At 39.9% G+C, this 72,089-nt stretch overlaps 2 protein-coding genes across 2 annotated transcripts; both read left to right on the top strand.

Annotated features, from left to right (window-relative positions):
* Positions 1-15,816: 15,816 nt before the first annotated feature.
* On the top strand, positions 15,817-28,759 carry Serpinb2 (serpin family B member 2). The gene is made up of 8 exons (XM_076837183.2): positions 15,817-15,834; positions 19,791-19,967; positions 22,998-23,117; positions 24,673-24,801; positions 25,311-25,428; positions 26,868-27,010; positions 27,870-28,034; positions 28,349-28,759. The coding sequence occupies exons 2-8, from the start codon at positions 19,800-19,802 to the stop codon at positions 28,757-28,759; spliced, it is 1,254 nt and encodes a 417-aa protein (XP_076693298.2). The 5' UTR covers positions 15,817-15,834; positions 19,791-19,799.
* A 6,066-nt stretch (positions 28,760-34,825) lies between these two features.
* Positions 34,826-58,129, top strand: Serpinb10 (serpin family B member 10). The gene is made up of 8 exons (XM_076837102.2): positions 34,826-34,852; positions 37,015-37,191; positions 46,797-46,862; positions 47,304-47,441; positions 49,053-49,170; positions 52,762-52,904; positions 56,061-56,216; positions 57,725-58,129. The coding sequence occupies exons 2-8, from the start codon at positions 37,024-37,026 to the stop codon at positions 58,127-58,129; spliced, it is 1,194 nt and encodes a 397-aa protein (XP_076693217.1). The 5' UTR covers positions 34,826-34,852; positions 37,015-37,023.
* Positions 58,130-72,089: the final 13,960 nt, after the last annotated feature.

The following is a 72,089-nucleotide window of genomic DNA, read 5'->3' as shown; positions in this document are numbered from 1 at the left end:
GCTTATGTGTCTGATTTTTTACCTAAACACTGTTTTGGAATGGCAGCAAACAGTCTAAATGTTCCACTACAGTGAGTATATGGAACAGCTATGGCATTAAATGTCATCACAACAGACATAAATACCTGGATTCTGGCACATTCTTTTGGAGCTGTGGCTGAGATGACTTGAAATGTAGGAAGGAAAATGCTTTCTTCCTAAAGCACACTCCCAATAGGATTTGTAATTCCATCAATTATTAAGTGAGGATTTTGCTAGTTCTGACTAAATTACAATAGTCATTTAATCAAGAATCATCTTTTTTATTGTTCACCACACTATATGTTGCAGGTACACTAAAAATGCAAAAATGAATATAGTCATCGAACTTCTAAGGAGATTAAAATGAACAAGGAGATGGTCACCTACATTAATGAATGTAGCAAGTTATGGTGATGATGAAGAATCTCAAGATTATGACTGCATTTATATAGCTACTTCTTGTGCCAGACACTGAATAGACACTCTATGTATTATGCCAATTAATTTCCATATGCAAAAGCTATATGATGGTTCATATTAAAGACCATTGTGCAAAGATAACTGGTTAAGTAACTAATAGGTTACTCAGGTATGTCAAAGGGGGTATTTAAACCTGGTTGGGGTCATAAGATGCAGTAGTTAGAATTGGGCTTTCAAGCCAGGTATATGTTACATGCCTGCAAGCTTGTGATCCCAGCAACTCAGGAGGCTGAGGCAGGAGGATCACAAGTTCGATGCCAGCCTTGGCAATTTAGCATGACCTTGTCTTAAAATGAAAGACAAGAACTGCCAATGCTTAAGGATTAACTAAAAGTAATTCTTAAACCTGGGATGTGAAACCAGAAACTGGGAGTGAGGAATAAAAACATGTTGAAACAACTCGACAGTAACTAGGTGGGGTAGTAATAGTGAGAGCAAATATTTTGCAGAACAGTGTGTGCTCATGGATGGATTTATGACAGTTACATAACACTTTTTAATTTAGACAATGTCAATCTTCACTTTAAATCAAATTAAAATTTATTAGTTATTTTATGACATTGAATGAATAAACTAAATTAATAAATGATTGATAAATGAATGAATGTTCATGATGTCCACCAAACTTTTGTCTCTCTGTTCTCTTTGCTCCTGTCCTGTGGGAGGACAGAAGCTGTGAAATGCACATGACAAAGAGGACATAACAACAAACCAGAAGGAAAATCAACTGACAATGAAGAGCTGATAAGGAGGAGGGAGAAGGCAGGCAGGAGGCATTGGTGTAGGGTGAGGCACTCCCTCGTCAGAGAGTGGGAAAGCAGAGGTCAAAGAGTGAGAGTCCGAGATGGGTGGGTGGAATGGCGGTGAGAGAGTTAGACTTGCAATGGGATGTAGAGGTAGCATATTGTGGATTCCCAACTGGACACCCTTCAGTTTTCTTACAAGAGATGGAACTCAAGATGAGAATTGCTTTCTGATTATTTCTGATTTGTTGGACTGTCCCAACAAAGTGCAGTATAGGCTGTATATTTCTGTCGGTGTTAAGAGTAGAACTCAGCTGGGCTCTGTATGGTAGTATCAGGGGAAATAGGTGTCAAAGAAAGACCCAGAGATAAAAACTTTTGGAAAAGGTCATAAAACGTTAATTTCAGACTTCAGAAGGAAAAAAAAAAAACATGTACAAAATTACCAAGGTTTCTAAATTTACATTCATCCTTTCATGGTGGAAAAATAACTTCCATGGACCATTGTCAAGTTCACAGAGCATTACATAGCTTCAGCTGTCAATAAAGCAAAAGTCAAAAATAAAATTGTTTCTATTGGGAAATCCAGGTTTATTCAAAGTTTTATTATTTGAAGGACCATAACTAGATCTGATGACCATGTTATTAATTATATCAGCATGCAAAATTTCCCGCTGTGTGTAAAATGCTTAACCATATGAGAAGCAAAGATAAGTGTCAGCTTTCATTTCTACACATAGGAAGTTTCATAATCCGTGATAAAAGCATGAAGTAATAAACAGAAATGTGCTGGAGTGGGCCAATGCTATGGCAAGCTAGGAAACAAGAGAAAACTGTGTGAAGAATCACCAGAGGCAAACAGCAACACAAAACATCAAAGAGACCCCCTTGCCACTCAAGTACATAGGAAAGAGTTTCAGGAAAATGTCCTTTGTCATCAATTTCACTCTTCGAAAGACAAAAGAAGATGCATCAAGGCTTCCTCAGATAGAAATTGTTGCTTGAGCAAAACTTTTGTTTCACTTTTATATCTTATATTTGTGTATTTTTGATATCAATTGCATCTATAATTCTATCATTTTGCACTGTGTCCATAGGGACCATAATGCATATCTGTTTTCTCTTTCATTTCTTGATATGGAATAATTTGAAGGAAACAAAACCACAAAAATATGATGCTGTGAATGTTTTCTTCATAATGCTCCATATGAACTTATTGCCCTTCCAATGATGAAACTTCATACCACATTCATTTGTGCTGGGTCTGCAATTCCAAAAAATGGTGCAAGAATATGTGCTGGATTGGGTTGCCACATGACATGGCAGGAGCGTGATATGCTGCCATGACAAATAGGCAGGAAATGGAGTATGCGTGTGGAGTGGTCTTCCTGTCTTTCCTCATAATTGGGAAAATATAATGTTAGGGAGGAGTGTTGGGTCAGCAGTTCTGTACTGATGTGGCAATAACTAGATGTCCTGCTGTTCCTTCCTGGAAGCAGGAGTGGAAGGCAGGTCACAGGGAAGGTGCTGGGTGCCTACAGCTTATGTCTGGAGCACAGATCTTATGGGTAAAGAAGTGGGACCCAGGAACATTAAGCCTGAACCTTCTGGACCACCTGGCAATCCCAAAATAATATTGGGGTGATTGAGTGGTGAAAGAGCAAATGGGTCAGCTCTGCTTAGGCTGGTGTTTGATGAGGACCCAGGTCGTGCCATAGAAATCAGATCAGGGTTTAAGTCAATTCTATCAAGAAATTGGACTCCACTACCCAACCCATCATTATGCTAAAATTGATGAATCCCTTCCTCTGTGTTAGGCACTAGACTGGGGGCTGGGAAGAAGCAGTAAACAGCTTCTGAATGTGGCATTTTTCTGCTATACTCCCTCTCTTCCTACATTCCTCTGAACTCAAGAATCACTTTGGCCACATGCTTTAGGTTCAGTTCTCTCAAAAGCAGACCCTATGCCAAGGATTCATGTGACTCATTAAAAAGTGCCCCCAGGAGAAACCAGAAAGGGCATAAGGAGAATAGAAGACTGCACAGGAGGCAGAATGTGATGGAGAAGAAGCCAAAGAAGGGTGTAATTTCAGCTGAAGTTCAGACATTGATCCTCCAGCTCTGAAGGGTAATATACTTCTGAGTTGGCACCAAACCAGAACAAAGGTAATGGGCTTTTGTACCTTCACACCATCAACCATTGTCTATGAGCTCACAGTGGCAGATGGACTATTCACAGGCACCTCTAGCTTCTGTTACTGGAGGCTTTACTCAAGTACCAGTGAGTGCTATGGATTCAAGCCATCAGCTGCAAAGCAGACAGAAGTTGGGGGATGAGCATTTGGCAAGGCACCAAGAGAGTCCACTACCAGCTTCCAATGTGGGAGGTTGTGGCAGGATAAAAAGAAGAGTGGCATATCCAGAACCAACTACTCAACATGTGCTCCACAGACTGGCAGCAGCTGGTTGATGGTGACCCATCGTGTAGGAGTTTGCTAGAAACACACAATCTCAGACCTCACCAAAGACCTTGTTTTTCAGAATCTGCCTATTATGATTTCCTGGAGGTTTGCATGCACATTAATTTTTAAGAAGTTAGCCCATGAGATGTTTGATAGGAAAAAAAAAAAAAAAAGATTTGTTGGCTTGCTGCACTGGCAGGAAGAATGAACATGAAAACAAGAGCTACAGTGGGATGGACTTGGAAGGTGTCAGTACAGACCCTTTGGCCCAGCGGGTGGAACTAAAGAAAGAACACATTACCTCCTGAAAGCAGGGTGGGGCCACTTTCCTTCACAGTGCTATCAGCCTGGGTTTACAGATCTCATATTCCCAGATTCTGAAGTGTCTATTAGTTCACTGGGCACTGAAGTCTTTTGGAGTAGTGAGTGGTGGGTGAGGGGTCTGGAGAGAGAGAGCGACTGTGGGGGCAGGCACCAGGCATAGGCATAGAAGAGGAAAATATCATTAAGGCAAGATTCAGAGTTGACCCTACAATTTGAGCTTGAGAAACATTATGAAAAGTCACAGGTAAATCATTTGATTCAGATATGCATCATAAGAAGTCACGACACAACTCATATATGAACGGAAACCTCTGGGGTAAGATACTTTGGTTACCAAAAGGTCCCCAACTGTACAAAAATGTCTTCTACAATGTTGAAAATTCCAGACATTAGTCATGACATGGCCAGTCAGTGAGCAGGAATATCATTGTCTTGTGAGGACTGCTGTGAAGAATTTTTATAACCATCTGATTAAAGATGACAGATTGAACACACTCATCAAACTCTGGGCTCCTCCTAAAGTTACACAAGAGCATAATGAAATTTTCTTATTCTTATCACTCTTATTTTATAACATTATCTCAGGAAGAGAAAGGGAACTGAAGAGAGTATAACACTTCACTTTCCGGATGCTGAAAAGTAGATCCATTATGATGAGTGGTGATTGATTTATCAGAACTAAGAAGGTTGAAGTTTAGAAAGTGAGCTATGGCAAAGACGAGATTCAACCTAATTTCCTTATAGAACATCTCTAAAGTTGAAGAATCTGGACTTGGTAGTTTAGGAATGGAGGATGGAGAACAAGTAGAAATTAGAAAGGTTGGTGGTCTGTTGGGGAAGCAGCTGGACTCTCAGGTTCCCTCCAACGCCACACACACAGTCAGCATCCTGCCCCCACCCCAAAAAGAAGGCAGGTGACTAAAGGTTGATTCCTTGGAAAGAGTAAGACAGCGTAAACCTTGGGATGACAGTCTACCAGACATAGATAAGATCAGATATGCCACAATGAAAAAGGATGGGGACATAGATGTTTAAGTTCTGATTTTATAAACCCTGTAGGGCCCTAGAAATTTAACAGCTGTTATCATTCGGGGAAAAGATCATAAGCTTCTTTGCAGGTGTTTCAGAGGTTGGAGCCACAGGTTAGATTACAGTCACCCGCAAGAAACAGCCGAACTAGGTCATTCTTCATTCAACCCTTGTCAACCCTCCTCCTAGGCTCTCTACCAAGAAGAACTTGCAAATGGCTTTCTGGTGCTCTGTTCTAAAATGTGGGTCCACTGACAAGTGTCCACAGACACTGACAGCACACATCTAAGATGCAAGAAGGACATGGAAATGATTTTCCAGTGAGAGAGGCTCCTACCAGCAGCTACACAAAGGGGCTGGGAAATGAAAGGCAGAAGCAAGCGTGGAAAGATTAGTTACTGTGGAATAAACCTGGACACATGAGACATAGGAGATTAGAATAAACCTGTAGGCAGATTCCTTTTTGTTTCTGAAGAACTGTTTCAGGGTCTCTATTTCTCTACAGCTTCTCAGAAATAAACTGTGTGAATGAGTATTCACATATCCAAATAAACATTTCACGGAAAAGGAAATCCATAGCACTATTCAGTGTGGAAGGATGTTAGATCTTCTCGGTAGTCAGGGAAAAGCAGATTATGAGAAATCATTTTATATGTACTAGATTCTTAAAAACTAAGAAATTTGACAGTATCAAGTGCTGGCAAGGTATATATTAGGGATGTCTTTCTATATTGTTGGTGGGAATATATATTTGAAAAACCACATCTGAAAATGAAAGTTAGAAACAACCTAAGTATACATAGACAGGATCATGGTCAAATGCATTGTGATACTTCAGTTCATCCAATAGAATATCAGTGAAGATATGAACTATGGGCTGGGGTAGTGGCTCAGAGGTAGAGCACATGCATAGCACATGGGAGGCACTGGGTTGGATCCTCAGTACCACATAAAATAAATAAATAAAATAAAGGTATTGTGTCCAATTAAAACTAAAAAAAAGGATATGAACTATACCTATAAGAAATAACTCAGCTGAATCTTAGTAGAAACATTAGAAAATGCAATGATCAAGATCCAGAACACTACATAACTGTAATACACAGTTTACCCAGGATTGGGATGTAGTTCAGTGGTAGAGTGCTTGCCTGGCATGCCTGGGTCCTGGGTTCAATCAAAATAATGAACAAACAAAAATTGGTTGTTTTGTGTATAGTCTGGAGAAAATTCTGCATTTTTGTGCATATGTTAATTTTCCCTGAAGGAGGAGCCAAAAACTACAGCATGTAGTCCATCTCCTGTTTTTTGTAAAATTGTATTGGACTTAGCCCCACTGACTTTTTGATATCTGCCTGCCAACAGGGCAAAGTAGAGGAAGGGTGACAGAGACCTTATGGCTGCAAAGACTAAGTATATTTCATAATCTTGTGCAAGCACAGATAAAAGCAAGTTCACTGGCCTTCCCATGTAATACCAAACACCTATTCTGTCTCTCAGAAATGATTGACTGCTACGTCTTTTCCACTTACAACTCTGTCTTAATTGTAGTCTTTTCTCTTTGTAGATGAGGTATTTTGAGAAACCAGTTAAAGAGTTACCCCTCCTTTCTGGCAGTTCCCTCATCTAGAGTAAGCTCTTCCATAGTGGTGATGGGATGTTGAATAATGATTTGGCTGAGGCAGCAAATTCAGGGGAAGATTCAGCTTAGCACATGTTTTGAGGCCTGCCACTTGTTAATTCCATTGCTAGGGGCTGGGAAAATCAGGAGTATGGTTCTCTCTGTTCTTGAGGTTCTAACCATTCCTTGAGCAACGACAGAAACAGAAGCATCCCTTTCTAAACTGGTAAGAGCATCAGAGGTATTGTCAGTGAAAACAGTGTTGGCCTCAAGCAGGTGGATTTAATTTGATCCTTCACCATTCATTACTAATGAGCCAAATCCTTTGACTATCTGTTTTCTCAGTTGTAAAACATTCATTTATCTTACTCAAATAATTGTTGGGAAGATTAAAGAAGATAATGCACATTGGAGTCTTTAATAAATTATAGGGGTCCATTACAATGGAAAGAATGGAAATTCAAAGAACTGAAGTGACCTCCCTGAGACTGCATGTGGTTATTACCAGATGTCAGTGTAACACTCTAGTGGAAGTAACTACCAGAAATATGTTTATAATGTTAACAAGTAATAATATCATGTACTTATTATGATTAAATATTCTAATTAACACTGCACCTACATTGTTTAATTTATAACAATAATGCTTCAGTTTTACATATGTAGGGTAAGACTCTTTTCAAATCTGTCCTACTCTATTATTTTATCCAGAGCTGCTGGAACTCATGATCATTGTTATATTTTAAAAATCTAGATCAAAATTTTGGAAATCCAGTATGCATGCTTATCTTTCTGTTATCAATATGATAAGAAGAAAGAGGATCTTACTTCAGTATTATGATGCCATCTTAGAAATTGGGCAATGCTATTTCAATTTAAGTTGAAGGACATGACATTTCATTACAAAAAATGTGATGACCAGAGGTTCTTCATTGATGCTGAAGTCCTCTGGAAAAAAATATTTAAGTGGGTTTTATTGCACTCACATCAAGGACAGTAGGAATTCACTGTGGGGTTAGTGTGGTAAGGCATCCATGACTCAAAGAGATGGTCACAAAGAAATGTACAGACTTGAGCACTGGGGAAATCTACATCCCATCTGAAGTTAATTTTTGATTATTCTCCATTTCCCCCCTCATTTGGGGTTCTTAACACTGCTTGAAGATAGGTGAGACTAATACAATGTGTAGTAATTTCTGATGAGTCAAAGAGACATTGGACACAAAATCACTGCTGCAAAAAATGTTGAACTATCATATCAGTCAAGTGCCTTGCCTGTTTGTGAAAAGAGGGAGCAGCACTTTCACAAGGCAATAGGCATATGGGTGTGGATACTGAAATCACCCAGAAATAGGGTTAAAACAGGGTTCCAAGATGCTGAGAGCAAATATCCCCGAGAAATAATTCACATTGAGGATATTCATTCCTTTGATTAAGACTTCAAGTAAACAAGAGCTTTGAAGGGAGAGATTAAGAATCCAGAACCAGCTAAAAAGAAAAAGTTGTCACAAGTCCTGACCTGATTGGAATCTGAGATGTTCTGATCTTTGCACGATCGGAATCTGAGATGTTCTGATCTTTGCACGATCTCATTAGCTAGTCACTTCAACGCCAAGCCAATAAATCATCTGCACTATTTCTTTCTTTGAGGCTAATGATCTTACAAATCCTATGTAATCTATTACCTGGAACCTGATGTTTAGCAGCATTTTAAACTTTCTTTTCCCATAAAATACTTATTTACTTCCGTTTGTAGCCACATGTTCAGTACAGAACTTAGAAAATTAAGGCACATGGAAAAGCCTTCCTCCCTGTGACAGCTCTTCAGGAGCCTTTGACCCTTGCTATCAACATCTCTGCCTCCTTCCTCAGGACTTGCTCTCTGCTTCTTCTGCTTGGAGTCCCCAGCTGCTGCCTGAGGCCCTCATGCCGATTGCACCAAGCCAAAGTTAAGAATTTTGTTCCTTTGAGGAGGAAGTCCTACCCCAGAATCTGCCCCTGATGCTCCCCGAGCCTTCCAGGACTCAAGATCTCAACATTCCTCTCACAGCTAGTTTACAGGACCCATCCTTAATCGTTTCATGTCCTAAGAAGAGGTTCCTGTATCCTCATAGCAAAGGGGTTGAGCAGGAAGGCCATGCTGTGAGACTCTCTCAGCAGCACAAGAGAGTATCAAAACTGGGATACAAATATTTGTTTTCAGTTTAGTTCAAAATAAATTAAGCAGGCGTGCCCTGTGAGCATGTGGTGTGTTAAAGTCTTTGGGCGTTAAACATGAAATATGGGGACTGGGATTGTAGCTCAGGGGCAGAGTGCTTGCCTCGCATGTATGAGACACTGGGTTCCATCCTCAGCATCACATAAAAATAAATAAAATAAAGATTAAAAAAAATGTGAAATGTACAGCTCCTTACAGAAGGAACGAAGAAAAACAGGTAAAAGTAAAACTTGAGGGCTGGGGCTGTAGCTCAATGGAAGAGCACTTACCTAGTATGTGTGAGGTACTGGTTTGATCCTCAGCACCACATAAAAAAATAAATTAATAAATAAAGATATTTTAAAAACTTGGATACATTTTTCTAAGTATATTAAATAGGTAAAAGTAATAGTGATCATTAAGGCTAACAATTTTTGAGTGTCTCCTATGTACCAGATACTTTGATATAAACTTTAGATTATCTGGAATATTTAATGAAATTGGAGAAAGGCCAGCTCACAGATTGCATTGGACTCAAATGAACCCAATTTGGCCTTCATCTTGTATTTAATGATGACATATTAAAGGATACTAATAAGTCAGAGCTGTGTTAGATTTGCACTGTGATTAAATCAAATTTATGCACTAAGGGCCAACATTCTAGAGACCTGTAGACTATGCCAAAGATGATGAAGACTAGGGCCAGGGAAATAATGTTAGACACAAAATAGGAGTACACTGACTCAAAATATATTTGAAATAAAATGCAGTGGGACTTGATAAATAAAGAGTAGATATAAAAATAGATTAAAAATTGTGAAGATTGTTGCTTCAATTTTAGTACATCATTTCATTTCGTTTTTCAGTTCTGGGGATTGAACCCAGGAAATGTTTTACACTAAACTATAGCCTCAGCCCCGACCTTTTTAATTTTGATCTTGAGGCCCAGGCTGTCTTTGAACTTGTGTTTCTCCTGTCTCCACCTATCAAGTAAGTCACTTTGATTTTAGCCTAGGTGACTCATTGATGGATGGGAAGCACATAAGGAGAAATAGGCCTGGGAAAAGGCTGGGGACATAATGTATCCAGCTTGGGACAGTGGGAACTGGAGCAGCCTGGGACAGTAAGTGGAGACTCCTGGAGGAGTTTCAAGATGGTGGGCGAGGTCGAGATTGGGGATAGAGCAGCAGAGTGTTTGCAGAGCCTTTCCTTTCTTCCTCCACCACACTCATCTTCCTGCCTGTGTACTTAGTGCACAGTGACTAATCAATAGGGGAAGAGCTGAGTAATCATTTATTCTCCCTCCTCGTTTTTACTCAAGACTAAATAAGGCTGTAGTGAATGCAAGGAGATGCAAATTCTTTGGTCCAACCCTAAGATAAAATGCATGACTGCCTCACAATTCATTAAAATTTCTCTTTGACATTTCCTTCCTAGAAATCGAGGGATTCCCCCAGTGAGTCTATAGAGGACCAAATCCAAAATCTGTGTGTGTGTCATGTTTGTATTTCAGAAGCAAATATTGAATAGTCAGGTCTTTTATCTACCCTTAATAAAAAGAGAGGCAGAAAGCCACAAAGGGTCAAACAAAAAATAATTGACATCTGTATTTGGACTGTGTCCTGGCCTTATTTGATTATGTATTTATCTTCTGAGTATGTTTTATGAAAGTTAACATCAAAAGTGCTGCTTTTAACATGAAATGTGCTACTTTTTCTAAGCATGATGGGAGGAACTAGAAACATGCTAGATGGAACAGAGATTAAATTAGGATTTATTAATTAACTGATATAAATAATTCACTTATCCATAAACAATCCACAAAGACAATGGAGTGAGGCATGCAGTTAGGACTATCTGAGTCTCACACCATATCGTCAGACCCTTAAGGAAACACGTGGTGGTAAGCACCCAGTTCCACATGGTGTAGTGAATGAGTGATCCACACGTTGTGCTAAGGCTGCTCTGGAAATGGCAATATCTCTTGGCATGTTTTGGGTCTGACAAGTCAGGAACTTTATTGGCTTTCTTCAAATAGCTGAGTCATATGAATACTGGATCTTTGTTCCCACAGCTTACCACAGCTTCTGTGTTGGAGTTATCACTTGGTAACAGGATAAATAACTCGGTCAGAGGTGTTACACTCCCTAATGAAGCTTGTTTGCCACACATACTTTCTCACACTCATGGGTGACCTAGGGCTATGTCTATCTTAAAACCGATGAGACGTGCTTTCTGATTTGGGGATGTTCCCTCTCTGTGGCCTGGGCTCACCGGCATTCAAAGCCTTCTCATTCTTTTTCTTATTCTCTTCACACGCCCCGAAACTCCTTGCCTGACCATTTCTCCCCCACCCAAGCCCTTACTGTAGGAATTTAGATTCACGAAACATTTCTCCCAGAGCCATGAACATGCTGAGTTTCACTGGTAATGTAAAAGTAGATGTTTCTGCTCTGATCAAGATATTTTAAGTAGAGGATGTTTTAGCCAAGACACCCCCAAATTCACAGCAAAGATGCAACTGCTTAGCCTACTCCATCTTCCAGCAAGAGCTTCTTAAATTTCCAGAACAAATCATGCCAAATAAATACTAAAGCTAATTAGTATTGATGATCTTTGTTCTAAATTAACAGCATTTCAATATATTTAACTGAAAGTCATCAATAAAATAAGATTATTGTATGGAATTTATATACTTCTTTTTTTTTTTTTTTTTTTTTTGTGGTACTGGGGATTGAACTCAGCGGTGCTTTACCACCGAGATACATCCCCAACCTTTTTTATTTTTTTATTTTGAGAAAGGGTCTTGCTAAATTGCCCAAGCTGGCCTTGAACTTGGGATCCTCCTTCTTCAAGTGTCCTGAGTCACTGGGATCACAGGCATGTGCTACCACATCTGGTTTATGCACTTCCTTTTTGACTGATAAATGTATCCTATTTGGATTTCAAAACATGACACTTGGATAATATATTTTCAAAATAGACTTTGATAATGCATTTCTGATTTTAAAAGTAAATGCATATTAGGGAATGTGTGGGAACACTATTTTCCCCCCTTAGTACGAGGGATTGAATCAAGGGGCACTCTACCTCTGAGCTATGTCCTCAGTTCTTTTCATTTATTTTTAAAATTTTAACACAGGATCTCAGTAATTTGTCCAGCCTGCCCTCAAACTTGCATCCTCCTGCCTCAGCTTCCCAGGCTGTAGGATTCAGGTGTACGCCTCTGTGGCCAGCGCAATGTCTGTAAAATCACCACCCAGAGATAAACGCTTTTTACGTTTTGATGTATTTCTCTCACGTCATAGTTATGCTTCTGTTTTATTTACATAGCTGAGGTCATACTGCAAATATAATTTTATACCCTTTCTCCTCTTAACATTATCTCATTCACTTTTTCCTAGGAAACTGGGAAATAAAGACGAGAGATTGTGTCACTGAGGTCATGCTGCAAAAGTAATTTTATACCCTTTCTTCTCTTATCATTATCTCAGCAGTTTTTTTCCTAGGCAATTAATTGGAAAGTAAAGACGAGAGACTTCCTGTGTCACTCGTCTCAGTTTCCCTAAAAGTGATCTGACCTACAATGTGGCAGATAGTCCACATTACTTGGGGAAACTTAATCTTATTTATTTATAATGGTACTAAAATTTCATGCAATAGCCCTTTTGGCTGACTCTGCTCTTTCTCCTAGTGACCTACTAGCTAGCTGGGTCGCTCCTCTGATCTCCGAGTAAGTCTCCCACCCTTGGAATTCTTCCTCTTCCGGATAGTTTTGAAAATGCCACTTTGCACAAGGCACTTCCCTTCTCCATCACGTCCAGTGGTCTGTCTTTAGATCAGATCTCAACACAGCTGGAATCAGAGGCTCCTCTGTAAGATCTGACTCTTTTTCTCTCTTTCCCTCCCCTAAATCACACTTAGCTCCAGATAGACCTCAAGAAGGTAGTCAGTCATTTATGCTTCCCATTTGAGTCATTTCTGTGCCTTTTCCTTCCTTTTTTTCTTCATATATCTCATCCTTTCCTGAAGTCCCTAAAAACATTTTCAATCCTTCCCTCCCTCTCTCCTAAGGTAACAGTCAATTTGGCTGTTAATTCTATATTGTCTTTTACAACTTCCTCTAGTTGTTTAATGTGTGAAATTCTTGCCTGCTTATTCTCAGCTTGTGAAATCGCTCTAATTTAGGCAGGAAGACAACTCTCAAACATGATCACCAAGAGTCACTCGGTTATCTGGATAACAAATGGTGCACTTACCATAGAAAGGACAGTATACCGAGTGCTGAAGGACACCTTACGGGGGTTCCTTACAAAACCCTGTGTCATTGAGGAATGACCTGGCTGCAAATGACAGAGGACCCAGAGTGCCTGACAATGCTTAACCAATAGAGACTTATTATTTGTTATCTCACATAACAGGAAGAACAGAAACTGGTGGGTAATTTCCGGCATTGGCTTAGGAACTCTCTGATGGCAGGGCTCTGGTTGCACATCTCTGAAAATTTCTTGGCCTTCCTCCATGATTGTAACATGGCTGTAGTATCTTCTGGGGTCACATTTTCCCGCAACCATGCTCGAAATCACGTACGAGGGGATGGTGTAGGATGTGGAAGTTCTTGCATGCTCCCTTCTTATCAGGAGGAAGAACTTCCCCTGATTTCCCCAGCAAAAGTCTCCCATAACTCATTGCCCAGAACTGGGCTTATCAGTCTGTCCTGTAGGATCAATTCTTCTCTGAATAATGCCAGAACAGAACCAGATAGATGGATTGAGAATGAGATTGCTTTTGTGTAGACCATCAACCGTACCTTCTCTGTAGAAGGGATTAGGAAATTAAAGTTTAGAGAGGCTGATAAATACGTGCGAAATTATCTGACTAGTAAGTGGCAAAACAGGATTTAAACCAGACATTTTGAGCCTTTCAGAATCCCAGTCCTTACTCACCACACGGAACAGCCTCTCCAGAGGGTCTTAGCATCTTACTCAATTCACTAAAACACATTTAGCAAGAACCCAGTCGATGCTTACTTCACATTGTTCTTGCTACTGAAGGGGAGCCAAGGGTATTACCTAGTTAGGGATAGAAGCCTAATGCAGATGAAGCAGCTGGGGTACATCGGATTATTACATTGAAACGTAATGACTGGCGCTGCACCTCCACGTGGAACGAGCTCACTGAGGGCTGTGAGAGTCAGCGGAGACTTCCCGGGAGCCCTGGGGTCCAGAGAACCGCACAGATTGGGATGATTGGGGAGAAGGATGGCACTTCCTTTGAGAATAGCTTGAGGGAGAGGAAAAAGTGGGGAAGCGGCACCACTGAAGAGTGACTGGAGCAAAGGGTTGCTAAGTTCTGGCTACGTCTGAGTAAACCGCGCAGCTCCCAGCACCTGGTTAAACACCTTGTCACACAGACATGAGGACAGGTTGAAAAGGGAAGCAGACCACCAAGCAGTAGCATCTGCCCAGCTCTCTGCAGGAGAGAACTGAGTACGGAGGGATGATAAATCTTGCAAAAGGGTCAGTAGCTTCCTAAAAGTTTCCTTTGGCCTAATGGAGCAATGTAAGAACTGGAAAGATCTTCCAGAAATTACAAAAACAAATGAGATACATGGGCTGTCACACACATGGATCCTGGCTACTCCGGCACTGAGGTGAGAGGATTGTGAGTTCAAGGCCAGCCCTGAATACCTAGGTGTCTCAAAATGAAAAAGTAGCTGGGAATACAGTTCAGTGATAGAGAGCCCCTGGGTTTCATCCCTAGAACTGAAAGCAAAAAACAAAACACCCACAAATAATTTGGTTCTTGGCTGCCAGGGAGATTTTGAAGAACATGCCTATCCTATCCTGCTGTTCTTCCAATAATAGAAAGCGTTTGAATTAAGTCATCCCACTCCTGTGTGATCAGAGACTTACTTAAGTGTAATATCCGGTGCTGTGGACCAAAGCCAAGCTGAGATGCTCACGCAGGTCTCAAACCCAGTCTTGGCCTCAGGGACACCCCAGTGTCATAAGGCTCTCCAGCACAGGCAGGAGCTTGCCATGCCAGCTGAGGAGCTCAGTGATAATACTGCCCTTCTACCCTGTCCACCAAAGTAAAGCCCAGGGAAGAGAGGCTTTCTTACGAGGGGTTGCTGACTCTAGCAAGATGAACATTTTCAGATTCACAATTATATTTACTTATATGTCGTTTTCTAAATCTATTTTTATTCCAAAATTCCTTTTGTTGGATCTAAATATCTGGTGGTTTTCTTAATCAAGTTGTTAAGATCATAATTTCCAACGAGCATGTCTGATTTATCCAGAATTATAAATCAACATGAATGGTGAATTGTCACTGTTCACAACAGGATAAGACCTATGATCTAATTAAGGGAAAGTTCTTTGGGTGTGGCTTGTGACAGGAGATTAGGATAAAACCCAGAAATATTTAGAATAGTATAGCTTGAGAAATGTAAGAGTAACATTTCTAAGAAGAAAAAATTGTGGCTTTCTCTTCTTTTTCTTATCCAAAGTGTCATTTGGTTCTGCCTAGACTCAAAAGAAAAAATTGTGTTGTGTCTATTTCAAAGAGCTAATGGATCACAGTTTTCCAAAGGTGGAAGGAGAACTGTGGGATTTGATACTCAAGGAAAAAGTAGAGAACAGAAAGACTTGAAGCTGGAGGTTGGGGGTTTAAGCCAATTTTGACAGGTTTCTGTAGATATTGCTAAATTCTGACATTTCTGAATGATGTCATACCCCCAGATAGTTTCTTCAACTATCTTTTATAAAAAGCATATCTATTATAATAAGGTCTGAGTAAAATGTTGAATCACACAAAGGATACAAATTAAAGAGAGAGAGAGAAAAAAAAATTGTGTGGGAGGGGCAAAGCCTTATAAAACCAGTCATTACCATGTCTAAACTGTGACAACTCTCCAAGGAGCATTTCCAGTCAGACAGCAGCTTCGAGAACAAGGTATTTCAGCTCTTTCCATGACCATCTCTATGGGATACATGATTTAATTTTTTCTCTTCATATAACAGGAATTATTTATGTATTGAGAATTCAGGTGTAGGATGTTTCTAAAGGGTTAGTTAAAAAAATGTAGTGCTATTTTATTGATTAGTTGTTTGTTTAACTAAAAATATGTTAGTTTAAGATTTGAATTAAATTATAATAGCACTTGATTTTGAATCTCAGAAGCCAGCAAATGCCTTTGTAGCATTAACCAAACCAAAATGAGCCTTTATTCAAGTTTGATGTCATGTTATTGCACAGGTTAGAATATGTATATTCTGCACTGGCTATTATATTGTTGCTGAATATGATGGACATAGCTGCATATATTAAAATATTTTCTCTTAAGCAATGAAAATATTTTAAATAAATAAAAGGAAAAGAGAGTTCTGTTTTCTTCTAAAATTAACTGTCAGAAGCCACAGAAATAAGGCAGGGATTTGAGCTGGTTCCATCCAACATCAGAGTATGTTTACTGAATTTAGTTCAATAATGGACCAATTTTGTGAAAGAAGAAATCAGCTGAGCGTGTTGATGGGCTGACTAACTAGGTAATTTTATACCCACAAACAGATAGTTATTCATCATGAAAATTATCAACCTACAGAAACTGCTTTTAGTTTGTGGGCAGAATAAGTGGTAATTTTTGATGGGCTGTTTCCTCCTATTATTTTTTCTTAGTTTTCTTTTTTGGGTGGTCAATGTCAAAATATTCGAATTAGAAAGTCACACAAAAAATTGTTTAAAGTGCTGCAGCAAATTGCAGTCTGACATCCAGGGTTCGTGAGCAGAGGGACTGTGGCAGTGTGCCTGTGGCACCTCCCAGATTCTTTATCATCTCAGCCGAGTTTCAGTGGCACAGTTGACAACCTGCATTTCAGGAACCAACACAAACATCAGGAAGTCCAGCCCTGCGTATGAATTCCATTCACTTGTCTCAGTGGTAATATTAAATAAACACTGATGTGAGCATGTATTTGGAGGTTAATGTGGTGAGACTTATTACACTGTCAAGCGATTCACAAGAGGCTACCTGTTCTGGGAGGCTCTAGAACTGACATCACTCCTTGATTTCCATTTTGCATTCATTGTCTTGGTAATTCCATCATATTAAGCACAAGGTGTGGGCTTGTCTGAGAGTCAGAAACCCGATATGCAAACGCCATCCTAGATTTCTAAATTGTGAGCCTCTCTTATTTGAGAAATTTGTAAAGAAATCACTAGATTTGTAATCAGAAAGCTGGGCCAGCCTTGCGCCGGACCAAGTAACTAATGTGCAATGTACATTGTTACATTTTCATTAATTTAACAGGAATTCCTAAGCTTTATTGGGCAAGTAATTGTGTAAATTAAACAACAACAACAACAATAAAAAGTTGCTGAAGAAATTAGGTAACTGCAACATAGACATAAAATATTATTATTTATTTTTATTTTATTTTATTTTGCAATCCTGGGGTTTGAACTCAGAGGTGCTTTGCCATTGAGTTACATCCCTAACCTTTTTATTTATTTATTTATTTATTTTATTTTTGAGACAGGGTCTCATTAAATTTCTCAGTCTGGGTTTCAACTTATAATCCTCTTCTCTTAGCCTCCCAAATAGCTGGAATTAATGCCATTGCACCTGGCATCAAATATTATTTCTATGTTAAATATGATAAATTGAACCTAGTTTAGAAATAGAATTCAGAAGAATTTTTAGAGAAGTAAATGAATCTGGGACAATTTGATTCTATTCTTGTTAACACTTTATTCTTTACCAATTTATCTTAAATCCTAACTTAGAATTGACAGCCCTTTTTGATAGTTTGTCTCAACACTTAAATTTTACTAATGTCAAAATGACTAACTAAGCACATTATTACAAAGAACTACTATTCTGGTTCTAATCTCTTATTTGAATTTTCACATGGAAACAGAGAAATACTTTATTATGTTTTTAAGACCCAGCTTGTTTCCAAAATATGTTGGGGATAATATATTTAGAAAAGTCTCTACAGGAGTCTAGTTATAAAATGTTTTAATCAGTAGAAGGAAGAATAAACACACTACTGAGCCATTCAAGTCAAACGAGGTGATGAAGCAAGAGAAAAGAATTAGTGGGTTTTTTTTAAAAACGTGATAAACTTTCTAGGAGCTTTCTAGATTTTCTACTTTCCTCTTTTTATTTCCTCTTTCCAGCATTTCTCAAGCTATAACTTGCCCAACTCTGACGCATTATAGTGGAGCTACACATTAGCAAGTGAGGGTCACCAGGAAGGGTGGGCTTCTGAGCGCAACCTGGACTTGGAGCCCTGCTCCGCTACAGACTAACTGAGTGACCTTACCTGAGTTATTTAACCTCTATGAGCATCAGCATGCAATTCAGGCACTAGGGGTGTGATTACCTCATATGGATACTATAAAGGTTGAATGAGGAGACGAGAGGAGAGGACAAGTTTTTATTTAATTTACTGTTTTGTCTTGACAAACTAGAACTGAATCATATTTCAAATGAGAAACTTTGATGCAAATTTCAATCATTTTCTTAAAAAAGAGGGACTTATCCACCAAAGTTTTACACAAGACACACGTGGATTAGAGAGATAGGGATGACTGGTCCTGGTGGGAGCCCTGGCAGGTAGGGGGACAGCTGCAGGAATGGCTCATCCCAGGGGGCTGCCCAGCCCCTCTCAGTTCTGGGAAGTCATTGTCACAAGAAAGTTTCCCAGAGAGGATGATTGTCAGAGTCCTTGATGTGTTTATGGATTTTGGTAATTATAGGGTATGGTATAAACTATGATGAAAGAAAGACAACTAGAAAGATGATTGTCCCTTTGAACACACACACACACACACACACACACACACACACACACCCTTTGGGAGTTTCCAAGCATTCACTTGCACACAGAACCTTAGGTCATGGAGGTATTTCTGTGATTTATTTTCAGGTGGCAATAAATGGAGTGTATGTGTGTGTTTCGTATATCTGGGATTATCCCTGCATTCCTGCCCAGGTGGCTTTCCTGGCAGTGAAGGACCAACAAAAGAGAGCCCTTCTTGTATTTCCAATTATGAATTCCCTAGCACAGGAAGTGCTTTTAAGGCAAAGCTGTGGTTATGTGCAGTGTTGCATGCATGTGCGGGGAGTGGGGGAGGCATTTGTAGGACCTGGGTAACAGTACTGACTCTCAAACATAAGCCACTTCTAGGAAGGGAAACTTGAAAGAGCATTGTACATCTCAACTGGAGCCAACAGGAATATGTGTGCACATGGTATATCTCTGAATATGTATGACTTTTCCCGAATGTGTGTGCCACGTGGTTATGCATACGGTGCCTGTGAGTGAAGTTTATCATGACCCTGGAGGCCACCTATCTGGCTGCAATTCCTACTCCTGCCCTTTATAGTTGAATGGCAAAGGTCACTTAATCTCTGCATTTCCTTTATTAAAAGAAATAGCCTTGCCTTATTGCCTTCCTTATAGGATCTCAGTGAGGATGACAAGATTAGTGCAGATAAAGTATTCAGAACACACCTGTTAGACAATAAGAACTAAATGAATGCTCTTGTTACTGCTGTTATTATCAATATTCATATATAGTAACATAAAGCATCACTGCTCATCATAAAATTGTTCACTGTATCTCAGAATTGCAACATAATTCACAGGATCTGGTAAACAGTGAGACTGCAGGCCAGGTTAAAGCATTTCCAAGATGGACACAGGACAGCTTGGCACCATCATGGGCCCTTTGTGGCTGCACAGGTCACATGAACTTGAAGTTATCCCTGTCCTCCCTCATGTTAGTCCCTGGAGGAAGAACAGAGTGGGAAACCCTACCCTATGCAGGGAACATCTGCCAACCTCACCCAAAATGCCACACCATCTTTTGGATTGTTTGTCCCATCTTTATTTTCCTTCTAGATTGAAGCAATGGAAGATCTTTATGTGGCGAACACCATCTTTGCCCTCAATTTCTTCAAGCATCTGGCAAAAGTGAGTCCCACCCAGAATGTCTTCTTCTCTCCTTGGAGCATCTCCTCCACCATGGCCATGGTCTACCTGGGTTCCAGGGGCAACACTGAAGACCAGATAGCCAAGGTAAGTTGGCACTGAAGCTTCACATTAGGCCTGAGTGATTCCTGAACTGAATTGTAGAGTTCTTCTTGTTTTAAGCTCAGGTCATCAACCCTAAGAAGACAGAGATCGGGCGTGCTAACAAATCACCAGCTTTTACAACACAGATTCCTTAGACTTAAATGTACAAAGCAACCAGGAAACCCCTCAAGCGTAGATAGCAGAAGGCATATCAGAGTTTATTAGCTTTCAAGGCTGAAAATGTTAAGTGACATCTTTCATTTTATACAACACTCATACTATTCAAAAGTGAGTGTTTTGCACACATTCTCTCACTTGGTTTTAAGATCAATATCATTTTATAGATGACAACATTGGCAGTGTGAATGAAGAACCTCTCCCAAGGTCGTCCACAGTATTCTAACCCCCAGTTCGGGCTCCTTCCCGTTGCTCTCCCACTGTGGAGCAGCTGTTCCCCTTTCCTATGAAGAATTCCTAATGGCTTTAGGAGAGGCACAGAGAGAAAAGAAATGCACCAGGAGAGTGGTCACCACACTCACAGCGACACATAGGTAGACGTGGCTTCAGAGGACCTCATCATATCATCCAGCCTGGGAGCTCATGTCCACACCATGGGGCTTGGCATCGTGTATGGCCAGTCTTCAAATTCAAGGTGGACAAGTGTGCAACAGCATTACCAGAGACTCTCTGTCAAGGCCTCTGCTTTCCTTCCCTGGTGAAAGGGTTCCCAGGCAGGGGACCCTTTCTGCGGTGGCTGAGGCCTTCATTTGCTGAACTGCTTCAGTTGCACATGGCCATAGACTTAAGGGATTCATTCAGCACTTTAAAATTCTCATGATCCTGTTTTTCCTAGACCAGTGAGCGATCTGGACGTGGTCATCATGTAATTAAAATTCCTTTGTGCTCACATCCATGCTGACATTAAAATCAAATTGCTTTAAGTACATGCAGGCATTGTGCTTTCAGTCACACCAAAATGCCACCGGCTGGTTTCTGGATTCCCATGAGAAATGTACCTGAGAATAAATACATCCCTTTCAGGAACACGGTGACCCATTTAGGGTAGAGCACGTTGGCCAATCCCACTGCAGGAGGAGAGGAAAGGACTTATCACTGTGCTTGTGGCAGTTTAAACATCAAGACTTATGACAAAACCCTTGCTCAACTTGATACCAGCAGGATTTGACAACATCCCTTCCCCTTTATCTTCTTTCTCCTGGAAAAATAAAGAGAGTAAACTGCATTGAAAACCTTTAAAGACATCAGGGGTTTACATTTTTGAATGTAAAGGAATCAGAAGCAACACATTTGAGGGAAAATGCTAAGTAGATGTTCCAGGTTGTTGAAGTAAAAAACTTGGTTTGGATACTAAAGGAAAAAATGAATGCATTGGTCACTCTGGCCTCAAGACACTTTTTCTATATATCAAGGTGCTTTCAGAACTTGGGACTGTGCAAAGATTTTATATAATCTTCTTATAACTTGGTTGCATGTGCAGATTTTCAAATTCTAAAGCTTATTTACTTTCTAAATTATATATAAAAAATAAACCATGCAGTTCCTTGCTTGGATGAGGAAGCCATGGGTGACAGGGGCAGGCCCATAAGTGTTTGAGTCCTGGCCTTGTCACTTACTGCATGTGTGCAGGCATGGAAACCCTTGGAGCTGCAGTTTTCTCTTATACAAAATGGGAATGAAGATGCGTAACTTGTAAGACTGCTGAAAAGATTAGAGAGAACATGTGGACACCTAGCAGCAGTAGCTGTAACAATAGTTCACACTGGTTACTGCCATAGCCAGAGAGCTCTCTACGAACGTCTTCAAAATCCTATGAGGTAGTTGCTGTGATTATCACACTCATTCTGCAGATGAGGAAATTAGGGTAAGGAGAAACCTTCCAGATGGGGACAGTAGCAGCTGGAAGAGGTGGCAGAGCTGTAATGAAGGAAACTCCTAGAGAGCAGAGGTCCATGCAGGTTGCCAGTGAGGAATGTTTTTGTAGCTCTTAGGGTGAGGCCATGGACCAAGGATCTGTGCAGGCCAAGCTGCATCTGTGGGTCTCTCCACATCCCCACTTCTGCAGGGACATTGTATGAGTGACTTTGCAGTGAATAAGGGTCAACTGTCCTGGAAGGGAGGGAACCAGAGAAGCCGTTGTAGGAAACATCCTTCCCTTGTGTAGGGACAGAGTGGGACCACTTCTTTTCAGAGAGTGTGGCAGGACCTATGACATATGCTGGGAGGGCATTTTTAAGGTCCCTCGAGTGCTAACTTTGCCCTCTAGTCCAGGAATTTACCAGCTGGCCAGGCATGGCTGCCCTTCTTCATCAGCCAAGCCCCAGTCATGAGTCCATTTATAGGATCAGCTTCTTACCATGGGTCCCACAAGGTCTTGAGGTGAGGACCCTACAGGTGCTGAGACTGACAAGCTGGACAAGTGACAGTGCTGTGGGGAGGGGAGGTTGCTTCTTAGAGGCTGGTCTTCACCCGCCAGCTTCACTGTGTGATCTCAACTGCCCACTTGCACTATAGATCCATCTTGTGGTCAGATCCTTGTAATCTGTCCCCCGCATGGACTATAATTTCTCTGTGTACATATGATTTATGTTAATATTTTGGATGATCCCTGTTTACTACCGAGGATCTGCTTTTATGCTTAAGCTTCTTTTGACCCTTAGTTTTTGACAGATAAGAGAGAGAATGATATGAGAGAGAGAAAAAGTTCTGAGTTAGTTGTATTATTTTCTTTAAAATACTGGCACTTTTTCAAGACAATTTATGGGCTGGGTGATAATTTATGTAAGTTAGGGAGTAGGTTATAAATTGTCTCATAATAACAAACATCTTCCAAAATGACCAGTGTGTGAATTAATACAACCGCCTCAGGTGGTTTCCTGTAAGGGAAATTAAATTGCGGACCCTTCCGTGTCACATAGAAAGAGTATCTGGTGACTCCCCCCACACAAGGCAGGGAGCCAGAGATACTTGAGTCCAGCAGGAGACCGTCACCATTCTCCCTGCTTCTGATTGCAGGTGCTTCAGTTTGACAAAGTTGGAAACTACAGTATCGCCCCAGGGGCCCCGCAGAATCTCACTGGTTGTGACTTCATGCAGCAGATACAGAAGGGAAATTATCCTGATGCCATTTTGCAGGTAACTGACTCATTTCTTTATATTTCTTTTGAAATTCTATTTTTAGGATCTTTTTTTCTCAAAATCACAGTGTTAGGCTGGGAAGGAACCTAGGACAGTTTCCTCCAGCCACAGAGAGAAAAGGAAGACTCAGAGTCATGAAGTAAATTTCCCAGGATCAACTAATAACCAAGGGCAGAGCCAGGGCAGAATCCAGACTCACGACTTTAGGCCAAGGCGGTTTCTCAATTCTACCATATCCCTCTGCCATTAGATATTTATTTTAAAACTATTCTTTACTCTAGAACACCTAGAATACATATGTGTGGGTGGAAATTTCCAGAGGAGAGAGGGTGTGGGGGTGTGACAAATAATTGAGCAATGGTGAACGCCATTCCCAGTTAGTGTGTGAGAGGCTACTGACTCTCAGAGATCTATATGTCTGTCTGTCTATCTATCTGTCTGCCGTCGGTTCTCAATACTCCATTTCCTTAAAGGTCATCAGCTGTCTGGCTACACTCTAGGAACTGGGTAGAGATGTGCTCCTGTTGGTAACCAGCTTCCACGCTTATGTTCATGAGACAGATTGTGGGGAGGTGTCTCATAGCTTTCTTTCTGAACATGGTGATGCTCCACCCATCCATCCATCACACAGGACATGGTGGGCTAGAGGAGGTGGAGAAGGTGCCTATAACCTGGAGCTTACACTGAGTGTCCTGTAATACCTGGAAGTCCATCTGGGGGGCTCTTTCTCTGCTCCATCTCCACTGCTGCTGTGACTGAGCCCTGTGTCTGTCACAGTGATTACAAGCTTTCTGATTGTAGGTGCTTACAAATTTTGGGTTGTGCACTGGAATTCCCATTCACTTTTTGTGGTTTACTAAAACCCAGATTTTCCACCGTGTAGGTCACCCTGTAAATGGGTACCTATAGAAGCCGTATGAACCATGAACCATGTTAGATCATTACTAAGGTAACATGTCCCCCCTAGCTTTATCGACAGCTTCACAATTAACAAACGTGACAAATTGTATACATTCTAGTTATGCTATGGTGTGATTTGATCTCCCTGTACATTGTGAGATGACTATCACAGTCAAATTTACACACCACCACAACTAGTTACTGTGTGTGTATGGGAGGAGTGAGAACATTTAAAATATACTCTCTTCACAAACTGCAAGGAAGCAATATGGTATTTTTAACTATAATCAGCATGCCATACTTTAAATCCTCAGAACTTATTCATCTTTTAAATATAATGAAAATTCCTTACAGAATCTGGAGTTTAGAAACTCAAAAGAAATCTACTTTTCTTGGAGGTTATTGGAGACTCCTGGTTGGATCTAATCTATAAAAAGGCTAAACTTTGAAACAAATTAAATTTTATCTCATTGGCTTTAATGAGCCACATCTTATCAAAACCACTTCCTCAGAGATAACTCTAAAGGACCAAAAAGATATATGCATGATTATAGTGTTTTATTACTATGTTGAGAAAAGCTACCATTGCTTAAGAAATATCTTGCTTGCTAGTCCTCCGTTATAAAAAGAAAATTCCTGTCTTCTGTTTAAGGCGCAGGTGAGGGACAAAGTTCACTCATCCTTCCACTCCATCAGCTCAGACATCAATGCAACCACAGAGGATTACTTATTGGAAAGTGTCAGTAAGCTGTTTGGCGAGAAGTCTGCAAGATTCAAGGAAGTAAGTGAAGCCTTTGACTGAGATGACTGGAGTCCCGAACCAGCAGCAGGGGCTCTGTCCAGGGGCCTGTCTACAATTCATGAAGAGTCAGGATTCCATGCAGCCTCCTTGAGGCTGGCCTCAGATCTCCCAGTCTCTCCTGTTTCCTCTGTCAGAGTTTTCCCCTTCCTATCACAAATGTTCCTGTTGCAGAGTAATAATCAGGAGGATGAAACCCACTTATTCCAGGGTCACTGTTCCCCACATGAAACCTCTCTGCTTTTGTTTATTGTCTATTATGTGAATAATGCAAGAGAGTAGACAGAGTTTGTGCTGGAACATGAGGAGGGGGTTATGGAGAACTTGTAGTCTGTTCTATGTCCTCCTTCAGCACCACTCCTGCGAAGAAATTCCATCCCAACTCCTCCCCCAGGCCTCCCAAGCTTGACAGGAAACCCATGATTTAAAATCACACCCTGGCTTGTTCATGATATATTCCATGTAATCTTTGGCATTTTCTTGCATTAAAGGAATACATGCAACTCTGTAAGAAATATTACTCAACAGAACCCCAGGCAGTAGACTTCCTGGAATGTGCAGAAGAAGCCAGAAAAAAGATTAATTCCTGGGTCAAGACTCAGACGAAAGGTAACGCACTGAAATATTTTCTTTTTTCCAGGTTGATCTTTTAAAATTGTCCTTGAACTTATGCTTCACTCCCTTAAAAATTGTCCAACTTAAATGATTTTTGTTAAATAAGTTTATTCATGTTTAGCTCAATGATGTTTTAAGAGGAAAAGATGAGACTCAATAATAGAAGACATGTCCAGTACTTAAATGTTCTGCTTTTAGATATTATCAGAGTATAATATCTAAAAATTTCAAACAGGAAATATTAGAATTGAAATAATTGTGGTCTGTGCTCTCTGTGCACATAAACAAAGATAAAAAAAGACTTGCCCCTAAGCTTAGTATGAGCCTATGAAGAACACTGGCCACAGAGCAGGGAAGAGTCATGAAATTCTTTTCACTCTTTCTTCTTTCACTATGCAAAGCCAGTTCATTGTCAAGTTCTTTGGTTTTCTAAGTCACCTGTAGCATTTTAAGTCCAGTCCATGATTCTTCTCATAGGCATCCCCTTTCCTTTGCATTTTTTACAAGGACTCAAACTTGATTAAATCATTCATTCTTTATTATTGAATGAATTTGTTAAGTCAATAAATATTTATGTATCACATATTATATGCCAGGCAGACAGTGCACAGAGATGAGGATAAAAATGGTCAACCTAGCCATCATCGACCTATAGTCTAACACAGCAGTTGTGAGGTTAAATGGCACAATGCCTTTGAGGGGTGGGGAGACTTCAGAACAGGTGCTCACTACCGAGACTGCTCCTCACACTGTGTTTTTAAAGATCAAGCCAGAGGCCGTGGTTTCTAAGAACCCTCTCTGGCTCACTCCTTTGCAGCCTTCTCAACATTATCAGAGGACTTTTCATTTTTAGTCCAATTAGAGCATGTGGTACAGACTGTTTCACAATGGATTTTGAATGCCTCTTCCAGCCCTCGAGCGTCTTGGAGATGCTTCTTCCTTCTCATCCCTTATATCAGTACGCCTCCTAATTTATGTCCACCGCAACTTAAAAACATGTTTTGGAAAACCCGTTCAACTTTCAGATCCAAAGACTGTCTTGAGCAGGTCTAAAGGGACTCAATGGCAAGCTGTAGGTGACCACTGTTACATTCACTGAGCCCCTTTCACTTCCTTCTGGGTTCAATAACTGTCAGAAAACCATGAAACATTGAGCAAACTGTATAAAGAGAAGTGAAAATCTCCTTTCCAAATTTGACAGTAATTTTGTACCTGAAATGCATTATTCTTTCATTTTCCTCTTGGATTTCACAAATTTTCTGAACTTCATGTAAATTTAGAGGAAAAAATATTGAGCATAAAGATCAACATCTCCGCAGAGTTTGGCAAATGGGGACACCCAATGTGACAGATACTTGACAGTTCCAAGAAATCCTCTTCTATGTTGAAGGCTCTCGATTACAAACCCTAACCCCACGTTATGTTTCCTGTAGGCAGAATCCCAAACCTGCTACCTGAAGGTTCTGTAGATGTGGAGACCAGGATGGTCCTGGTGAATGCAGTCTACTTCAAAGGGAAGTGGAAAATTCCATTTGAGAAGAAACTCAACGGGCTTTATCCTTTCCGTGTGAACACGGTATGAGACAACAGGATGCACTTTTCTAATCACATACTTTAGGGCTTTAGATAAGACAAAGATGGAAAAATCAGAGGCAACTCATTGATTCTCCTCCATGACAAGCTGGTTACAACTCATGTGTCGGACACTGACTTTTCCAAGTTACTGAGCTTCATTCAATAATTTCTTAGGAGGCAATATCAGTAGTGGTGAGGACCAGGGATTTTCCAGTCACACATGCTGGAAAGAGTCAAATGCTGGCTCTCCCACGTACCAGCTATGACCTCACTGATCTTTTATGTACCTAGTTTTAACCTATAAAACTAGGATAACATAATATCAATTTTAAAGGTTGTTGTAAGAATTTAATGAGACTTTACAGAGTGGTAGGTACTGAACAAAATAATTCTTTTTTTTTTCTTTCTTTTGGTACTGGGGATTGAACCACCAGGGACTTTACTACCGAGCTATATCTCCAGCCCTTTTTATTTTATTTTGATTATTTTGAGACAGGGTCTCACTAAATTGCTTAATGCTTCACTAAGTTGCTAAGGCTGGCCTAAAACTTGCAAGCCTCTTGCCTCAGCCTCCTGAGTTGCTGGGATTACAGATGTGCACCACCATGCCCAGCAAACAGTACTTTATTAGTATTATTGGGTATTCTTGTTATCATCATTATTGTTATTTACCTTACTGAATAAAAACTTAATCTTGAAAAAGCTAATCAGAATACTCACTCTAAGTGTATAAAAATAATTAAAGTTTTTTTTTTAAACTACATTTCTTCAACACTAGAGGAGGGTACATTCTCTTTTAGGTTTGTTTGTAAATGGCATTTTAGGTTTCACCTTCACACTTCACTTTTGAATACTTTCAGACTCAGCACGTTCCTGTACAGATGATGCACTTGCACGAGAAGCTGAACATTGGATACATAGCGGACCTGAAGGCTCAGATTCTGGAACTCCCATATGATGGGGATGTCAGCATGTTTCTGTTGCTTCCAGATGAAGTCGCCAATGAGTCCACTGGCCTAGAGTTGGTGAGGCAGCACAGCATCAACCATGCTAAAACTTCTGAGGCTGAGCCTATATTTTGTGAGATTAAAAAGTAGAAAATCTACACATAAAAATGATTTGCAGTTTCTCCCAGAAATATGTGAATCAATTGATAGTCCACGTGGCATGTCTCAAAATTTCACTCAAAGCCTTCATCATATGTTACACATGTTACTTTTCTTGAAGAATTTTGACCAATCTCTTAAATTTTTACATTCCCCACAAGGTGGTAAAGTCACAGATTTTCACATTAGACTTACTCAGTGGGTCTTTTTGTTTGTTTTGTTCTGTTTTGCAGCTGGAAAGTGAAATAACTTATGACACACTCAACAGGTGGACCAGCAAAGACACAATGGCTGAAGATGATGTGGAGGTCTTCATTCCTCAGTTCAAACTGGAAGAGCGCTACAAGCTCAAATCCATTCTGAGAAGCATGGGCATGGAGGATGCCTTCAACAAGGGCCAGGCCAATTTCTCAGGAATGTCCGAGGGGAATGACCTGTACCTTTCCGAGGTGTTCCATCAAGCCACCGTGGATGTCAATGAGGAGGGCACTGAAGCAGCAGCTGGCACTGGGGCCATTATGACAGGGAGGACTGGTCACGGTGGCCCACAGTTTGTGGCAGATCATCCTTTCCTTTTCTTTATCATGCACAAAATCACCAAGAGCATCCTGTTTTTTGGCAGATTCTCCTCACCTTCAAATTGAAAAATTCTGTTTCCGCACAGGATTTTGTAGCATGAGCTATCAGCTTCAGAATTGCTATGTCAAATGCCAAGAATTTAGAGACTTTTTCTTAATATTTCTGTTCTTCTGAACAACTTCTGCTGCACACTGAATACAAACTCAGAAATAATTACACAACTGTCAATCATAACATGACAACTCTATTCATCATTTGATCTCCTAAAATGAGATGATATACATTTAGTTCTTCCCTGTTGTTAGTTTATATCATAGCAGTAGCTTTTTCTGTTATTTAATATTTTATATAATAGTGGTTTTTTTAATTATTATTCACTGTCTATTTAATGTAACTGATAAAGTTACAGAAGCAAGCCACAGTGGATGTCACAGTGGGGTCAGTCTATCTAAAGAAATGCATTCACTTGTTTTTATAATGAAGGATAAATATGTGTCCCTACCATGCTCTTCCATAAAAATATCTGGAAGAAATCATTGAACAAAAAGCAGATGTTTGTTATGCACATTTCTAGCATTATGTATCACATATGTGTGTACAGCTCATGTAAAATTACAAACATGCAATAAATCAACATGTTTACACTCAATTATTCATTTGTTGTCCTTCCATTAGGTCTTCAGATCATAAGACCTTGCATACCTTGCATGTCACTCAGCATTCCATTACTGTGACAAAATACTTGTTGGTTACAACTCAGTAATCAACTTTAAAAGGGAAAGGTTTATTTGAGCTCACAGTTTCAGAGGCTCTAGTTCAAGGCTAGTGGCCATGTTGCTTTTGGCCTGTGGTAAGGCAGTGCCTTAGGGCAGGGAGCATGTGGTGAAGTAAAGGTGCCCAGTTCAAGCCAGTATGGGCACATAGCTCAGTAATAGAGCACCTGCTAAGTACACACAAGGCCCTGGGTTCCATCCCCAGCACCACAAAGCAAACAAAAATGTTGCATAGTCAGGGTGCCAAAGAGAAAGAAGAAAACAGCATCCCATAATACCCTTTGAGCACACCCCTCAATCACCTAAAACCTCCCACTAGGCTCCATCTTTTAAAGGCTTCCACTGCCAAGGTGGTTTTCAGTAGCACTAAGCTGAGGACCAAGCCTTTAACCACATGGGCCTTTGGGGAACATTCCAGATCTAAACTATAGCACCTTGATGCCCAGGAGTTGAGCATCATGACTCCTTTGCAGGAATCCTGAAGGCATAGGCAGGATAAATGAGCTGAGGGCATAACCACCCATCTTGCAGAGAGACCCAGCATTGAGGGTGAGGGAGATGGGGTCCTGTGAAACATGCTTTAGAGCTTCTCACAGCAGCAAAAAGCAGAGCAAATGAGACGAACAGTCTGGGTGAAAGTCCTTTGATGGCACCAGTGTCTAATCTCAGTGACACTAGGGACAATCACCAGGTCCAATGCTCCAGACACAGAATCAAGATCACAGTCATTGAGCTGAGAGTTGAGAGCAGAGGAGATGGACTGGGTGTAAGAGCAGAAGGGAGACACAAGGGACTCCTTCTGAGGGTGCTTCTCTGGAGCAGCACTGAATGCTGCTGAGGTCAAGGGCAGAGAAGAACATAATTCAAGACCTAAGAACTAAGCAAATCACAGGTTTGGGGGCATCTGACTGGCAGCAGAGCCTGGCTGCAGAAGTGGACTGGATCCTGGAAGTGTATTCCAGGCTCCACCCCCTGTGACGTTGACCCTTAGGAAGGAAACTTGGGACTTTGATAATCTGCATTCAAATCCCAGTTCTAACCTTAGAGGACTCTGACTGTGGGTCAAGTATGGTGCATTTTTTTTTTTTTTTTGCTTTGGTTTTCTTTTACTGTAACATTTTTCATGCAGTTACTATGAACTCATAATTAAATAAGTGCATACATATTATGTGATTAAAATAGAAATGACATATGTAGTGTTTAATAAATGTTAAATGCACATTTAATAAATAACAATCATGATAATTGTTGCCTTTATGAGTATGTGTAGCTTGTCAGATACATCCACAGAATTCCAGAAAGCTGTTCAATAATTTTTTTTTTTTTTTTTTGGTTCTGGGGATTCAACCAAGGCGTCTCACTAAGTTGGTTAGGGCTTTGCTACGTTGCTGAGGCTGGCTTTGAACCTGGCTTTGAACCTCCTGCCTTATGTCCCAAGTTGCTCAATTAATTTTTAAGCTTGATGTATATTTTTAAAAATTTAGGGGTTATATATGTGTTTTATATACATATATATATACATACAAATATTCTATATATGTATTTGGGGAAGTAGTGGGGATTGAACTCAGGGATGCTCTACAACTGAGATACATCCCCAGCCCCTTTTATTATTATTATTATTATTAATTTATTTATTTTGAGACAAGATCTTGCTAAGTTGCTGAGGCTGACCTCTAACTTGTGATCCTCTTGCCTCAGTTTCCCATGTCATTGGAACTTACAGGAGTGTGCCACTGTATCTGGCTTCTCCTATATATTTTTGTATCCATTTTTCTATGTATTTTAATAATTCATTCAGCAAAGTGGTAGATGGTTGCTTTCCAAATAGTTTTGGTGAGTGTTAAAAGATCTTTCACTACCACTACTGAGGACAGAATCCAAGCGCAGGATTCGAGGTTCAAAGCTCTCGAGCACTTTGGGATATGATGTCATAATCTTTTGGCTCTCGAGATACTGATGGGAAAGTTTATGTCAAGGTAGTTACTTTGTACTTCTTATAATGCCCTTTATGGTTCTTGTTTTCCTTTCTATATTTTCAGTATTTAGTTGCATTAAGATTTATCGTTTTTAACTGAAGTAGTATTGTTTTGCTTTTTAAGTTGTCCTGTTCATCTCACTAGCAGATTTTGTATCTGTAGACCTGACTCTTGCTCCAGTACTCAGAAGCCTTCAGCCAGGGCTATGGACTCAATTATTGCCCCCCCCCCGCAAGCTCAAAATTCATATATTGAAACTCTAATCCCCCTAACACGATGATGTGTGAAGAAAGGGGCCTTTGGCAGGTGATTAGAGTTAGGCTAGGGCATTAGGGCGAAGTCCTGTGATGCTGCTGATGCCCTCACGGGCAGATGAATGGATCAGAGCCTTTTCCTGCCCTGTGAGGATGTACAAGAAAGGCAGCCACCTGCAGCCAGAGGGAGGGCCCCCACCAGCATCAGCAATGCTGACACTGCCATCCAGGCTTCCAGCCTTTGCAGCTAAATAAATAAGAATAAATTTATTTGGCAAGAAGACTGCTGGAGTTCCTTATGTGACACGGCTGTATGGATATGGATTCTACCTGATCAGTCAAGAAACTGTTCCCATCTTCTTAAAGTCACAGACTTAAAGTGTAGAAGTGGACAGACAGGCAGGACACCAAAGATAGCAGGAAACAGTTTTATTTGGCTGCAGCCAGGTTCAGAGGGTCTAGCTTTCACTGTAATCAATCAATCCCCGGAGCCTTGAGTTCAGGCAGTTTCAGAAGTTCATACCCAGCGGGTAAGCGGAGGGACTCAGCAGTTCACAGTCTGCAGAAGTTCACACAAAAAGCAGTTTTTTTTTTAACTCCTCTGGGCAAGTTTTAACCCTTCAAGGACAGCGCCTGAGAAGGGGAGAGCTTCTTCTCCCCTTTCTTCCCTCCCCTGCCAGCTGTTACCAGCGGACCCAATTAGAAACCTCTGCTCTTATCTTTGAAATGTAAACATCTCTGTGAAGCTTGGGCAGAGGCCAGAGGGTAGTTAAGGGAATCTGTGTTTCTTATCACACCCTGCATCTGCAGATGCTTCCCTTGAAAACCTTTACCAATTGTAAAGTATATATGTATATTACACACACACACACACACACACACACACACACACTAGATAGCTCATAGATGTTTAGGAAAAAAATAGGAAAGCGGTGTTCGGCATCTGGAGTGCTGATCTCTTTCAGGTCTGTGGCCAAATTTATTGATTGTAAGAAAGACCAACGGGAAATAAGAAGTTTAAGTTTATTGAACTCTTTTGTGTTTTGTATTGAGACTCTTTTGCTGATAGTCCTAAGATCAGTTATGGTGAAGATTTTTGGAGAAGCTTAATTAAGATTTTCTGTGGAGGAGAGGGTGCCACTACATAAGTTTTACCCGTTTTCCCCCAAACCTTTTCTAGATTTGATTAAACCCCTATTTATAGAAATACTGCTTGTTAGAGTCTGTAAACAAGTCAAGATGGCGCCTGGCATTTTGCAAGAGGGAGTGGTTTGTGAAGTAATGCCAGGGAGCCATTTAGTGTGGAGATTCCTTATTGGTTGTCTGCTGTATCTAGTTTATGTTAATTAGATAGGCTGTGTGGAATGTATATATACCCCTCCTGTCCTACAATAAACGGCTCCCACTCCTGCTGTATCAATCTACACAACCCCTCCCCCGCCCCCTTATTTTGCTGCAGCCGGACTGCAGCAACTGCTTATATCAAGAAGATCACGCATGTGTGAGAACATGATCCCATGGGAGAATAGATGTCCTGGTTAAGCTGCCCAGCCAGCTGTATTCAGTTATAGCAACCTGCACAGACCAAGACAGCCGTCATCAACTCCACGGCCACTGCCCACTCTGGCTGTCCTCTTCTCCCATAGAATGATTTGATGCACCTGGAACTCTTTTCTCTTTCTAAAGTTTTTTGAATACCTTATAAATCCACACTGTCCAATGCATCCATACCATAAAAAGGCTAGACCCAATCTCTCCTTCCCCCCATTTCTCATTCACTTAGTTCTCTCTCTCTCCCTACCAGCAACATACTGCAATGCCGCCAATACAACTGAACAGAGGATCTGATCACCCCTTTCTCTTTTTCCGCCCCCTAACAGGCAACGAGATAACATGTGAACACGACACAGGCAGTATTCTATAAATAGGGATATTTATAGTCAAGAGTGGACAAAGAATCTAGAACGGGTTTGGGGGAAACGCTAGTAAAACTTAGTCCGTGACTTGAAGGAGAGGAACAGTTTCTTGGCTGATTAGGCACAATCCACAGAGATGCCTTGAGTGTCACCCCAGGACTCCAGCTGAGCAGTCTCCTGGCTGAGCAGCCATGGAGCTCAGGCCACTCTTCTGAGCTGCTGTGGTCAAAGCAAACCACCCTTCCATCTGGAGCCTCCCCAGGACACTTCCAGCTAAGAATAGCCCTGGGGCCACCCATGCATGCTCATATCTGCCCGCCCTGAGCCAAGCAGACATCCTGAATTTCCTACCACAGGTTTCATCCCCCTGAGTAACGCTCCACCATGGGCTCCACGCCAACTTTCAAATAGCAAACTTGGAGCCCTTTACTGGAAGGTGTGCGTGCTCCTGTGAAGAGAAAAAGGAAAGACCACCAATGCGTCTCAAACAGAGAGTGTCCTCTGCTCCCTTGCTCCTCTGGATCTCTCCTCCTGTTCCTGTCCCTCTCCTGCTTCCCCTCACAATTCCTCCTGCACATGCGCATGAAACAACGGTCCTATTGTTTTTCCCTTGTAATAAATACACACACCCCAGCACTGTGCCCACAACACTGATACAACCCTCCTGTTGCTGCTGGTGGGGGGCACTGACACCCCACTCACTGGTGTCACCCTCTGGGTTCCACACCAACCCCTCAAATACAGAGAAATTTCCCGAGTGCCCACCACATACTGTTCTAAGAGCAACTTTAACAGATTGACCAGGAAACAATTAGTGAATGAGAGTTTCTCTTTCATTACTCATAGCAATTCCAGTAATCTGAAGGCTTCTGTTTTCATTTTTATTTTCTAAGTCTACCAGGGGAAACCATGTTAACTGTCCTTATTTGGCAGGCGACGCAGGGGATTAATCAAGAAATTCTGTCAGGACTCAGGCCTCTACATGCAGACCACATGGAAAATGTGGGTAGTTAAATAATGCAGGCAAGGCCTCAACTGTCTCTTTGTCCTTTTATTTAAACTTCCTGCTAAGATAAACCCAAAAGAAAGAGCGAATCAAAGGGTGGGGTTCCAAAGAAGGAGGTGCAACAATTTTTTTTAAAAAAATTTCTTCGGTTAAAAGTTCCCTAATTCTTCAGCCACAATCTCTTACTAAAGGAACAACTTGCCAATTCTTCTCTGGCAGAAGAAAATAAGGTACTGTAAATATTTCTGTGATTAAAAATGTTTATATGTGTTTTTCTTCTTTGTCATAGATCTTAGATAACTAAGGATCAAGACTATCTTGCCCCCCTTTAAAAAAATCCAGAAATAATTAATTAGGCTCCATCCCCTAAGATATTTTTCTGTATAAGTCAAAGAGTCTTAAACTTGGGCGGGTTCACTTTCTCTTCCTGTTAGTCCTCCTTTATCACCCAATCTCTCTTACCTTTAAAATCTTAAAGGCAATAAGCTGCATTGGTTAAAAAAACATTGGGGGGTTGGGGGCTGCAGTTTTGGCTCTGTGTTAGTTAACTGTGCATCCTCAGCCAGCTCACTGGTCTCTTTGGTCATGAGTTTCTTAGTGAATAAATGGAAATATGTTAGAAACTTTAAGGTTCTTTCTAACTCTGATATGTTAGAAGTCTCCCTATCTATGATGAGACATTTTTATGAATGACCCTATTTTCTTACTGTCTTATTTTTCTTCAACGTGTGTGTGTGCGCGCGCGTGTGCATATAGTCAATTTATAGCTCCTGAAGACTATAAAAGAACTATTCGTTTGAAAATTATTTCTGGTAAAATCTAATCACAAAGTCATGCACCTTTCAGAAAGTGCTTTTGACTGTCGAAAGATGCCTGGCTTATTATTTCCTAAATTTCTTAAAAGAAGCAGGGGTAGTTGTCCTTGTATGTTCCGGATTAGCCTTGATACATGATTGAGGTTATTGGTAAGGATAAAGATAACTGGAGATAAACTTTTCACAAGTGGTTGGCTCTTTCTTTAGAGAGCCTTATTGTTGTCACGAATTTGTTGGAGGTGAATTACTAGAAAAATTATAAATTGTAGGTAGAATGATAAAAATCCCAGGCCCTAAAATATTACTTTCTCTTGTTGTTTGGCCACAAAGCCAAATGTTTTCCATGTTAATGTGATTCATGAATTTTTAAAAGATAAAGCTTACTATCTTGGCAGTAACCAAAACCTCATTTGAATGAATATACTTTTAAAGGAAATAAAGAAGTTATTTCTAAGATGGCATTTTGTCAAAAAAAAGTAAGGCAAGTTTCCAACATTTTAGGAGGGTGTAGAAATACAACAAATCTAGAGGGTGTGTATGTGTGTGGGTTTCTTTTAGAATCATATTCTTTTGGCCTGTGATCATCAGGAGCCTTGGGAATAGCTGGAAGCCACACCTAGGGCGTGTTTGAGAGGCTGGGAAGCTGTTTAGTTAAGTGAAAGACTCTCTGGGAGGCCTCAACAGTGTCATTGTTAACTCCAGGTCATAATAAACCTCACCCTTGATTCCATTACTTGGCCATAGAGAAGGCTGGCTAGTTCTTTTTCTAGTTTCTCAGGAAACTGTCAGGGCAGGACCAAATTCCACACATCACTGATGCAAGTGGGCATTCCTAGACCTAGGAATCTTGAGTTATTTTCAGAGAAATTATTTGTTCATAAATTGACAGTAGATTGAACTTTGCTATGTCTTTGATAGAGATTGCTTTAAATTTTTAATTTTAATTTAAGCTTAAAATATCAGGGTTATTGAGGTGAAATTTTGTAGTCAAAAGTTAAGAAAAAGAGGAGTCCCATGTTCAAGGAGAATAGTGAGAAGAAAAGCAAGTTAGTCTTACTTTCTTACTTCTGTAAGCATTTTTCACTTAATTGTGTCTGATTTCCAGTTTCAGTAAATAAAACATGGCTAAAGCCCAAACACTGAACATTGCATTTGTACGTACCTGTTTTGTGCAAGGTCCTGGACAAGGTGCTGTTGGATGTACAAGGCTGTATATGAAGAAGATTTTATTCCCATGGTAGTTGGAAAGATTAGTTATAAATGCATGAACACCAGTGGTGCTGCTATAAATGTCAATCAACCAAGTGGAAAAAACTATGCTCTGGGACTTAGCTGTGAAGTGATCAGAATCAGTTAATAATGATGCATGTTAGCACCAAAATTCAAGGCAAGTCTCTGGACTTCATTGTTTTAATATATAAAATAATGATCTGGATTAGAATTTCACTAAAATTCATTCAGCTCTAGGGAATATAGGCATATACATACATATATGGAAGAATATACTTATAAAGGTAAAATAAATGAGAAGGATTTAACATTAGAATGTTCCCTATCTTTTGCTTTATTTTTCTTAGGGTTTCTCAATGGACTCTCTAGCAACATCCATCAACCAGTTTGCCCTGGAATTTAGCAAAAAGCTAGCTGAATCTGCTGAGGGTAAAAATATCTTCTTCTCTCCCTGGGGCATCTCAACCTCATTGGCCATGGTGTATTCGGGCACCAGAGGTTCCACTGAAGCCCAGATGGCCCAGGTGAGTGGGAAAGGTCAATGGTCCCCCAATGCCCTTAAATTATATGCTTTCTTTGTATTTTCACTTTTCTTCTGAAAACCCAATAACCCTCATTTTATAACACTATTGTCCAAATTAAGAGATACACTTAAAAAAAAAAAATCTTAGAACACAAAATGAAGCCCAGTGAAGGAAATCATTTTGAAAATTATTGCTAGAAAAACCATTAAAAAAAAATCTGTGTCCTTTGGCAAAATGAAATGGAGAAATGATGAGGTTATCAATTTTAGTTCAACACAAAACCAATTTCATTTTGATGACTAAAAGGATTTAAGAAATAATGAGTCAAACTTTAGATAATAGAACTATTCAGCATGCGTTTACTCTCAGAAGAGTTTTTTACACACACACACACACACACACACACACACGAAGAATCATTCTGTTCCTCATGCCTTGTTGGCTCTTTCTTTAATTACTGGTTGTCTAAATGAAGTTAAAGAGCCCAACAACAACATTAAAGTAAGAAAACAATATTAATGTACAAAAAAAGATTGTTTTACTGTAAGCATCTGTAGAGCATATACATGTATGTATATACATATGTCCAGCCATAGATAGCAAAATAGCTGTTCATGTGTGTACACAATCACATATATATGAATAAACACATAAATAAATATGAATATGTCTTTATAAATATGTCAATAAATAAGTGTATTTTGTTACTAAAAATTAAAAAATAAGTTCAGCCTTAAATATTACAATAATCAAAAGGACAAATGATAGAATTCTTCTCAAAATGGCTTTCTCTGTGCCTACTGTGGAAGTGGGTACAGCCAGTCGGGTGTTCTGTGTACCTGGCCTAGGATCCCCCGACTCTTGTAGCTCACAAGATATTGTGTGGTTTGAAAACAACCACAACAACGACAGGAGCACCTTGGCTCACCTCTAGGTAATGACTGGTTTCCTGGTTAGAAAGGATTAAGTGACAGGCTTATTCTCAAGTGAATTCCAACTTGGGGACATTTCATGTAAGTACATCTCTGTGTGCTACTTGTCCTTGCTTTAGATATTAATAGCCTCATTTGCAAATAAGCCTAATTAATTGGCCCTGCACATTTTTTTCTAAGGTAGGTGCTCCTTGTTCTGTTACTATGTGTCGGTGTGATCCTCCATAAGATACTCTTTATTTCTTACTGTGAGCTGGGCCCAGGATGTGGGCAATGGAATTATCTTTTGCCTTCTGTTCTCTATTGTACAATTTGGGGGAAACAGGGATAGCCATATCCTTCCTGTTAACTTTCAAAGGAAATGCTGGGGTGAATGCAAAGTTTATGTCTATGTATCTTAAGATGTGTTAGACAATGAGAAATGAAGCATTTATCTAGAAAAAAATAACTAAAATCCCTGAATTTTCAAGATAATTTTGGCAATGATGGCTTTTGCTTACATTATTGAAGTAGTGGTCTCAATTTAACACCTACCCTGCTTTCTTTTTCTATTTTTATATTTTAGTTGTCTATCCATTATATGTGTTGATGATCTATTGAACGTATTATACATTAGATATTAGACATATTGTGATAATTTTATACATGTCAACAATGTGTGAAGGGCAAATCAGCATAATTAGTACTTTCCTTTCCTTAAGCATTTATTGTTTCTTTCTGTTAGAAAGCTTGGAACTACTGTCTTCTAGTTATTTTTAAAATGTGTAATAAATTTCTGTGAACCAGCATCCCTGGACTATGCTTCAAAACACTAAAATTTCTACTTCCATTCTAACCAGGTGTTGGCAGTTATACAACCTCCCCACTCTCCCACCCCCATCTAAGCCTCTAGTCACCCTCCTTCTGCTAAGGACAGAGCAAAAACCAACTCCATCTCTGCCGCAGTCTCTGGCTGGGCACAAATCACGAGTCTCCACACAGCTTGTAGATTCAAACAGCAATTCTTTATTCCCGAACTCACACCGGCCGTCTACAAACACGCTCTGGGGGAATCCACGTTCTCTGCCCAAATCCACTCTCTCCCAAATCCACACCGCATGGGCTTCTGTCTCCCAAAATATACTGTCTGATCCTAAGCACTCAAGAGGAACTCAGCAGCAGGATACGCCCTATTCTAAAGGGGGAACACCCTAATCTCCTATTATGCTAAACTGCCCTATTCTAAAGGGGGAACACCCTAATCTCCTATTATGCTAAACCGCCCTATTCTAAAGGGGGAATACCCTAAACACGGATCCTGCCCTGGTCCTTGAGCAAGGTCACCTTTCAGAAGTCCTTCCACTAGACAGCATGGGAGTAAGCTGGCAAGGAATTTGTCATACCTACTTGGCTGATGGCTCCCAGCATCTCCCCACTTCTGATTAATTAAACAACAAGTAATGTGGCTTAAGGACCGTGCCTGGTAGGTTGTCCAGTTCAACATATGGCTCTTACCCGTCATTGGAAAACTGACCTTTAGGCGTCAGCCTCCTGTCTTAGGTTGATACCAATGCAACTGGATCATACCCGTCACTGACTACCGGTCCAGCATACAGCCATACTTGTGGATAGGTCTATGCACCAGTGGGGGGGTGAGGTTCTTTGCCTCACCTCTGTTGGCCCCCAAATTTGGCCTTGGTGCCAGTGGGGGAGTGAGGTTAATGTGGCTTAAGGACCGCACCTGGTAGGTTGTCCAATTCAACATATGGTTCTTACCCATCATCGGAAAACTGACCTTTAGGCAACTGACCTTTAGGCGTCAGCCTCCTGTCTTAGGTTGATACCACTGCAATTGGATCATACCCGTCACTGACTGCCGGTCCAGCATATAGCCATTGGCCCCCAAATTTAGACCATCACTAGCAGAAGGGAGGAGGATACAGAAATACCACGACACCAAGCCAATTGACAGTTCCTTTGGAAAAATTGCATCATTGGTGACACAATCAGCAAAGATCACTGGTGACACCATCAGCAAAGATATGCCAGCATTACCACAATTTGCTGCACTAAACGTAGTTACATAGTCCAGGCAAGTTCTGTAAGCAGTTCAAAGGGGAGGAATCTATCAATCTGTCCGTCTCTTCCAAAAGTCCGTTTCCTCCCAAAGTAAGTTGACTCCTTGATTGAGCATACTTGTTGAGTTATATTCATTGGGATGAAGATAGGAATTCTGGCAATGATGCTAAAAAGACATTAACCTGAAAAGAATTATTAAATATAATGAAAAGGAAAGGTGAAAGTAAACAAACAGATCTGTTAACCTACTTAAAAAACAATCCTTAACAGCTGTTTACCTGATTTAAATTAGTAAACAAGCAGATCTGTTAACCACCTTTAAAAACAATCCTTAACAGCTGTTTACCTAATTTAAATTAAGCCATTTAAATCACGTGAATAAAAAATAAATAATTCGGATTTGGGTACTAAAAATGTATAAGTTTGATCAGGGGTAACTACTGCTGCTGTACCATTATTTGACCCATCAGTGAATATATTTGGAGCATTCATGATAGGGGTTTTTCTTGTCATTTTTGGAAAAACTACAGGATGCTTAGACCAAAAAGACAACAAAGGATTAGATGGTAAGTGATTATCAAATGAAACATTAGATTTACACATGATTATTGCCCAAGTATTTAACTCATTAGCTAACTCATCAATTTGATCCATAGTATATGGAGTAATAATTTTATTGGGAGAAATTCCAAACACTCCCTTCGCTGCTTTTATTCCTTTGAGTATTAATTGTCCTACAGCCTCAGGATACCTAGTAAGAATAGTGTTAGGAGAATAAGATAAATGTATCCACAATAATGGACCTTCTTGCCAAAATACTCCTGTAGGAATATTTTTTGTTGGTAGTACAATAAATAATAAAGGCAAACTTATATCAATTCTATCTAAATGTATATTTTCCATATATGTTTCAATAATTTTTAATGCCTTTCTTGCTTCAGGAGTTAACATGCGAGGTGAGTTTGGATCTGATGGACCTTTTAGAATATCAAATAAAGGTCCCAACTCTTCTGTTGGTATGCCTAGATAAGGCCTTATCCAATTTATGTCTCCCAATAACTTTTGAAAGTCGTTAAGTGACTTGAGTTGATCTACTCGTATTTGAATTTTTGGTGGACGGACCATGGTTGAGGATAATAGAACTCCTAAATAATTAATTGGAAAATTTAATTGTACTTTATCTATTGCTATCTCTAGATTATAATTTTTTAATAAGTTTGTAAGTGTGGCATAACATTCCAGCAATATGTTTTTATCTTTATGTGCCAATAATACATCATCCATATAGTGAAATATTTGTAGTTCAGGATTTTGATTTCTAAGTGGCTGGATTGCTTTATTAACATATATTTGACACATAGTTGGACTGTTAGCCATCCCTTGAGGGAGTACTTTCCATTCATATCTCTGATCAGGACCTTCATGATTTAATGCAGGGATAGTAAATGCAAAACGTGGACTATCCTCGGGATGAATTGGAATTGAAAAAAAACAATCCTTAATATCTATGGCTAAAACATGCCAGGTTTTTGGCAAAGCAGACAATTGAGGAATCCCTGATTGAGCAGGTCCCATAATAACCATCTCATTATTAATGGCTCTTAAATCTTGCAATAATCTCCATTTACCAGATTTCTTTTTAATGACAAAAATGGGAGTATTATGGGGAGATATGGAAGGTTGTATATGTCCTTCTGCTAATTGTTGTTTGACCAGATCATGGGCTACTTGTATCTTTTCTTTAGTCAGGGGCCACTGAGGAACCCACACTGGTCTTTCTGATTTCCAAGTAATTTTTATTGTCTCAGTGGCCCTTTCTGAAAATCCAACCCATGTCTGTCTGTTCCTTGATCTATTTGAATTGGTGCTGCTATACCTTGTCCTTGTTTTCCTAATCTTTTTTCTTTCCTAAAACCTTGTCTAGCCCTAGTAGTGGGCGCATTAGGATTGATGTTATTTGTTAACGTCAAACCTAATTGATCTAGGACATCTCGTCCCCATAAATTTATAGGAAGATGATCCAATACATAGGGCTGTATAGTTCCCTCACAACCTTCAGGATCCTTCCAATCTAATACCATTGCACTTCTATGGGGATTAGTCGCCACTCCTAGGCCTCGAAGCATTTGAGTGGCTTGTTGTAATGGTCAATGTTTTGGCCATTCCTTACTAGATATGATGCTAAGGTCTGCACCTGTGTCCAGTAGCCCATTAAAGTCGTGTCCTTGAATATTTAGTTTTAACATTGGGCGAGAATCTAAATTTAAAGACAACATAGCCCAATCTACACCTGTGGAGCCTAATCCCCTGGAACCTCTTTTTACACTATGACTAGGAAATTTATTATGTAGGCTGGGTATTATTAACAACTGTGCTATTCTGTCTCCAGGTGAAATTACTGATATACCTCTTGGAGAACTAGCTATAATTTTTATTTCACCTACATAATCGGGATCAATTACCCCAGGACTTATCATAAGTCCTTTTAATGTAGATGAACTACGTCCCAATAATAAGCCTACTGTCCCTTGGGGAAGAGGTCCTTTTATTCCTGTGGGAATGATTTGAACTCCCATCTCTGGAGTTAGTACTGCTCTGGCAGAGGCGCAGATGTCCAACCCTGCGCTCCCTCGGGTTTGTCTGATGAGGGATTTAATGGACAATGTGTCCTGGGCACTACTCTGATGGTGTTGCTGGGTTCCTCCACTGCCCCGTATATTTGTGGTTGTGGGCCCCAGAGCATTGGGCCCGGCTGTCCGTTTTTTGGCAATGGAGCCTGATGCCTTTCTCCACGATATTGTGGGTAAATACCTGGTCCTTGTCCGTTTTTTGATAAGGGAGTACCCTCTATGGTGGTTTGAGAACGGCATTCATTAGCCCAATGTCTCCCTCTACGGCATCGTGGGCAAATACCCGGTATTCTATTTCTTTGATACCTAGTTTTGTTAAATCCTCCTCCTATGGGGCAACTCCTTTTAAAATGTCCTGTTTGTTCACAATCATAGCATGTTTTTGGCCTGGCATCTAAAGCCTGTTGTACTGCAGCTGCCAAGACTTGCCCTTGTTCATTAATATCTCTACATAATTTAATATATGTGTTTAAATCTTCATGTCTCCATGGTCTAATAACCTCTCTGCAGCAACGATTTGCTTGGTCATAAGCCAGTTGTTTTATCAATGGCATTGCTTGTTCCGTATCCCCAAATATTTTGGCAGCCGTTTGAATTAGCCTATCTACAAAGTCAGCGTAAGGTTCATTAGCTCTCTGTATTACCTTAGATAGCTGACCTTGTAAATCTCCATGTCCTTGTAAAGTCTTCCATGCCCTAACTGCGTCTGCAGCAATTTGTGCATATATAGCAGGATCATATTCAATTTGTTGCCGTTGACCCTCATAAGGTCCTTTCCCTAGCAGCATTTCTAGATTTCTTTGAGGGTAACCGGCTGCTGCATTTCGCCTAGCTGTCTCTGCGCAAAATTCCTCATTGGCAACCTTCCATAACAAATATTGTCCTCCATTTAGCACAGATTTACACATGCTAGCCCAATCTGCTGGCGTCATGTCCAAGTTAGTAATGGACTCGACCATGCTCACCGTGAAGGGAGCTTGGGGACCATAGGTTGTTACAGCCTCTTTTAACTGCTTCACTGTTTTAAAATCTAAAGCACGGTGAATTCGCTGCCCTCCTGCCTGCTCAAGTACAGGGCATGCTAATCTTCGAGGTCCTGTCTCAGGATTCCATTTATCAACTACGGGGTTTGAGGGCCACTCAGCTGTCTCTATCGGTGGGGCTGTTGGTTGAATTAAACCCTCTTGTGATAAAACGGAGTTAGTAACAGCCTCCTGTTGTGGCCTTTTTCCTAACAACCCCTTTTCCTTTAAATTTTCTTCCTCTGTCTGACTAGCTGGAGAGACCTTCTCTTTTGCTTGATCTAAAATGTCTTTCACCATATTCTGAACCTCTAACAATTTACTTAACATCTTTTCAGTTTGTTTTAATCTACTATAAAGATAACGCAACCCAATAAGATAACACAAAACAAAACCGAAACTGAATGAAGCAAAAACAGAATAAAAAATCGTTGTATCAATTTTCTCTTCCTCAGGGCCGACAAACTTCAAACCTTTAGTCAACCATTTTTTCCAGTTTGCCTGAGAAATTTCTAGGGATAGGCAGCTTGAAAGAAAAACAAAATAAATCAAAAGAAGAACACATTGTTTTCTGAAATGGTCACCCATTCTCTCGCCTTCCCTCAGGGGCGAGCAATTTTACTTACCTTGTCTTCAGATGTTCCGCGTACGAGCCACCAAATGCCGCAGTCTCTGGCTGGGCACAAATCACGAGTCTCCACACAGCTTGTAGATTCAAACAGCAATTCTTTATTCCCGAACTCACACCGGCCGTCTACAAACACGCTCTGGGGGAATCCACGTTCTCTGCCCAAATCCACTCTCTCCCAAATCCACACCGCATGGGCTTCTGTCTCCCAAAATATACTGTCTGACCCTAAGCACTCAAGAGGAACTCAGCAGCAGGATATGCCCTATTCTAAAGGGGGAACACCCTAATCTCCTATTATGCTAAACCGCCCTATTCTAAAGGGGGAACACCCTAATCTCCTATTATGCTAAACCGCCCTATTCTAAAGGGGGAACACCCTAAACACGGATCCTGCCCTGGTCCTTGAGCAAGGTCACCTTTCAGAAGTCCTTCCACTTAGACAGCATGGGAGTAAGCTGGCAAGGAATTTGTCATACCTACTTGGCTGATGGCTCCCAGCACATCTCAGTTTCTCCTGCTGACCCTAACAATTTGTATCACTTGTGACAACACCAGGTGCATGGGGTTTTCCCCTCCACACCCAGCAGTCAGTATGGCAGTGAAGGGCAGCTGCATGTGGTCTCATTTAATTCAATTTCTACACTGTATCTGGAGACAGTCTCAGATCCCACAGGTTGAAGGCTTAGTCCCCAAGACTGCCTCCTCCACCCCAATTCAGATGCCAGTCCTGGTTACTCCCCTACACTTCTGACCATCCAGCTATGAATCTGCATTCCCACACCGCCTCCTTGGGGTTCTTTTAATTTGCCAGAGTGGCTCTCAGAACTCAAAGAAATACATTGATTGGTTTATCGTAAAGGATAGTACAAAGGGTACAGGGCAAGATGTGGCGCCAGGCACAAGGCTTCCACACCTCGACAGTGCCCCACCCTCCAGGAACCTCCACGTGGTCAGCTGTCAGAAGTCTCCCACCCCTGTCCTGTCTTTGGGTTTGTAGTGGAAACTTCACCGTGCACGTATGGCTGAGGTGTGGACAGCTTGTAGAAATGCTATTGGACAAGGAGTGTGATCCGCTGCTCGTGGACGGAGGGGAGCCCAGCCAGGCTGGCTGCTGAGATGCTTCTCAGCCCCCCTGGGCAGCATTCCTTCTGTAGGGACAGGGGACCCCTTTGATCGGGGTCAGGATCTGCTAGGCAAGGTAGACCAGAGAACTTCTTTATGGGCAGCTCAAAGATAGAAAGGTGAAGGGAGGTTAGAGTGTGTTTTTGGTTTCTGATTCATCTGCAGGAAGAGGAGTTCTGGTTTCTGTGGCCTGCCTGGGGGAGAAAAGGCAGCGGGTGAAAGGAGGGCAGGGGAAGGTCAATGGGAGAGAACTTCTCTTTCTGAGGCAGCTTCTGAAGCCAAAAATGCCCCAGCAGTATTTTAGTCACTTGGAAATTACATGGACTGTGGCAGCAGTGAGCTGGGAACAGCGGACAAAAGCAGAATAAATCTATCGTAGTATCACATCTAATCTCCCTTCTCTGACACTGACCTTGTTAGATAACTTCTTCATATGAGTGCCTCACTTATTTCACTTACAATGTTCCACATCGCTGTCTGTGTTGTTGCAATGAAGTTTTGCTTTCTTTTATGGCTGAATAATATTCCATTGTGTATATAGAATATTGCATGTGCACAATGTAATATTTCCCATTCAGGTGTTGGTGGGAACCTTTTCAGACTCCATACCTTGACACTTAGACTTATATTGGAAACAACCATAGATACAAGTGACCAAGTGACCTACGGGAGAGAATTTCTTTTTCGTTTCTTTTCTTGGTTTGTTTGTTTGTTTGGTACTGGGGATTAAACTCAGAGGCGCTTTACCACTGAGCCACATCCCCAGCCCTTTTTATTTTTTATTTTGAGACAGGATCTCATCAAGTGGCTTAGGGCCTCACTAAGTTGCTGAGGCTGCCCTGGAACTTGCAATCCTCCTTCCTCAGCCTCCCAAGCCACTGGAATTACAGGTGTGCACCATGGTGCCCAGCTTAAAATGAGATGATTTTACCTCGGGCTAATCCCATCATCATCCCAAATTTCCTATACAAACATTAAAATTAAAAGACTAGTAACATAAATTAGATTTTTAACACTTTAGTTAAAAGCAGCTCTTGACTTATTATATTAATTTAATTAGTACATTAGTAAAGTTAAATGAGGGACTCCTTGTTTAACCAATTATATGTTCTGCATTTATAAGAATGACAGGCTCATATTTACAAATGTTTATTCCATATGATTATTCATATGCAAATTTTACTCACTTGTCTTTTTATTGGTATTACAGGTACTCCAATATAACAGACACCAGGACAGCAAATCTTGTCCTGAAAGTGAAAAAAAAAGGAAAATGGTATTTATTATCTTTTACTATCCATTTAACAGTTGGGGGGAAAGAACTTTTAGAACATGTATTTTAGTAGTTGATTTAAGCAACCTTTCATGGGTAACCTTTCTTAGAAACTTGTTAAAATTATAGAAATTCTCTTCAGGACAGAAAATATTCTACTTTCCAGAAGAGTCTCTTATCTCATCTCATTTTTAAATTTCTCTTGAAAATTCTCTACTTTTGAACTTGCTCTTGCCTTCACAAAATGAATGTGCAGAAAGGAATAAATATGCTTCATCGACAATAAAGTGTTTGCTGTGATAACGTTGAAGAAGACATTTTGGTCTATGTTAGAATTAATTTCAGCTTTTGTTTGTAATACACCAAATCATTTTAATTAGCTATAGGTTGAACACATATATGTAGCTCTGGTTCAACACTTTTTAAACTCTCTTTCTTTTAAAGGAATTCACATCCAGCAAGGCTGAAGGAATATGCTCTGACTTCCAGGCACTTTCTGCAGAAATCGTCAAATCCAGCCATTCCTATATACTTAAAACAGCCAACAGAATATATGGGCATAAGTCATATCCATTTAACAATGTAAGTGCAAATGGCTTATTTTAAGTTAATGGGAAAGAAAGAGCCATGTGAACCCAGTTAGTCCATTAATTCCAAAGAGGCATCCAGGAGTAAAAATTTTGTTCCACATTTCTCTAGAGATCCCAGGGACAATCTTAATGTGGTCAGTACTTTCTGGTAAACCATTATCTAGACCAAGCACTTAGCATCTAGTTGTAAAGGAAACCAATAATGGGTCTCAAACTAGGTGCTTGATCAGGGTTTTATAGGCTGAAAAAAGGGTGTAGCCCAAGAAGTGAGAGTAGGGAGTAATTTTCACATCAGGACTTTAGAGAGACGCTGGGGATATGGAACATGCAACAATGCCAACTTACCCCTGCGCTAATGATCGGATCTTCATCAGTTCACTGCCTTGTCCTGTGAACTCAGAGTGGGCAGGCAGTCATGTGCCTCTCTCGGTCTGTCCCTCACATCCGTTGGCATAGATCACAAAGGAACAGGAGGACCCGGGCATTGGACCCAAAGGGCAAGGAAGTTAAATAGGGCAGAATGATAGCAATCAGGTAAAATAAAGCTATTTTGTGGTTTCCAGCAGTGCTATCCCAGTCCATATCGGGGGAATTCTGGGGAGTTCAGGACTTGGGGTTTGGTATTACAAAGGGCACAAAACCAGCCAAATGGGGTCTTAAAGACAGTTTCATTAGTGGTAGGATTATGAGCTCCTGTTTGAGTCTGAAGTAGGTGAGATGACTGAGCTCAGTGGGCACTTGGGAAACAAGGGGACATGGACATACAAACACCTTTTTACATGTCCACAGCTCTGAGTTAAGACAGGGAGTGGTGCTTCCTGAAGAGTCAAGTTTTCTTTTTGCTAGATTAAAAATTCTGCAAAACTTGGCCTTCATAACCTCAAACCATTTCCCATAAACAGAATTAACTTGCTATTTTTATTCCTTCAAGCCGTCTATGAAGGAATACCACAACTATACACAGTAATGAATTATGCTCCCAAGGCAGGGGGACCCATAGCGGCAACCTCGGTGACAGCCCATTGTGCTGACTGCCACCAGGTGAAAGGGCAAGGCCTGGCCTGTTTCCTTGGAGTGCTGGGTGAAAGCTTTAACCACCTTACAAATCAGCTTTCACAGCAGAAGATATTTTCATCAGGGACCATCCTAATTCCCAGGGCTTTAGGGTTCACTGAAGGCAGGTGCCAGACTCAGGGAGCCAACTGTGATTGTGTCCCTGACACAGAAAGCCAAGCTCAACTCCCAGTACCCTTGGCCGAGGGGGTCACTCCTGAGATTTATAGCCTCCTCCCGTTCCGTCTTATCCTCATGTCTCAGTATGAATAAAAATGGACCCAAAGAAGTTGTGGAAGATCCAGCATAGTGGGAGGCCTACCTTCCTTCCACACCCGGAGTTCTGCATGACTAGTGGGTTCAAAGAGGGATGTGTTGAGATTTTGACCAAAATTTAGAGTGAGGAAAGAGAGATGGGAGGGATGGGGTAGGAGTTTACCATTGTTCATCTCCGTAGTTTTATTTATTATTTTTTTTAATAATCTAAATAGATTTGATTTCTCAATTTTGGGCAAACTCTACAAAAGAAGATTTTACCTATGTCTTTCAGAAATATTTAGAAGATATGAAAACGTATTTTGATGCAGAACCACAGTCTGTTAACTTTGTGGACGCTTCTGATCAAGTCAGAAAGGAGATCAACTCTTGGGTGGAAAGCAGGACTGAAGGTACACTGTCACCAAGGGGCTGGGTGCAGGGTTCTCCCAGCATCGCTGCATAATTGAATTTGTGCCTTGTGTAACTGTGTGTATCTCTTTTTTTAATATCTATGTTTTAGTTGTAGGTGGACACACAGCATCTTTATTTCATTTTAATGTGGGTGCTGAGGATCGAACCCAAGGCCTCAGGCAAGCTAGTTAAGCGCTCTACCATTGAACCACAACCCCAGCTCCTAAATGGAACTATAGACATAGTGTAAATATTCAAAGCTTCTATATGTGTTTATTCCCATACTCTTTAGACTTTCAGCTTTCCCAGTAAGTCCCAACTGAAACCCAGAATCCCAATCACTACTCTACCCAGTAGACAAGAGAAGGATCACTGCCCACTAATTCCAAAGAGGCATCCAGGTTTTAAAAGCAGGAAAGTGCAGAGAAGGAAATGTGAAATGCTGCTATAGTTGTGGCTTTTAAATAAATAATAACTACTAACAAATAACAAAAATGGGGCATTAAATATGCTACATTATCTTAAGTAGTTTTCAAAATACGGTGGTGTGTTAGAGTATGGGCTGAGAGGTGATCTGGAGGCAAGGTGTCCGGGTGCAGCTGGCCAGCCCCCACTGAAGGCACCAGCAAGGCACTTTCTCATGGTCTCCTGGCTTGTGCTGGTTGCTGGTAATCCTTGGCATTCCTGGTGTGCCCATGTATCACTGCAGCCTGTGCCTCTGTGAGAACATGGCTGTGTGTGTGTGTGTGTGTGTGTGTGTGTGTGTGTGTGTGTTTCTGTCTATCTGTCTCTGTTTCTCTTCTTCCTGGTACTGGAGATTGACCCTAAGCGTGTCCTACCACTGAGCTACATCCCCGACACTTTCTTTTGTTTTCTAATTCAAGGCACGGTCTCCCTAAGTTGCCCAGCCTTTTCTCAAACTTTGGATCCCTCTGCCTAGGCCTCACCAGCAGTTGGGATCACAGGTGTATGCCGCCAGTACTGGCTCTGTGTGTCTTTTGTGACTCTATCTTCAACTGGTGTTCTCCTCTCTTTACATCTATGTATCAATTTCCATTTATTTATAAGGATACCTGCCATTGGATTGGGGCTTACCCTAATCCAGTAGGATTTCTTCTTAACTTGATTAAATGTGCAAAGACTATTTCCAAATAAGGCCACATTCTTAGGTACCGAGGGATAAAACTTGACTGGTTCTTTGGCAGGGCTAAGGGAGTCAAAGTTAAACCTACAACAGTGTGATATTCTTGCAAAAATGCATAACTGAATATTATCTTGAGGAAACAAACAAACCCAAACTTGAGAATTCTGGGACATTTTACAAACATGGCAAGTATTTTTCAAAGAGTGCCAAGGTCATGGAACAATGAATGAATGAGGACTTGTTACAGATTAAAGGGGATGAAGAAATCACAATCAAATGTAATGGAAGATCTTGATTGACTTATGGCCCAGAAATTAAAGGATTTTATAGGAACAGTTGATGGAATTTGAATATGACCTGTTAATAGTACTCTAGTGATAGGAACTTCCTGGTTTGTGTCATTGGTAGAAATAAAATGCTATTTTTTAGGAATATTTTGCAGCCATCATTTTTACCAATGTGGCACATACCAGGATGTAACAATTCCACTTTTTAATTACTTAAATTTTTAGAAGATAAGAAAAAATTAATTTTTTGTGTAAGAGTAAACTCACGCCTGGACATACTTATTAGTTTTGCTTTTCAGTTAATTCTCCTTGCTTACCGTATTACCTGCAAATAATAATTTTGTCTGTTCTTTTTACACAATCATATCTTATTTAGTTTTCTTACTTTATGACATGAGTTACAATTTTGATAAAAATATTAAATAATGGTACTCATAACAGACTATGAATACTACTAATATTTTTTTGGTAAGCATAATTATGAAAGTGTTTTGGAGAAAAATATTCTTTTTCATATTAAGGAAGTACTCATTCTTTTTAATGTACAATGACATAATTTAAAAATTAGAAATAGTTGATGAAAATAGATCAAAAGTATTTTTATATCCATCAAGATGATTTTTCTCCTATCACCCACAAGAACAATGGCTTCAGTTTGTTTGGGCTGCTATGATAAAATCCATTGCCTGGGTAATGGTAGATTGTAGACATCAGTTCTGGAGACTGGCAGGTTCAGAATCAAGATGCCTGGGTCTGTTGGGAGCTTCCTCTTTCTTCTAAGAGGACACCTTCCTGCTGTGTCCTCCTGTGTAGAGGGACAAGCAGATCCCTGGATTCCACTCACAGGAATGCTAATCTATCCTGAGGGGAGAGCCCCCATGACACAATTACTCACCAGGACCCCATCTCCACACTGTTGGGTTAAGTATTAGGTTCCAATATATGACTTTCAGAGGAACACAAATATTCATACCACAACAATAATGCATTATACTAATAGATTTCTTGATACATGATTCTTACATCCTGACATAAAATATATATATATATATATTTTTTTTTCTAAATTTAACTTGAATTTTTTTGTTTATATTCACAAGAGAAATTGGTTTATAGGTGGCAATTTTGTGCTTCCTTGGTTGTGTCTTCATACTGAGGATGTGCTAGCTTGATATAAGTAGTCAGAGGGCTTTTCATTTTTATGTTCTGAAACTGTAATAGTCAGAGCTCTATCAGTAATTTGAAAGTTTAAAAGAATCCATCTTTTTAAATGTCTGGGATGTATTCCCTGTTTTTAAAGGAGGTTTTCAAATTCTCTAAGAAGTAGTCACTCGATTGTTCTGATGTTTATGAGGCGTGTATGTGTGTGTGTGTGTATGTCCCTTCCTCTTGGTTTTCTACTAATTTTTGCATTTTCTGTTAATATGAAAATTCACCCATATAACCTTTTTAAATGAAGTGCTATAAGCTATATTTAAAAAAATCACTTCCATGTCTGTATTTGAACTGTTGAGAAGATTTTAAATAGTTTCTGTTTCTGGGGGAAGCCAAATCAGATTCTATCTCCATTTATCAAACATGTTGACTTTCTAACGCACCTCTAAACCTGCTCTTGTGCATTTTTAATAAATCTTTCAAGGTGCTTTAGTGGAGAGTTTGGACAGAATGTATCAGGGGTTGCCTATCAAAGATCACTTTAAACAATGGCTGGATCAATCTGATATGCACAATTGCAGAAAGCAATTTTTAAGGGCAGGGGGGAGATACTGTCACAATCTTTCAGATTTAATCAGAGAAGTTCACAGTGTGTGACTACAAACAGACGTGAGAGAGAAGAAGCATTTCTGTCTTCTCAAAATAGAGGTACAAATCAACTTGTATTAGAGGGAAGTTTTCTAATTGAAATGCAAATTTATTCTTAATATGAAATAATACGTATTGGCCACTCAGCATATTATTTCTTCAGTGTTTTCCTGTTTTCTCATAGCTACTCTAAACAGAAATAGTACTTAAATTCCTGAATTGACCTGTTTCTGGAAAATCTAAATAAGAACTTTTAAAGAAAATTTTATGAGTCTATAAAGATGGAAGTCTGGTTTTATAATTAAAATAGACACATTTCCACTAGCCATTTGAAATGTGTCCTTTTACTCTTGCAGGAAAAATTCTGAATCTCCTACCGGATGACTCTGTGGACTCCCTGACCAGGATGGTCCTGGTGAACGCTCTTTACTTTAAAGGAATCTGGGAACATCAATTCCAAGTGCAAAATACCACAGAAAAGCCTTTCAGAATAAACAAGGTGAGAATTTGAACTTGTGAAAGATCAGCTTGAATTGTCATGTGGCTTTGTAACATGACCTTATTTTAAATTTGCTCTTCTTTCTGATTATATATTCCTCTAAACTAGGACTCTTACTAGGGAAGGAATGGCTGGGCAAAGCTCTTAGTTCTCTCCCACACAAAAATTCCCCTTCACTGTTTTTCTCTGACCATGCACATATTTTATCATTTGGTCCCATGAGCTGGGTAGGGTGTGTTTTATAGTTATTTCTCAGTTGAGAAATATAAAGTGACCAAGGAACTGGAGGCATGAATGAGTTGGAAGGAGTTCAGAAATAGAACCTAAGATCCTTCACTGTAAGTTCTGGTCTTATTCTACTAAACTGATGCTATCTTCTACCCCATTCTTACCCTTCCATAAGTAAAAGCAATAAAAATGCTAGATCTCATTTCATTGAGGTTTCTTTCTAATAGGCTTGTCCCTATTACAAGCAACAGGAACTCACTTCAGAAAACTGACAAAAGTACTTTAGATGCACAACTTTAAAGAAGGAGAGCTTCACTGTGGCTCTTGGTTTCAGTACATGGTCACTTTTCCTGTCATTTTGGGCCTGTGGTGAGGCAGGACATCATGGAGAGGGTGTGTAATGAATCTTACTACTTAGCAGCCAGAAAAGAAAGAGAGAGAAGCAGCTAGGATGGCAGTACCCCCTTCAAGGGCATGCCCAAGGACCTAGGTTCCTTCCCTAGGCCCTAACTCCAATGGTCCCACCCTCTCCTAAGAGCACCAATGACTGAAGATCAACACATGGTCTTTGGAGGCTATTTAAGATGCAATGATACTAGAAAGGAATGTGGCTGGGTCCTGGGATATGAGTGGAAATAAGATCTCAAATGTCAGGATTTTTTTCTCAAGTTTTTCAACTCCCTCTCTTCTGTCAGTCTTCTCTCAGGCCAAACTGTAACTTTCTCTGCGTTTTGGTCCACGGTAGCCACAATGGCTACCTACAGCCTTCACATTTCTAGAGACAGGCTGATGCAACCCATCTGAATTTTTAGGAAGGGAACTGCTGGCCAAGGTTGGTTCCAGTGGTGCAGGCCAGGGTGGTCTTATCACACAGACAGCGCTGCTGAGGACCTCCCGCTGCAACTGTGTTGCTGTGTGCAGCAGGGATCCTCTAAGGATGGGGCAGGCAGAACACACAGCACAACAGGCTAATGAGAAATGAGCTGAGTAGTTACTTGTGTTAGAATATTTGGTTACAAGTGATAGAAAAGCATTTTAAACTAGCTCCAACAAAATGGGAATTAGATTATGTCCCTAAGACGAAGTGGGCAGTCCAATGGGTGGGGCCTATAGAGCTGGAGAGTCTCAAAGGTAATCTTAGTTGTCTCTCTCTCACCTTCTCCTTCTGCCCTCACCTCTTCTTCCTGCCTCACTCTCATTCTGTAATACTGAAGATGGCTTCTATCTAAGTGTCCAGGGAATGTAGCTGCTTCATTCTTAGCCTTCTAGTTCCACTCTCCTATCAGAAATGGAAAGTTCTAGCTGTTGCTCTAACAGCTTGGGATACCATAAGGATTCTGGTGGGGGTCAGACTTGTGCTCACCTGGAAACAGGCACAGTATCCTGAGTTGGTACTGATAAACGGCCCTGGTTACATGGCCATCAGCTTAGCATAAGGGTAGTACCTTGGGATTGACCTCAGGTCTATGCAGAATGGATAAATAACATGTGTGTACAAAATCTGGATTGCAGGAGGTTTTGTTTTGCAATTGACTTTTATTTTAAAATGCTTTATTTTTGGAGCATTTTTTAAAAATTTAGAAAATTTTTTTTCGGAAAGTACCAAGTTCCCAAATCCAGTCCTTCGACACACGTCAACTTTGCAGTATTATTAATATCCTGTGTGGTACATTTGTTATAACTGGTTAGCTCATCTTGACAGCTTAGTATTAACTCTCTGGAGCTGATAATATTTCCAGGTTTACTCTTGGTGTTGTATTGTTCTGTCGTTTTGACAAATGAATAATGTCATATAGACACCACTGTAGACTCGCTCAGAAGAGTTTCACCACTCTCTAAATGCCCTGTGCTCCACCTGCTCATTCCTTCCACCCAGGCCCTGGCAACCACAGTTTTGACTTCTCTAGCCTTTTCAGGTCAGCTCACTTCACTTAACAATATGCACTTAGGGACCCTGAATATATTTTTACATCTTAATAGATCCTTTTGCTTTATTGCTAAATAATTTTCTATTGTGCAGATGTGTCAGAGTTTGTTTAACCATTCAGTTATTGAAGCATTTCTATTTCCTACTAGTTTGGGGTAATAATGAATAACAATGAGATAAACACTTGTGTGAGAGTTTTATATGGACGCAAGCTTTAAACATATTTGAGTGAAGAGCGAGAAGCACAATTGCTGGATTATATGATAAGGCAATGTTGATCTTAGTCAGACACTGCCAAATTGTCTTCCAAAGTGGCTGTTCCATTTTACATTCCCACCAGCAATGAATGGAACATATCTTTGTCAGCCTGTAGTATTGTTAGTGTTTGGATTTTTGCCGTTATAATAGTTGCTTTAACTTTGAGTACTCTAATGAAATATGACTGAGCATTTTTTCATAAGCTAGAATTGCCCATTCATATCTTTTGCCAATGTTTAAAACTGGATTATTTATTTTATTTTTGTTGAGTTTTAAGAATTCTTTGTATATTTTAATGCCAGTCCTTTGTTAGATACATTTTGCACATGTTTTCTCTCAGTCTATTGCTTGGCTTTCCTTCTTAGTGCATTTCAACTTTTATGATACTTTCTCAAATGTTTGCATGTGAAATATATCTTCTTCAGTTTCTGGATCATTGACAGTTACATAGTTAAAGTTATATATTGTTCAAAATATTTTGTAGAATCCACCTTACTATGACTTATAGAGATTTCTGGAATAGCGTTAGAGATGGAACTTTCCTTCCCATTCACCTCTTACCAGTAATACTGTTCAGAATTTCCAAAAAATAAAGTCTGGATAACTTTATTTGGTATTTACCAGAGGATGATCGGTTTCACCAATGTCCTAGACAACTGGGAACCAATGGTGATCAAGAATTAAGAACTTGGTGGAACATCTCTTCAATGACTTTGCTACCTATTTTTTATATATATATATAGACTACAAGCAAACCAGTGCAAATGATGTTTATGAAAGAGAAGCTTCAAGTTTTTCATATTGAAAATCCACAAGCCACAGGCCTTCAACTTGACTACAAGGGCTCTGACCTCAGTCTGCTTGTGCTACTGCCTGATGATGACAGCGCACTGAAGCAGGTAAATGTGTCCGTCTCTCCGAGGTGAAGATGGCACCTGCATTCACCCTTGTCTTCCAGGACTCAGCCTCCCTGTTTCTTAACTCCTGAACAGGAAGGCAATCAGCCAACTTGCCTTGAGCTCTCTGTACTTTACCTTAACAGTATCATTTAGACTTTGCAAAGCTCTGTAAAATCGATATTACTTTTACTTGGAGAGGTTAGGGAATCCATAGACACCTCTAACATGGACTGGTTACACAAAGATCCACATGTACAACAGAGATGGATTCTCTTTGCCAGGTACAGAGCTGTGTGGACTGATCATAGGAATCTTTCAGTCTAGGTCTCCTGGTAGAAACTGTGTAATTCAGGGTGTGTGTGTGTGTGTGTGTGTGTGAATGTGTGTTGTTGAGGATGAAGGGCCTCATACATGCTATGCTAAGCAGGTTCTCTATCATTGATCTATACCCCCTACCCAAGATTAATTGTTCTAATCACTTTTGTGTGTGCATGTGTGTGTGTGGTGTGTTCTACAACTTTTTTTTTTAACATTTTTTTCTAAGTCAAAACTTTCACGAAAAAAAAAAAAACCGTATTGGTGCTATTTTCAGATATTATTTAAGCTGTTTATTAACCAGATTTCTATTAGGCTGGTTTTGACCAGACCATGTTCCTGAGCAGTTATATGCCTAATAGAATGAACACTGATGTCTCGTGCAGTAGATGGCTTTTCCTTGCACTGGGCCTTTCATCTGTACCAGACTCTCAGTTGTAAGTTTCCATGGCCCTGCCGGTATGTAGAAAAGATTTCCAAATTGTTTCATAAATGCGTGAAACTAAAAAGAATGGTAAAAGACCAGTATGGACCAGTACCCATGAGTCTCACAGCCTAAGATAAGTTTCTCTTCTTAGATGTGCAGGGTCCCAAGCTGAAGATACTGTCATGTTATTAATATGCATCATATATAAATATGTCACCAACAGCCAGTGAATGCTTGGGTATAGGAAACTCTCAAAGTAGCAAGAGTGTGTGCTTTTGAAACAAACATGTCATTTAAAAATTTAAACATATACATATATAAACCCACATGCATATGTACATATACATTCATATGTACACATTCATTTATTTATTATTTAAAATTTCAGAATATTAAGAGGATAAAATTACCCTCATATTTAATATTAAAAAAAACTATTCCTAAGATTTAGAAGCTTTCATTTTTAAATTTTTCTTCTATGGCATAGTTTATAGTTATTGGGTTTATATTATTGTGATTTTAGAGTACAGAAATTTTATTTTGTCCCAGATTTTGGTTTCAAAGAATTCTCTTCCATGTTGACCTACAAAACAAAAGGTTCTGCAGGTCCACCCCACAAGGCTATCATTACACAACCAAAAGGATTTACAGCTGTGTGCCTTTGTTACCCTGGGTGAAGGGAGTGATTGCAATTCATCTATGGTATCCCTAGGGGTCGCTCTTCACCATTTCCCTCTGCTCACTGTTCCATGTTTCTGACCCGCAGCTGGAAAAGGTGGTCACCTCTGAGAAGCTGAAAGAGTGGACCAGTGAGGACATGATGGAATTGTATGAAGTGCAGCTGCATCTGCCCAAGTTCAAGCTGGAGGAGAGTTATGATCTCAAGTCCACTCTGAGCAGCATGGGGATGACAGATGCCTTTAGCCAGAGCAAAGCAGATTTCTCAGGAATGTCTTCAGAGAGGAACCTGTTTCTGTCCAATGTTTTCCACAAGGCTTTTGTGGAAATAAATGAACAAGGGTCAGAGGCTGCAGCTGGCACTGGGAGTGAGGTGGCTTTTCGAAGAGGATTCCCCTCCATTGAATTCAATGCAGACCACCCATTCCTCTTCTTCATCAGGCACAACAAAACCAATAGCATTCTCTTTTACGGAAGATTCTGTTCCCCCTAAACCCTGTGTCTCTCACCTAATAAGACTAACTTATGGTGTGAAAAATGCAGCATATGATAGAAAACACAGTTATCATTAAAATAAGTGTAGCCTATATCTCTTTTCACTTTTAAATAATGATCCTGTCATGTCTGTATAGCTAGAGATAATGAAGCTTTTTTTATTTTTATCACACAAGCAGCTTAATGTGACTTTGATTTACCTTGCAGAAATGCTGTTATTCCATCTAATAATTCATAGTTCTTGAGCTACCTGATCATTGTATTAATGTCAATTACATTTCACATTCATTGATTAGTGTAGAAAATATTTATAAATGCAACATGATATTGAAAAATAAAGACATTTTCAAGAATATCATTTGATGACTTAAAATCCAACATAAAATTAGTTCTCCCTATCTGTTATTTTAAAAAATACTTATATGAACATTAGTGAGAAATCTAGTGAAATGCAAGTGAAATCCATGATTTAGTTAGTAGCAGTGTTCCAATCTTGATGTCTTAGTTTTGACAAATGTACCTTGATAATATAAGATGTTAACATTAGGGGAAATTGTATTGGGGGTGTATGGGAATCCTATTATTTTTGCAATTATTCTATGAATCTAAAATTATTCAAAAATAAAAATTTGTTTAAAAATAATTATGTGTAAAAATTCAGTCACACTTTCAGCCTTAGTTTTAAAATTATTATGAGCTAGAAGAGTAAATTTCTCATTTACATAAATAGGTGTTATGTTATTTATAACATCATATTTTAATAAAACTAAAATTTCCATAAAATTGGCTGTGATTTTACAATTTATTTTATGCCTTATTATCTTCTAATACAAACTTGTTTATTGGTGGTCTCATCAATTATTGTTCTAATTTTAGAGACCAATTTTTGCCATTCAGGTTTGCTTTTTTCCTATTTATCTAATAAAATGTAAAACTGGATCTCATGAGAAGCATACCAATTAGTATAAAATCTATATCCTGAATGGAATCTTGGTCCTGTGTTATAGGATACAAGAATAGTTCTATGCTTTAGCAAAAAAAAAAAAAAAGATACAAACTTGTATCATACCTTTATGAAACATTTTGCTTTTTATCCATAATATCCCACATTTACTAGCAGTGAAAGCAATCCCCTGTGTTTGTGTTCCAGTAAATTAAAATTGTGTTAAATGTGAACTAGTAAGTAGTGAGTTATATGTGTTTGGATATGAAGTCAGATCAAAGGAAGACCCGCCTACCACTACTCTCAGAGGTTGACAATCAGAAAATAACAAAAGAAACATATTTTAAACAAATAGCAATGACAGGAAAATGTTGATCCTAGAAACTTCAGTAAGATTCACTCAGGCATTCATTAAATCAAAAAGTGTTCATTGATCAGCTTCGTAACAGAAACAGAACCTGCTGTTCCCCTGTGAGCAAGGAGCTCTCACACTCTAATGGGGAAAAAAGTGAAAGTTAGTGAAAAGAATGTTTGTAAAATAAATTGTAATATTCTTGGAGGTGTGTGTGTGTGTGTGTGTGTGTGTGTGTGTTGTTTAAAGGAAGAAGCTTTAAGTAGTGGGATTTGCTGTTACACGTTCTTCTCCTTCAGTGCAAATGTTGATAGCCTGTCTTTTTAGAAGAATCAAGGATCTTCAGGATCAGCAGATAATTATCTCTACAAACCTCATTTCTTACCACGCAAAACCAGCGTCGGAGAGGAGTCTCAGTTCTCTCAGAGCATTATCTATTTATTTCGAAGGACTTCTTTTATAGGGGTATGCCCATTGAAGTACAATACAGACCTGTGCACATGTACACATGTTAATGCACAGAAAGCCCTCTGGCGGAGAAAGGAAACGACGCCACTCTTTAATTCCTATAACTTGGTATTACTCGATTTTTGTTATATTGGCACGCATCGCTCTTTTATTTCTGTAATATAATGTCTGAGAAATGTCCTCTGAGCTGGGCTCGGAGTGGAATGGAAAAGGCACCAGAGCAGAATTACAAACTGCAAGGAAAAGTGCAAGGATTGACGTCACCAGAAGGGCGGAGTAGAAGCCGTGGCTCCGCTCTCCCCGCCTTGGGGCCCCGGGAAAATCAATCACAACTACCTAGTGGCAAAATCACCAGCTGGTATAACCCTGAATTTAAAATAAAGGCTGTGACATTTCGTGGGGTCGCGCAGCAGAGGGAATCCTTGAGCTGACGACTAGGAAAACGCGCACCTCTGACCGTAATCCACCCGTTCGAGCTGACCCAGAGGCAGGAAGTCCCCCAGCCCCGGGGCACCCGGTCGCAGTTTCCAGGCTGGGAAAAGTGAGATCATTGAGGGTCCTCGCCTTAGTTCCTCCGAAGCGTGGCTAGTGCTGGTAGGACTGCCAGGCCAGCCAACGACAAAATGTGGAGTGGGGCTGCTGGTCCCCTAGGTCCCCTAGAAAAACACAAAATTTGAGAGGCTTCGTAATAACCAGCCACGCTGCAAGAAGCACTCCACTGCCGGCCTTCCCACAACCTGGGTGAGCCCTTAAGGTCCTCTTCAGGCCCATTTAATTGGAGCATCCAAAGTTAAAATAGTTGCAAGCCCTGCAGCAACCTGGTCTTGGGGCGCCATCTCGTGTCATAAAAGAGGCATGAACTCTGAGTTAAGGGAATCCTACATTCTGCACAAAACCACTAGACAGACTTAACTTTAAAAACACAGACACAAACCAGGCTGGACGGTGAAGACTGAAACAAACAAACAAACAAAAAACCCCAACTTCTTCAACAACCGCAAAGCCATAAGAGGCATACAAATATTCTCACCAGATGAAGACAGAAGACCTTGCCGACCAAGAATTCAAAATGACTAGAGGAAACTCAGCAAACTTCAGGACACAGAAAAGCAATTCAAAAAGTTATCAAAGAAGTTTATCAAAGAGATTAAAATAATTTAAAATGAAACAGGATTTCTGGAGCTGAAAATTTAGAGCAAATCAACTTACTTTATAGGATATTTGAGACAATGCTGGAAGAGTCTAGGGGTCTTTTGGAGGTCAAAAGGGACTTGAAAACAACAAAAGGGTGAAATGTTTATTTTATGAAATAATAGCAGAAAAAGTTTAAACCTCAAGAGAGATCAAGTATCTAGGTATCCTAGGCTAGTCATCTTTGCATCACTTTAGCTTACAAAGAAAAAAGGTTTATTTTGGCTTGTAGTTTTGGACCTGTGGTGACACAGCATGGCAGAAAATGTGTCAGAGGGAAAAAAAAAAAAAAAACAACTGCTACCTTCATGGCTGGGAAGTGAAAGAGGAAGAAGAAAGGTTCGGGGTCCCTCTGTACCTTCAAAGGCACATCCTCAGTGACTTGAAGACTCTTCACTAGGCCCCACCTTAAGTTTCCATCACCTCCCAACAGTACCAGTCTAGAATCAACCTTTAACACATGGCCTTTGGGGACATTCCAGATCCAAACTACAACATGCAGGAAGATTAAAGTACACCAAACAACTTCAATACAAATAGCACTACCCCTTAAAAATTATCAAACTATTAAAGATAAGAGAAGAGAAGAAGTTCTGAAGGCAACAGTAGAAAAAAAAAACAACACAAATAATGCATAAAGGTTGCCCAATGCACTTTACACCAGACCTCTCAGTGGAGATTGAGAAGACAGTGGATGATATATTCAGAGTGCTGAAAGACAGAAACTGCCAACCAAGAATACTGTGCCCAGGAAGGCTATCCTCTAGAAATGAAGTGGGGAGTTTATCACAAGATCTGGCCTGCAAAAGATGCTAGAATAGTTCTCTAACTTATAAAAAGCAAAAAGCTGAAGGTATAAAATATACTAGTAAAGATAAGTGTACAAATAAAATCAGAATACTCCAATGTGATAACCATAGAATGTAATCCACTTATAGCCTTATCATGAAGGCTAAAAGAACTATTTAAAAAGATTGTAATTATGAGAAATTTTCAAAGGCTAGGTGTTAGAAAAAGATGGGAATTATGGCATAAAAATTCAGTGTGTGAGTGTATGGGTGAACCTAAGTTGTTGATTTTTTTTCTTTTGTTTGTAGTCAAAAAATCTGACTAGAATAACTTGTTGTATTTATAAGATGTACTTTGCAAGCCTCGTGGTAATCACAAAGCAAAAACTTATAATGGATACACTAAAAATAAAGAGCAAGGAATCAAAACATACAACTACATAAAATCACTTAAGTACAAAAGAAGACAGTAAGAAAGGAGGAAACAATCAAGAAAACTAGAATACAAGCATCAAAATGCCACTAGCAAGTCCTTACTTATTACACTGATTGCCTTAAATATAAACAGGCAGACTGATATTTCCAGTTAAAAGATGGTAGAGTCAATGAATGAATCAAAACAAAACTAAGACTCAAATATATGCTGCCTACAAGGAACTCACATCACCTGTAGGGGCATGAGGAGACTAAAAGTGTAGGGAGTGGAAAAAACGTTCCAAGTACACGGAAACCAAGAGGGGGCAGGGGTGGCTATACTTATATAAACGTACCTTAACTCAAAAACTGTCAAAGTAGATAAAGAAGGACACAGTGCAATGAATTTTCCACTTTTATACCTCTGGGTAACCTCTCCCCGCTTCCAGCACGATTGCCCCCAGACGGCAGGCAGCGTTTTCACCCTCGTTTGCCATAGAAAACTCCGGAGGTAGTGACTCCTGCCTCTTCCTCTCCAGCGCTCGGGAAGCTGCGCCCGGGAAAAGCACTGCGGGTAGGACCCGCCCCACTCGGGGTCACACCCAGCGCTGCTCGGCGTCTCCATCCCCGCAGCGCACCCCCAGTCCGGCCAGGCAGCGGCGCCAAGAACTTGGGGTGTGCTGTGGCTTAGGGAGCTGCTTCCACGCGTGCGCTTCGGGTTCCGGCCACAGCGCCGGGATAAGCGCACGCAAACCCCCCGCGCGCCTTTGCCGGCTCCCCGGGCCTCCCCTTCTGCACTGTGTCACCAGCTGGTGCTCAGAGGGAAAGGGCATGGCCGCGTCCTGGCTGGTAAAATGGGCGCTCAGCTGGGGTGAGGGTGTGGAGGTGGAATAGGTGTCCCAGCTGGGCTCAGAGCAGGAAGAGGGTGCTGACTGTGAGCGCCCGCCGCCACCGGTAGTAGAAGTGGCCCGGACTGTGGGTGACGGCCAGCAGTGCCTGACCTGGTGCTAGCGCACCTCGCACCCCAAGAGGAGGTGTTCTTGGTGAAGAAGAGCGGGGAAAATGCCTGAGGGAACTGAGGCTCCTAAAGAGGCTCCCTCAGCGCCTTGTGAGAGGAGGAGGCTGGATTCACAGCTCCTCCTCCTCCTCCTCCCCCCCCCCCCCCCCCCCCCCCAGCGCTGGGGATGCTGCGGCAAGACCACACCATCAGGAAACTGTAACCATTAGGAATGTTAAGTGTTTTGTTTATGATACTCATGACCTGGATAACAGGGCGTATGTCAATCAATGATAAAAGTAGGAATTGCCTGAGACTTCAGGAAATTCCCAGAATGAGACCAAGGATACAATGGAGACATGCCATGGGGTGGGTTTCAGTGTATCTCAGGATACAAACAATGGTGTTATTCCTCAAGCCTAAGCAAGGAGAAATATTTCTACCATGGTTAACAATTTACACTAGCCCCACCAACCCCATTCCAAAGCCACAACCTGTACAATAGTCTAACTACAGAAAAGCAATTGCTGTGCCAACAGTACAAGAACCACCGTATGTAGCTTATGGTATTCCCTGGAGGACAAGAGTCTAATAAAAATACATTCCCCAACCATTAGACTCTCCTTTGCTTTAAGCAGAAACTTATGATGAAAATGGAAAACACACAGTTAATATAAATGATAAATGAGTTGAGGTGTAAATCCTGTCCTTTAGTTAAAGATTACAAAGACTTAAGAATTGGGGTGCTTTGACCAAGGATCAAGGAAGTTCTTTAAGAAAACAGTTGAATAGGTCATATGAAAAAAGAAAATTACCTTAGAAATTAAAATAGAATAATGTAAAATTAACATAGATATATTTTAGAGGCACTTCAGAGTAGTAGGCTTTTAAATAATAGACTTTCACTACTTTAAGTGTGTTTTACTGGGATTTTAGTTTAGAAGTAAGAAAGCTTACCAATAATTATAAGTATGCTTTAAAGTTAAAGGTTAATGAAATAATTATAGGTATGCTTTAAAGTTAGAAGTGAATAACAGGTCAGGAGTCATGTAGTCTAGTTGCCTCGCCTAGCACCTAGTGATTGAGGTGAAAATGTAAAAGCTTAATCATGATTGTCTAAGGTTACAGAAAAATATTTTGAACAATGTACTCAATATCTTAGGTAATCAATGTATGTCAGAAAAGATTGTAACTCTTGAAAATTATGTAAGTCAAAAAAGTTTCAGGCTTTGAAGCTATCCATTAACTACCTGAAAAAACACCTGTAAAAAAAAGTATAAAAATAAAGATCCCTCCAGAGGCAGCGTGAGATGTCTTCGGGAGGTTGCTCATAACTTGCAACCTGTCACTCTGACTCTTCTTCTTTCACTGATGCCACTCCTCCTTCAGGACTACCCTGGACCCTCACTCCCCCTGCCACTGTACCTGGCCACCGTATCCTCCTCCTCCTCCTCCTCCTCCTCCTCCTCCTCCTCCTCCTTTTTCCTCCTACCTCTCTTTTAACTCAGTTTTGGAAGACCGAAGTTACAGAAAGTAGCTGGGAAAATTAAGGGGCAGACATTGGCATTTCTGCCTCTGGGATCTAATTATGCTGATGACAAAAGCATGATTTCAAACTGTCTGACCTTTTGTGTTTCCAGCCCAGTGATTTCCCCTGCCCTCTTAGGTACCAGAGGTTCCTTCGTCAGTGAGACACTCAGCAGCCAAGGGGTCCTCTCTCCAACACTATAAAAAACATTCAACTACTTTGTGTAATTTTGTGGTTTAGTTTTTCATATTGAACTGTTTCCAAATTATAAATACATGCAATCCCATGCAACAAACTAACCAGTCCAAAGACAGCTTATTTTCTAATTCTACCTCCAAGAAGGAAAGTTACTAGTCATGTGTGTATTCTTCCACACTTTCTCTATGCTTATAAAACAGGTATTCAGATTTTTTTTTCTTTTTACAAAATTGGATCATATTAGAAACATTATTATTTATTCTTTTTCACTTCAATATTAAAAGCATGCAATATAAGGTTGAGAGCTCCACAAAGAAACATTTAATGTTTCATGTGTATGTTTACACTCAATGAGCAAAAGCATCAATTATGACTATTAACAGAGAAAAATATAATACTTGAAAGCCTTTATTTATGTGATATTGTTTTAAAATCCAAAATTTCAAATTTGTCCTACCATCATGGACATTCTATCAGGAGCAAATGGCACCTTTGCTTTGAATCTTTTGAAAAATCTGGGTGAAAACAACTTGGAAAACATACTTTTTTTTTTTCTCCCATGAGCATGACCTCTGCCTTGGCAATGATCTTCATGGGACAAAAAGAAACATCACTGCCCAGATGTTCCCGGTTCTTCAAGTTATTTCAAGACAAGAAGATCTACTGTAAATATATCAACTGAGATGAACTTAAATTTTCAAATCCCAAAGAAATTGCCCTTAAGACACAGCTAGTGTCACAGGGATGCGGATGGGGGTTGGCAGGATGGAGTATGGGTCCATCCTGGCTCCTCAGGGGCCATGCTCACTCATGTGGGTGCTGAGCAGCTGGACTGGAAAGTCCAAGAAGCTTTCACACATATGCTGGTCCTTGGTGATGGCTCACAGCTGGGGCCTCACTTCTAAAGGAACAGAGATGCCCTTCCATTCCTCTAGGACCCTATCACATGGTCAGCTTAGACTTCTTCACGCTGTTAGAGGACTTTTGAAGACTAAGCCTAAAAAAGTGTCACTTCTCCTGTATCCTTTTGCTCAGGACAAATTATAGGACCAGTCCAGATCTAATGGGAGGAGCTAGAAACTTCACATTGTGATGTTAGGAGCTGCATGTGTAGGCAGAGATGAGCCTTAGAGTTGGCAGCCACCTTCACAGGCCAATCACCACAAATAGCAAGCATTAGAAACCAGGGGGAACTCTGGTTTCCTCCAGGAAGTGATTATAGGAAGGCCTCAGAAGAGTTCTTGGTGGAGCAGCTGTTAAGGTTTGGACGTGTCCCCTCCAAAATGTAGGTGGTGTCATTGTGACAGTATTAAGCAGTTCATTCTTTAACAGGTGGTTAGGCCATGAAGGCTTCTCTCTCACGTATGGAATTAATGTGCTTCGTGTAGTATTCAGTTAGTTTGCCCTTCTGCCCTACAACATGTGAGGACTCAGTGTTCTTCCCTTCTGGACAATGCACCCCTCCCCCAGACTACTGAAACTGACAGCACCTTGATCTTGGACTGCTGGATCTGTGACAATTAAATTTATGTTCTCTATAAATTACCCAGTCTCAGGTATCTTGTATAGTCGTACAAGACAGACCCAGATGGAGGTTTTTAAGACACATCTCACCTTTAATTAGATGAGTCATCTTTTAAACCGTATTTACAAGGTGTAAAGATCTTAGTGTTGAGTTTTGCATTGTACCCATTTCTTGAAGTCAGGGAACACTAAAAATACGCATTTTATTCTGTTTTGTAAAATTTATTTTTACTTCAGGCACTTTCTTTGAGTAAGGTCAGAGGTGAAGGTGGGAGTATTTACCCAGGTTTCCAGTTGCTTTTCATGAAATTAACAGAACTGACAGCAACTGCTTAGAACTGTCAGCAGGCACTTTGGAGAAAAGCCTTGTGACTTCCTCTGGTAAGTCTCACTTGTTTTTCAGTAGGGAACTGAAGACAGTAATGTGGTGAGAAGTGGTAGAAAGAATGTGGGCTATGAATTTAGACTGTGGGTCTGCACTTAGCTCTCTAAAGCTCAGAGAGCCTCTGTTCCTGTTTTCTCATGTGTAAAATGGGCCTTGCAGCGAATACTGTCCAGGGTTTTGTGAAGCTTGAGGGAGATGCTATTTACATTAGAACTAACAAAGAGCCTAGCATAATTGGATAAGGTAGGTCCAAACTAAGTGGTGGTGAGAATAAATATTTCTGGTCATTGTGGTGCTTTGTATCTGTGATACTTGCATAGCTTTTTAGACATGTAGCTATTTTGATTGGTTTTTCAGGGAAACGAACATCTTTCTGGGTTTATTTTGGCTGATTACAAGTCTGTATTTGTTGGCAATGCTTTCATGACCTCTTTCATTTTTATAAAGCAAAACTACCCAAGTAATTTCTTGTATGTAAATGCAAATTAAGCAGATAAAACAAGAGTCCTGGGGCTGAGGTCGTTGCTTCTGTGGTAGAGTGCTCACCTAGCAAGTGCAAGGCCCTGAGTTTGATCCTCAGCACTCCATAAAAAAATAAATAAAGGTATTGTGTCCATCTGTAACTAAAAACTAAATATTAAAAAAAAAACAAGAGTCCTTATCAACTTCTTTCCAAACTCATTCCCCTAGTGTAAGAACTTTTATAGATTTTATATATATCCTCCCTCACATATACAAATTTTGCTTGTGGATTTATTTTTACCTAGTATCAGTATATTATACAAACTGTTTGGTAATTTGTTTCTTTTTACTTCAAATATACCTTAAATCCAACCCATCCTAGCATACATGGATCTATATCCCTCTTTGTAACTATTGTTTGATATGCGTAAGTATGCCCAAGTAGCAAAGCAATTCCCATCAATGGGCATGTAAGGTTGTATCTAATCTGGGTCATTACAAGCAATAATATTCTTGGCTGTGCTTTTGTGCATATGTTACAAAGATGGATTTGCAAAAGGGAGGAAGGAAAGAATGAAGCTTTGAAAATTTAATAAATATCAGTAAACTGCTTTTCACATTACGTTCCCACTAGGGTATTAGTATTCATTTCTACCCACTGTCATCAACACTATCTATTGTTATCCTTTCTGAATTTTTATTATTAATGGGATTAAAGAATTTATCTTATGAATATCAAGCATTTATATCTCTTCTGTGAACTATCTATTTACATAACCTTCACCTATTTTCCATGGGGCTGCATGCCTTTTTGTTATTGATTTATGAGTTATTTATATGTTTGAAATATAACAATTTTTCTTTGTTTTTCAAACTTATTTTAAATTTTAGTTTTTCAGAATAAATTGCTATAAAGTGGAAGTCATCAAGCGTAAGGTCAAATATTGGTGAGATTTATATGATAGTGTGATTATACAACTTATTTTACTTATTTTCAGGGTTAACTACTTTCTAGGTTACTATCCCAAATTTTCATAAAACACAAAGAATTGCCTGATTTTCTTTTCTTTTTTCTCTTTTTTTGGATATTTTAAGAAAAGCATTGTTATTTATAATACCATTTTGATACTGGAATATTTTAAAATAAAGAGATGAAAAATCTTTGTTAATTTTTTTCTCATTTATTTGTTGTTTCAAGAACCCAGTAGCAATATAAAACTAGATGTTTATTTAGTTTGATTGGTCATAGCTCATAAAATAGTCTCCATTTCAGTGACTTAAAATATGCTTACAAGTTGGAAAGATCCTGGAGGGGTGCAGTAAGTCACCAGTATACAAGTAGTCAGCTTGCTTTTGCATCATTTTCTTAGACTGGGAAATTTTAAAAATTTCCGAGGCATTGAAAAACAAACAGAGACAGCAAAATTGGCAAAACACGAGTTGTGAGAGGATGGAATAAAATGATGTGTACCGATCACTAAGTATAGTCCTGGAAACATGCTGAGAACTTAATGAAGTTCCAGGAAATGGTAATCTTGATGGTAATTCATCAAGGACTCCAGTGAGGGGCAGCCATTATTCCTTCCCCAGGCTACACAAAGAACAAGGAGGCATGAGCAGACAAGAAGGTCCTGCAGCAGGTGAAATCTCAGAAGTTGTGTTCGGAACTACTGGGTCTTATTTCCTCTCTGGGACTATATTGAAACAGAAGTGTAAAATCCTATAACCTAAAAGTGAATGCTGAAAAGGGCCATTAAATAATTTCGCTATAAGCAATTGAAGAGAGAGAGTGAACCATTCCATAATCCATGATCAACAAATTGCTTATTTTAATCCATTTAATTTCCACGAAATTATCTGCTTTTATATGGCATAATATTGGTATGTATTAATATCATTATAATTTCATAGACTATGTTAACTGAATATCTTTTGAACTTTTTTCTGGAGTTAATGGTAATCTAAGACATCCAGAATGGTACGTTTGACCCTATGTGTCAATGTAATTAATTAAAATTTAAATACAATTCAATGTTTAAGCTCCTCAGTTTTCACTAGCTGTACTTCAGGTGCTCAGTGGCCCTTTTTAGCAGCACCATTTTGGACACTGCAGATTTATAACATTCCCCTCACCACAGGAATTTATGATGCAGAAGGTGAGTAAAGAAGTACATATTTTCCCTATAATTCATAGAAAAAAGACCCTAATTTTTAGTCTGTTTTAAAATACAGCCAGCCACAGTATGTGCTATGTTAAATCTCACTCAACATATTCACTGATTTCCAAGAGTGACATTTTGTGGTTATCACATCTCAAAGTATTTTTAACTGTTTTTAATAATTCATGTTACACATATAGAGCACAATTTTTCATATCTCTGGTTGTATACAAAGTATATTCACAACATTTGTGTCTTCATACATCTACTTAGGGTAATGATGTTCATCTCATTCCACCATCTTTTTTACCCCTTTTCCTCCTCCTTTCCAGTCCCTCTCCCTGCCCTCTCTAGAGTTCATCTAATCTTCCCATGCTCCCCCTCCCAACCCCACTATGAATCAGCCTCCTATCAGAGAAAATTTTCAGAATTTGGTTATTTGGGATTGGTTAACTTCACTTAACATTATGTTCTCCAACTCCATTCATTTACATGTAAATGCCATGATTTGATTCTCTTTTGTTGCTGAGTAATATATATATATTTTTTTATCCATTCATCTACTGAAGGGCATCTAGTTTGGTTCCACAGTTTAGCTATTGTGAATTGTGCTGCTATAAACATTGATGTGGCTGTGTCCCAGTAGTATGCTGTTTTTAAGTCCTCTGTGTACAGAGGAGTGTGATACTTGGGTCAAAAGGTGGTTCCATTCCCAGTTTTCCAAGAAATCTCCATATTGCTTTCCATATTGGCACATATTTCCATTTTGCACTCAAGCCAGCATTGTATGAATGTGCTTTTTCCCCTCATCCTCGCCAAGACTTACTGTTGTTTGTATTCTTAATAGCTGCCATTCTGACTGGCATGAGAGGAAATCTTAGAGAGGTTTTGATTTGCCTTTCTCTAATTTCTAGAGATGTTGAACATTTTTTCATATTTTTGTTGATTGATTGTATATCACCTTCTGAGAAGTGTCTGTTCAGTTCCTTGGCCCATTTATTGATTGAGTTATTTGTTTTTTTGGTGCTTTGCTTTTTGAGTTCTTTATATACCCTAGAGATTAGTGCTCTATCTGATGTGCAAGTGGTAAAAATTTGCTCCCAAGGTGTAAGCTCTCTATTCACCTCAATGATTGTTTCTTTTGCTGAGAAGAAGCATTTTTAGTTTGAATTCATCTCATTTATTGGTTCGTGATTTTAATTTTTGCACTATAGGAGTCTTATTAAGGAAGTAGGAATCTAACCTGATGTGATATTTTTCTTTTGAGATGTCATGTTAAGTCATTTATTTGTTGACTTTTTCTTCTTTTAAGGAATGAACTCCATGCAATGAACTTTCCTCTTAATACTTCCTTCATAGTGTCCCAGAGATTTTGTATGTTGTATCTGTGTCCTCATTCACCTCTAAGAATTTTTAAATCTCCTTGATGTCTTCTGTAACCCATTGTTCATTCAGTAGCATATTATTTAGTCTCCAGGTTTTGGAGTAGCTTTTATTTTTTATTTTATTGACTGTATTATTGAGTTCTATGGTTTCTTTGTTCAGCTTTTATTTGGACGATCTATTCAGTGGTGAAGAGGTGTGTTAAAATCACCCAGAATTATTGTGTTGTGGTCTATTTGACTCTTGAACTTGAGAAGAGTTTGTTTGATAAACATAGACACTCCATTGTTTGGGGCATATAAATTTATTATTGTTATGTCTTGTTGATGTATGGTTCCCTTAAGCAGTATGAAATATCCTTCTTTATCCCTTTTGATTAAATTTGGCTTGAAATCTAGTTTATTTGATATGAGAATAGAAATCCCTGCTTGCTTCTGCAATCCATGTGAATGGTATGATCTTTCCCAACCTTTCACCTTTAGTCTGTGGATGTCTTTCCTATGAGATGAGTCTCTTGGAGGCAGCATATTGTTGGGTCTTTTTTTTAAAAAACCAATCTTCCAGTCTATGTCTTTTGATTAGTGAGTTTAGGCCATTAACATTTAGGGTTATTATTGAGACATGACTTGTATTCCCAGCACTTTTTGATATTTAATTTGACTTGGTTTCTCCTTTGATTAGTTTTTCCTTTAGTGCAATACCTTCCTTTGCTGATTTTTATTGTCATTTTTCATTTCCTCTTCATGGAATATTTTGCAGAGGATGTTCTGTAATGTAGGCTTTTGAGTTGCAAATTCTTTTAACTTTTGTTTATCAAGGAAGGTTTTTATTTCATCATCAAATCTAAAGCTTAATTTTGCTGGATATAAGTTTCTTGGTTGGCATCCATTTTCTTTTAGAGATTGATATATGTTGTTTCAGAATCTTCTAGCTTTTAGGTCTGGGTTGAAAAATCTGCACATAATCTAATTGGTTTCCCCCTATATGTAATCTGATTCCTTTTTCTTGTGGCTTTTAATATTCTCTCCTTGCTGGGAGCCATCAGCCAAGTAGGTATGACAAATTCCTTGCCAGCTTACTCCCATGCTGTCTAGTGGAAGGACTTCTGAAAGGTGACCTTGCTCAAGGACCAGGGCAGGATCCGTGTTTAGGGTGTTCCCCCTTTA

This window comes from Callospermophilus lateralis, chromosome 17 (assembly GCF_048772815.1).
Source record: "Callospermophilus lateralis isolate mCalLat2 chromosome 17, mCalLat2.hap1, whole genome shotgun sequence".
NCBI lineage: Eukaryota > Metazoa > Chordata > Mammalia > Rodentia > Sciuridae > Callospermophilus > Callospermophilus lateralis.
Note: the sequence above shows the minus strand (reverse complement) of the source record. Positions and strands in the feature narration are given on the sequence as shown.

Excerpts from the sequence above, each read along its gene's own strand:
- Serpinb10 (XM_076837102.2), top strand. The coding sequence starts at position 37,024 with ATGGACTCTCTAGCAACATCCATCAACCAGTTTGCCCTGGAATTTAGC. Across the intron at positions 46,863-47,303 it reads GTGAAAAAAAAAGGAAAATG|GAATTCACATCCAGCAAGGC; the intron begins GTATTTATTATC and ends TTTCTTTTAAAG. Across the intron at positions 49,171-52,761 it reads GGTGGAAAGCAGGACTGAAG|GAAAAATTCTGAATCTCCTA; the intron begins GTACACTGTCAC and ends TTACTCTTGCAG.
- Serpinb2 (XM_076837183.2), top strand. The coding sequence starts at position 19,800 with ATGGAAGATCTTTATGTGGCGAACACCATCTTTGCCCTCAATTTCTTC. Across the intron at positions 23,118-24,672 it reads ATCCTGATGCCATTTTGCAG|GCGCAGGTGAGGGACAAAGT; the intron begins GTAACTGACTCA and ends CTTCTGTTTAAG. Across the intron at positions 27,011-27,869 it reads ATCCTTTCCGTGTGAACACG|ACTCAGCACGTTCCTGTACA; the intron begins GTATGAGACAAC and ends GAATACTTTCAG.